Source organism: Eumetopias jubatus, unplaced genomic scaffold, assembly GCF_037043125.1.
Source record: "Eumetopias jubatus isolate StellerSeaLion01/CBP00866 unplaced genomic scaffold, mEumJub1_p1.0 scaffold_4, whole genome shotgun sequence".
Classification (NCBI taxonomy): domain Eukaryota; kingdom Metazoa; phylum Chordata; class Mammalia; order Carnivora; family Otariidae; genus Eumetopias; species Eumetopias jubatus.
In genome coordinates this window covers 146,577,227-146,649,315 of record NW_028274810.1, presented here as the reverse complement: position 1 = coordinate 146,649,315, position 72,089 = coordinate 146,577,227, and the positions used below count along the sequence as shown (strand labels likewise).

The 72,089-nt window shown below is 44.4% G+C and overlaps 1 protein-coding gene and 1 long non-coding RNA gene across 2 annotated transcripts; one reads left to right on the top strand and one right to left on the bottom strand.

Moving 5' to 3' along the window:
* Positions 1–30,253: 30,253 nt before the first annotated feature.
* Positions 30,254–34,646, bottom strand: TSPYL5 (TSPY like 5). The gene is made up of 2 exons (XM_028112615.1): positions 32,371–34,646; positions 30,254–31,127 (listed from the first exon to the last, which is right to left on the bottom strand). Exon 1 carries the CDS (start codon positions 34,562–34,564, stop codon positions 33,317–33,319), a length of 1,248 nt encoding a protein of 415 aa, XP_027968416.1. The 5' UTR covers positions 34,565–34,646; the 3' UTR covers positions 30,254–31,127; positions 32,371–33,316.
* Positions 34,647–34,785: 139 nt separating this feature from the next.
* On the top strand, positions 34,786–67,192 carry LOC114216241 (uncharacterized). The gene is made up of 3 exons (XR_003610739.2): positions 34,786–35,075; positions 55,778–57,090; positions 64,930–67,192. It is a non-coding gene; the product is annotated as an uncharacterized LOC114216241 (long non-coding RNA).
* The last annotated feature ends 4,897 nt before the right edge of the window (positions 67,193–72,089 follow it).

Genomic DNA, 72,089 nt, shown 5'->3' with positions numbered 1-72,089 from the left:
TGCATGGATGTTCTCCTGTGATTGGTGCATCTCCTTCTGTAGGAGATTTTTGGACAAAGCAGAGAACACCATCCTTCTAAAACATTCTTATGAAGAAGTAAGGAAACTTTATAATATGTAAAAATACAAATATGTAAAAATCCCCACATAATAAGTTTTTTTATTTTATTGTTATGTTAATCACCATACATTACATCATTAGTTCTTGATGTAGTGTTCCATGATTCATTGTTTGTGCATAACACCCAGTGCTCCACGCAGAACGTGCCCTCTTTAATACCCATCACCAGGCTAACCCATCCCCCCACCCTCCTCCCCTCTAGAACCCTCAGTTTGCTTTTCAGAGTCCATCGTCTCTCATGGTTGGTCTCCCCCTCTGACTTACTCCCCTTCATTCTTCCCCTCCTGCTATCTTCTTCTTTTTCTTTTTTCTTAACATATGTTGCATTATTTATTTCAGAGGTACAGATCTGTGATTCATCAGTCTTACACAATTCATAGCGCTCACCATAGCACATACCCTCCCCAACGTCTATCACCCAGCCACCCCATCCCTCCCACCCCCCACCACTCCAGCAACCCTCAGTTTGTTTCCTGAGATTAAGAATTCCTCATATCAGTGAGGTCATATGATACATGTCTTTCTCTGATTGACTTATTTCACTCAGCATAACACCCTCCAGTTCCATCCACATCATTTTATTTGGTATCTATATATTTAGTATCCATAGAATATCCAGAAATCACTATTTCTTCGGTTGAAGTCTCCTTAAGCAGTTTTAATGTACTGAAAGGATCCCTGATGTAGCCAGAGCATCCACACCTTTGGGAGGCAAACAGTTGGAGCTGGAGGATGGTCAGGGTCCAGCTGTGACTGCCTGGATTTCTGCTTCTCTCCATATGTTCCCAGCCCTGCCCACGCCCCACCCCACAACACACACACGCCCACTCTCCCTGCCTCACCCAGGAAGACAGAGCCACCCCACAGCTCCCAGTTACACATCACCTCTGGTCAGTCACCTGCATCCCAAGGCGATCTTTGAATCCCCATCGCAAGTTCTAAAAGGGAGACTCTGGTCAGCTAAGCATAGGCAAGGTGGCAGCCTCGGGTCCAGTTAGCTGTGACCGGGGAGGAAGGGGGCTTGTTGGTACCAACACAGGCCAGGGCCAGTTTCTGCTGGGAGAAGGAACTTAGTTCTCAGGGAAAAAAAAAAAACAGTCGTTGGAGGCTGAGAAGATGCCCTCCAAAAGGCCATTGACGCAACTACTGTAAATCCCATAGCATTTAAGTGAATTTTTATTGTCTTCATCCCAGAGGCATCTGGAAACATTTAAAAAGAAATTGTGGTGCGTACGTACAAAGCTGGACACACTCATGGCCATCCGAACCAAGGCCATACAATAACCCTTCCGTCCTCCCGGGTCCAAGGCCAGCACGTGGGAGCCAATGCTTTAGAGGAAGAGAGATACACGGGATGGTTCTTGGGAGTCCTTGACCTCTCCGGTCACGTGCTTGCAAAGAAATGGGAGGGAGTACGGTTGCCTGATAAAGGCGATTAGAGAAAGGGACTGGCTTCTTCCTCCTCGGCATCCGCCTGCCCCCCATACTCCCCAGGACCACCATGTCCCTCCCTGGCGGGCCTCGGAGCCCACCTGCCCACTCCACCCATGTAGCTCGTGGTACCATTTCAGCATTTCAGCCTTTGCTGGCAGCAGAGTGCCCACTTCCTGGCAGCTCCAAACTGCAGGAGGCTAATAAAATGAGCCCTAATGAATGCATGGCTCTGCAGTCATATCGAACTCTTGGATTTATTCTTGTTGATAATTTGCGTGGAGAAGACCACAGGGACTCTTTGTGGTATAACAAGGAGATAAGACTCTGATGAATGAAGCATTACCTCGTTGCTTAAGGAGTAGTGCATAATTAAGAGGGTTGTTGACCCTAACTGAAACAATGTTGCCAAGGTGAGCCAAATGGCAGTTCTAGACCGGAGAGAGTTTCCTGCCCACCGCGACACTTCTGCAAGCAGAGGAGCTCACTCTGGTTCGGGCGAAGTTTAGAAATGAGCTTCACTAATGGGGCTTTTTAGTGTGGATTTGGAGCTAGATCTGAGGCACCAGATTCTGCCTTCCATAGGCCTCCTGGCTAAGACAGATTCGGGTGGTCCCTGCATTCCAGACCTCCATTCAGGGTCTGCAGTCTCTCCACCGGGTGTCTAAGTGAAAAACTTCCAAAGAAAGTTAGAATGAAAAAATACAGACCTGGGAGCCATCTTCTCAAGCCCCTGTGGGACCTTGGGCAAGTCCCTTAACCTTTCTGACTCTCAGAAAGGTCACCCAGAAAATGATGTTCCTCACCTGGCTGCCGTGAAGGTCACATGAAGTGTTAAAGGGCTTCATAAATGTTGAAACACTGTACAGGTACATAGGGAGGGCCCTGTTACTGGAATATTCATATGCAAGTGCCTGAAATCAAAGCAACAGTTTTCATAGCACAAAAATATTCACTGCTAAAGTATGGTATGTATATCAGGTCCCGCTCCAGACTGCCTTACAATTCATTAATAGTCCTTCCAAAAAACAAAAGGCTGCCCCTTCCTGATGGTCTGACCTCTGCAATATCTGACCATATTTGCAAACTCAATGCAAATGGATGGCAAAATAAAATTGCAAATAATGCAAAAATTGAGGGATTTCATGAGGTCAGTGAAAGTGATGTTGGAGAATGCCCAGTTCAGTCAGCTAAGCCCCTGACCCAGGAGCCAGGCACAGGAAGCCAATTACCAAATAAAGAGAGACGAGCAAAGTTAGTGCTGCTTCAAAGAAAACAATTTCAATAGGAAAGGTTTTCAAGTGGCTCTTGGAGAACATGGTAAAATACTCACGTATTTTGTAAAAAGTACTCTTTTTTTGGATTGTGCTACAAAAGTTAAGGGTGAAGAATTTAGGATTAGCAACCAGGCAATTTTGGACAATTTTCACATGTAAAAAGTTTATTTCATTTATTCTTTAAGAATTAGCTGATAGTTGGTATTATCAAAGTTCAACTTATTTTTATAAAAGCTTTTAAAGAAAGTTTAATTTTTGAGGCAAAATCACAAGCCATGATTTGCTATGGTTCTGTTTGTTTGTTTGACTTCCTCTCCCGCCCCCCCCAAACATTCATTCTCAGATAAGGAGGACTTTTTATAATTGTTGAGTTATTATGGCTAATTTAATTATTTCCCAGTCTCCCTCCATGAAAATGGTGTTGTCACTCTTTTTAAGCCACAGGGAGGGAAAGCAATGACTTTCTAAGCTCTTGGGAAATGGTAAGACCCAGGGTGTCCCTCTTTCAGGGATAAAGCCAAAATGGCTTGGAAACAATACAGTGAGAAGAGAGCCCAATTTTCTGGGTGGAATTGATGCTGGCGGGCGAAGCTGCGTGCCCTGAGACAGGATGTGGCAGGGACTGGCTGAGAGGCCTGAACGCCATGGTGCACACCGTATCCTCTTCAGCAGCTCCATTGCGCCCTCCCTAAAGCGAGGAGGACCAAACCCAAATCAGAAGAGTCGGAGGGGGGAGGTGGGGGCGCCTGGGCGGCTCAGTCAGTTAAGTGTCTGCCTTTGGCTCAAGTCATGATCTCTCTCTCTCTGTCAAATAAATAAGACTTTTTAAAAAAGATTTTTCTTTATTTGTCAGAGAGAGAGAAAGCACAAGCAAGGGGAGAGGCAGGCAGAGGGAGAAGCAGGTCCCCGCTGAGCAGGGAGCCCAATGCGGGACTCGATCCCAGGACCCAGGAGCCGAAGGCAGACGCTTAATCGACTGAGCTACCCAGGCGCCCCATAAATAAAATCTTAAAAAAAAAAAAAGTTGTGTTTTGTTTTTTATTTTTTGTTTTTTTTTTAAGAAGAGTCAGGGCTTCAGGACACCCTTGATGACCCTTCACTGAGAATTTAACCTAGCTGTTCTCAACAGTATACCTTGGAAATGAGCCCCCACCTTACCAGCAAGTTGGTTGAGGAATTCAACATGCCAGAATCCTTGGTGCTTTATCCCTGTGGGTTCTGGGCCACCTTTCAGAGAAGATGTGCCGCTAGAAGGTAGAATCTCAGGGTGCTGCCAGGAAGACCTGGGTTCAAATCACAATTCCACCACCTTACTAGTTGTGTGACCTCAGGCAAATTACCTGACCCATCTAAACTTCAATTTTCTCTTCTGTAAAATGGGAAAGCGTTTCCTAATAGGTCTGCCTCATGGGGTTTGGGGTGTTTCTGAGGTCAGACTCCCCAGAAGCAGAAATGGAGAGGAGGATTCACATACAGGTGATGTATTTAGGACATGTTCCCACTAAGACAGTTGGGGAAGCAGGCAGGGACCCGGAAAAGTCAAAGCAAGAGATGGTTTCCCAGCCCGATCTTCCCGGGCACTTGGAAGGAGGTTTGTACATCAGTTTGTCCTACTCACAAGGAAACTGGGCTTTTGTGTACCTGCATTGGTTGCTCCAGGGCTGAGGGCCATGAAGGAAGGTAAACGCCAGGCACTCTGCACAATGGGCAAAGCATACCCAGGCGCCCTTAGGTAACCTTTGGCAAGAGTCACAGGTGCAAACCACTGGAAGTATCATTATGGTAAAAGACCCCGGGATCTAGGCAGAGGACACAGGGTGTCTGACATAGCGGGGGTTAAATGAGATGATGTGTGTATAGCACCTAGCACAGTGCCTGGTGCAGCCGACGCATGGGATGCACGCCCACTCTTATTGTTGCTGTTGCCACCATGGTTCTAATGATAAAAATTTGGTAGCCTGGTGATGGGTATTAAAGAGGGCACGTACTGAACAGATCACTGGGTGTTATACACAAACAATGAATCATGGAACACTACATCAAAAACTAATGATGTAATGTATAGTGATTAACATAACATAATAAAATAAAATTTAAAAAAATTGGTTGCCACCCTCTTGGGCCTTCTGCCAGGGGATCTGCACTCTGGAACCACGTCGAGGAGCTGGTGGTCAAAGCTTCCATGCAAGAGGCACCTGGGTGGCTCAGTTGGTTAAGCGACTGCCTTCGGCTCAGGTCATGATCCTGGAGTCCCGGGATCGAGTCCCGCGTCGGGCTCCCTGCTCAGCAGGGAGTCTGCTTCTCCCTCCTACCCTCCCCCCTCTTATGTGCTCTCTCTCTCTCTCTCTTTCTCGCTTTCTCAAATAAATAAATAAAATCTTAAAAACAAAACAAAACAAAAGCTTCCATGCAAGTAAATAATACATTCAACTCACAGGATAGAGAAAGGGCACTAACATTTATTGAACACCTGCTGTTCAAATGTCAGGTGCCGTGCTGAGCGCTTTACATGAGCTGTCTCATCAACTTCTTATAACAGCCCCATCAGGTAGGATTCGTATCCTCATTTTTATGGCTAAGGAAACAGATCCAGAAAATCAAAATGAATTATTCACTGTCACACGGCTAAAAGGCAATGGAGCCAGGATCCAAATGTGGTTACGTCTAGGTGATAAAGCAATATGCTTTTCATCTAAGCTATAGAAGCTGCCCCTAAAAGATCATATGGCAGAGCCTACCTGTTGCCTGCCCAATATAATCTAAACAGCAGTGTGCCCAGCTAAAATAATACATAGCTCAGCTTCCCTTGCAACTAAGGCTGGCCAATAAAACTAAATGAAGTCATTGTGTGGGGCTCCTTTAAATAAAATGGATCCCATCAGGAAGCATTCTTTTTTCCCTTCCCCCTTCCTTCTTCTCTGGTGCTCCAGGAGCCATCTTGGGCCATGGAAGCTGGAGGCCTATAGATGAACTCTGAACTTAATCTAGGTATCTCATCTTATTTTATACTAGAGAAAATAAACCTCTATGTGACTGAAGCCACTTTTATTTCTGTTGTCTGTTTCTAGCAGCTGGCCCTAATCCTAACAGATCGAGATTGTATGATAGTTATGAGTTCTTTTAAGAAAGACTTTATTTACTATCTTGAATCCAAGTAAACTACCCACTTGCCCCAGGCCCTCTTTCCTGGAAAAATGTTCACACATTTTTGTGTCATGTATTTTGTGTCACATTTTTTGACACATTAGGAAACTGAACCCATCAAGTCCCAACCCACACGTGGCTTTCTAAACACAGCAGATAACGTCAGATAAACTGTAAGAAGCCTGAGGTTTCAGAATTTCCAGGGCAGGTATGATTTCCTACCTGTTGAAACTGGGGAAACTGGGCACATGCTGGGAGACAAAGCCCTGAGCTGAGGGTTCTCGGAAACCCTGGAACCACGCCCACTGCCACCTGGATTTCTTTTTTTTTAAAGATTTAATTTATTTACTTGACAGAGAGAGAGAGAGACACAGCAAGAGAGAGAGAACACAAGCAGGGGAAGTGGGAGAGGGAGAAGCAGGCTTCCCGCTGAGCAGGGAGCCCGATGCAGGGCTCGATCCCAGGACCCTGGGATCATGACCTGAGCCGAAGGCAGATGCTTAACGACTGAGCCACCCAGGTGCCCCGCCACCTGGATTTCTATACTTCCCAAACACATCCCCCTCTCTTGGTCTCTCATATAAGCAGCAACTGGCTTCTCCCTGGGGAAGCAATGGTGGTTGGCCCTCTATATCCCAGCCCCCTAAACTTCCCACTTTTCGACACCTTGTTTCTCTGATCACAGTCCCAGGAAATGGTGTGTGCCTGACGACCTGACGATGGCTTCAATCTATATTCTGCCATTTGCAGGAAAAGTTGACCAGAAGCTTCGGTCAATAGTGGAAGCTCCTCGGTGTGGAGCCCAGTGGAAGGCTTACATAATCACGGATGGTTTGTCAAAGCAAATTTCACATGCAACTGATTCCAGCACCTTGGGACTGGCTGCTGGAATAATCGCCATCCACATATTGTTAGCTATGCCTCGTTAGATATGGATTTTTAGAAATGGCATCCTGAAGGCTGCTTATCTGTCAATGCTCCTTTTAAGCATGGTAAGTGTTCCAGATTGGCTTTTCTAAAAAAATGAGACTGTTGCCACGGCCAGGTGTAATTCATCATGGTTACTGGTGTTGTGGGCGCCAAAGGGAGGGATGTGAAGGCCCGAGCTCACCTTCGGAACCTCCAGCTTCTAGTGCTGGAGGAAAACTGGGAAGGCGTTTCTCTGCAAAGTGAAACCTTGATCAGAACTCTCCCGAAGAAGGGTATTGATGCCAACGTGACAACATGCCAGCTTCAAGTCCTCGTGACTTCCCACACCTCTCTTCTGTGTGTCTCTTGCCTCCCCTGCTCTTCAAGGTAGGTTTGACGAACTCTATGGGGCCCACCTCAACACAACAAAAATACATTGGTTGGAAATCAGCTCTGTCCCCGTCGATGGATCGAAATTAGAAGGTGGAGAGTTCCTCTTTTTTGTCTCTAGGCAGGGCTGTGACAGGGGCGCTCCCTTAGGGGCCCTTGCTCCCCCACCCCCACCCCATGAGGGCAAGGACGGGCCACCGAGCTCTCCATTCCCTGGGCACAATACAGCCCTGGTACACAGTAGGTGCTCCAGACACAAATTAAGTTGAACTGAGATTGTCACACCCTCTGTTTGGGCTTCTTTTAACCGTGAGTAGTTTCTCGACAATAAGAATTACTAGCCAGGCCCTCTCACACACCCCAGCCCAGCCTCACTGCTTCAGGTTTTGAGCGTTCCAGCCAACCCCAGCACGAGGCTACATGCAGGATGGAAGCTGGTGGCAATATTGGTACTAAGGCAACGGGACTAATATCTCCTTGAGAGCCTAGCAAGCTAAAACCTCACAGCTGTCCTGTCAGGGGATGCTGAGGAACATCAAGATTCATTATTGGTGAGAAAACAAAGACACAGAGAGGCTACTTGATTCAGATCTAAGAAAATATCCAAATACAAAGATTCTCGTGAACTGTGAAAATCTAGATTTCTCATAAAGGCAAGTTAAGAAACACTAAGTGAAAAGAAAGAAAGGAAGGAAGGAAGAAAGAAAGAAAGAAAGAAAGAAAGAAAGAAAGAAAGAAAGAAAGAAAGAAAGAAAGAAAGAAAGAAAGGAAGGAAGGAAGGAAGGAAGGAAGGAAGGAAGGAAGGAAGGAAGGAAGGAAGGAAGGAAGAAAAAGAAAGAAAGAAAGAAAGAAAAAGAAAGAAAAGAAAGAAATACTAACTTACTTTCCTAAAGGATTCCTTTCTATTTCCTTAAACCTGCCAGGTGTCTTTGTGCTCGTAAAATGTAGTTATTAACCAAAAAAATTGTGATATACAACTTTCAGCATGATGTTTGGTCCACAAAGCAAGGTTTGTGTGTCCACTGGAGCTTGGCCCTAGTCAATCTGTATCCATGAGGTTAGTGTAGAGCTCATGCCCACATTTCCACATTGAAGTCTGGAGTTCACTGGGGTGTGTCATCAAAGGGTCTTCACCCAATTTCATCAAGTGAAAAAAGGCACAAATCCTGAGTCCTTTTGGGAATGGCCCTACCTTCAAGGGACCCAACTTAGCCACAGCTGTGATGCTAAGCTGAGTAACTATTGGCTATTTTGTTCATCCTTCTGGGCCCTGTTTTCTCAGGGGGGTGAAATAAGGTGTAAGATAGGGCAATATTATGTTCCTGTCAGACCTGATATTCTAGGATTCTAAATCAGGAGGAACAGAGGCAGAGGGGTGGGAAAGGTTAGAATGGGCAGGAACGGTTACTTGGTGCAAAAATAAAGAGGATGAAGACCTTTTATTCAAATTCCCACCAGTGCCCTTTGAGTGGCTGCAGGATTACTCGTAAAAACACACGGGCCAAATGCATTCCATCCAAGCTTGCCTTGAATTTGGGTAGGTGGGTGTTGGTGAAGGATCCATTTCTCAACACCCACCAGGGAAGTGTTTCCGTTATCCATTTGGTTTCTAAAGCATCAAAAGGAGAGGTTCCAGTTTCAAGGGAATCAGCACTGAGGCTGGGAATCAGGAGAGCTTTCAAGTTCTCTCCAAAAGTGAAGTTGCCCTCGTTAATTGTTTTCTCTGCAGAGACCAACCTGCTGGTATTCAGCAAGATGAACAGTGACGGTGTGGGGCGCTCAGAGAGCCAGGATCTACTGCAATAGCCCTTGACTTATGCTCTCTCCCCTTAAAAAAACAAAGGCATTAAGTTTATGGATGTGTTCATGAATGAGAGGTCCCCTGTAAAGAAAAATTCTGGGATGTAAGTAATGGCTGGTGACAGTAGGGGCCTCAGGGATTCCTAACAAATTAGTGCTCCCTGCATTTCAATCTGTCTGCTCAGCCTACGGCCAGCTGCCCAGACCTATTCAGCTTCTGTAGGAACAGAGAGAGAGCTGTGTCATCCCCAAGGCTCCAGGCCCCAGTCCTGCAAGGAAGGAATTCAATGTGCTGGTTTGTTTAGGGCTCAGCCTGGGGGTTTCCTCTCTGCAGAAAATATCTTTTTCCTTTTCCTTGTGATGACTACACATCCATTGTATCTTGAGTAGGATCCCATTGAATGGAATGCAGGATGATCAGTCTCTACAGTTCTAACCTGCTCTCCATGTTTCTGTGAATCCAAGGGATGTGGTGGGGCCGCCATCTTGTACAACCCCAGAGGGTTCCATTCACATGATGGCCCCAAGCTGTGGTTTGGGATTTTATTTTTTAAGGTTTTATTTATTTATTTGACAGAGAGAGACTCAGCAAGAGAGGGAACACAAGCAGGGGGAGAGGGAGAAGCAGGTCTCCTGCTGAGCAGGGAGCCCGACATGGGGCTCGATCCCAGGACCCTGGGACCACGACCTGAGCCGAAGGCAGATGCTGAAGGACTGAGCCACCCAGGCGCCCTGGGATTTTATTTTTAACCCCACTTGGCACCTAGTACATCACGGAACCACAATCTACCTTCTTAATCTTAAACCTAGATCTATTTGTTCCCTGTCTACTCAGTACTTTTTCTGTGTAAATTCTGAGAATATTGTATACAATTCCTGTTTCTTGGGCCATGCCAGCCTCGAGAAAAATCAAGCTCTGGGGCTAATTAACTAGGCCACTGGCTCCAGACTGCACTCAATTTTGTGAACAGGCTAACAACACTTACCTCACCTTTAAGTCATGCCCCCTCCCCCTCATGTCATCTGAAGACCTTGTGGGCCCTAGACTCCCCCTAAATCATGTAAGATACATGAAAACATACCCACAGCTTTCATGGATAGATAGATAAAAAAAAACAGAAGAAAGTGAGTCACATATATAGTTTAAATATATAATATTGTTATTTATACTACATATTATTTTGCGGTAACTTTTGAAAGGATGCTTAATTTTCATAAAATTTGAGTGTATGAAGAATAAATTATTATGATCCAAACTTCATATTAATTGTAACTATATGAGAACCACACGTAATCCATTATTAGAGGACCTAATGTCACATTTTACATACATTTCTTCATTTGCTCATTTTAGCTTTGAAATTTTCTGGATATATTTATACCTGATCAATATTTTTATGAAACCCGAAAAGCTTGTAGGCCTAGATGTAGGGCTTCTTGTATAAACAGCGCTGCACTTCTTCCCCACATCCCCACACTACCCCAGCCAGCCACAAATCTCTTTCTAGTGAATCCCAAGTAGCTCCTGCTCCCATATGGTGGCTCCTAGCTGGATTTTGCTGCTGGGTTCACATTGCTGCTCTTCCAGGTTCCCTGGTTACCTGAGATGACCACACCCCAGAGAGATGCTGCCCTTTCTTCTCTCTTAAGGATTAAGGCTCCTTCTTATGGAGAAATGCATGCTACCTTCCCTAAACATTGGGCCACAAGGTTACTCAAGTGGCTTCTCTCTGTGCCACTCCCCTCCCTGCCCAGAATCTGTGTCTCAAGAGGAACACCAGTGCTTGACCTTCCCCTGCACTGGGGTGAATTCCTGACGCCCCAGGGAAGTCTTCACTGCCTCACCTTGCATTGTAAGTAACCCCAGTATCTGGGGGCCTGACTATATCCCAAGGCACTTGTTTTCCAAAGGGCCTTAGAAATCTGTCTTGGCATCCCAGAGTGACTTACATTCATACCTTAATAGGATTTTATTTTATTTTTTTAATCTTTTCTTTAAAAATAGCTATATTGAGGGGTGCCCTAACAGCATTTTACACTCTTCAAAGAATCATTAAGAAAGATAAAAAATATTTTAACATCGTGTGCCAACTATACTAAAAAATAAAATCATAAGATGTTTTGACTCAGAAAGATGTTCTGTCCTGAGGATATTTTGACTCCTAAGAGCACTACCATTTAAACCACAATTATATCGTCATGGATACATTTTTGCACTGAAAGTACTTTCCTGAACAAACTCCATTAAGTCAATTTAATTCCTTCATCAATTTTTTTAAATAGCCCAGTTAAATTCTTTACAATTCTTTCCACTTTTATTGGTATTGAATTTCACAGAAGTTATTTTCAATGGGATTACTTCTTTCCCATGCAAATTTTACAATAAAGCTTTGGCCATCCATCGGGGTGCTTTGTTTATATCAAATACTAGGATTGTAGCTTCTGCCCTTGAACATTTATGTTGCAGACGTTATGTCTACAACGTTCCGTTATTCCCAAATCAAGCTTCACAGATCAGAATTTCACATTGTCCAGATTTTAAACCACTATCAGCTTCAATATCTGTCGGTCATTTCTCCTGGTGATATTAGGAATTGTATAGAAGACAGAGAGCAGTATTTCTTTCACAGCAAAGCCACAGGCTGCTGTGGGCTCCTGCCCTTCCAGCTACCGGAGCAGGCCTCTGGTTTAGGGCTGGATTGTGTACAATGAGTAGATAAGGCATGAGTTCTGGAATCAAATCATCTGGGTTAAATTGGGCAAATTGTTTAATCTCTCAGTTTTCCTATTTGTAAAATGGGGTCGATAGTAATACTTCAACTGAGGGTTCCTGTGAAAATCAAAGCGTAGTGCATGCAAAGGGCTTCATGTAGTACACGGCACATAGAAACCATGGAGGAATTGATAGTTCTTATTACCCCAATTACCTGAAAAACTCTATCAATTATCTGTTACCTTTCCCAAACCTAATGGCTTAAAATAACAGTAATTTACAGCTGAATAACAGTAACTCTGGCTGAATTATATTCTGTTGTATGTATATACCACACTCCATTTATGCATTCATTGGCTGATAGACATTTGGGCTGTTTTCACCTTTTGGCTATTGCGAATGGTGCTGCTGTGAACATTTGGCGTACAACTGTTTGTGGGAGTACAAAATGAAATGAAGTCCTGGTACCTGCCACCACATGGGTAAATGCATTATGCTAAATGAAAGAAGCCAGTCACCAAAGGTCTGTCTCCATAGAGACAGAAAGCAGATTGGTGGTTGCCAGGAGCTAGAGGGGTGGAGGGAGGGAAGGGGCATGGACTGCTTAACGGGGACAGGGTTTGCTTTTGGGGTGATGCTTTTGGGGTTTGGGAACTAGAAAGGGGTGGTGGTTGCACAACACCATGAATATACGAAACGCCACTGAACTGTACTCTTTAAAATGGTTAATTTTATGTTATGTGAATTCAAGGTCAACTCAAAAAATTATAATAACAGCAATTTATTGCTTCTCAGGATCCCGTGGGGCAGCTGGGCAGCTCTACAGGCTTCCCCAGGGCTCCATTCAGCGGGAGGGCTGCCTGGGAGGGCAGGGCCTCTCCTTCCACCGCGCTCTCATCCTCCCGGAGCGCAGTCCAAACCTCAGGAACTCCCAGGGCTCAAACACTTACGAAGCCTCCTGCCTGTCTTATGTCTGCTGACGTCCCATTGGCCAAAACGAGTCACATGGCCAAACCCAGCGCCAATGTGCGAGAGGACCAGGCAAGCACGTGACCACCAGGAGGCGTGACTCCTTGGGGCCATCACTATGACAGTCTCCACAGGCATCATTCTCATCATCTACCCCAACTCAGACTCTGGCCTGAAATGCCTCTTAGATCCTGACGCAGAGTGGAAAACTGGGGCCTTTTTATGCATGGCTTCAGAATGGGGAGATGCAAGCCGTCAGTATAGTCAGAGATCTCCACATGGAGTGAAACTCAGCTTTCTTGAGCATTCCTCCTTTTCTGGACTTCTCCGTATTTCGTATCACTGGTCTTGATCAGAAGCCGTCTTGCTCTGAACCCAGACTGCCATTTGATGTGGAACAGCTGAGTGCGGGAGCGGCGGAGACTCGAAAAAAGGATGGGCTTCACAGCGTTCAACTTGGAGGGCTCTGGATTTCCCATTCCTGACATTCCCAGGGAGTTCATCCTATCAGAAAGGAAAAGGTGTCGGCTTCACCCCGGCCTTTGTCCGAGGGCAGCTCCGCTAGGGAGAGCGCCTACATCCTGGGCTGCCCGGCAGGGGGCGTGCCGAGTGCCCACGGAGACCACTCCTGTGGATCCCACAAAGGCGAGGCTCGCCCATTAGCTGACTTCAGCCCTGCAACGTTGGCATTGTTATTAGCCTCACTTCGCAGACGAAGACCGTGGCGAGCAGGAGGTGCACTGCCCAGACCTCGCTCCGGGGCAGGACTTAATGCCTCCGGCTGCCAGCTCCCGCCCGGGGCGTCTTGCTGCAGAGGGTTGCTTCATCCAAGGGCAGCCCTTTTGTTTCTGGGCAGCCCACGTACAACAGCTCAGAGCGGCAGGGACACAAAAGCCCAGGATGGACAGCTCTGACGGGCGGCATATGCTCCGGAACCTCCGGGGGGGGGGGGGGTTGCGGATCACCCTCCCCCTGTCCAATTCCATTCCCTCCCCTTCCAGCTCACACACGTTTTGGTCCACAATAAACATCCCAGGGCCCAAGCTCCATCCCCGTGTCTTGCTTCCCGCCTGCTGCAAAGAACCTGAGGCTTCTCCACACCCCACACCCGGACCCTGAAACTCAGGACTGCCGGTGCCAAAGCCTGCGCTCCTTTCACCAAATCCTGCTGCCTTGTAGTCTCTAGCCCTCTGGGCAGGAGGCCCCCTTCACTGCAGAGAGTGTGGTTCACTCTCTGTCTGGTAAGTGCTTTAGGCACAGCAGGAAAGTTGCCCCGGAACATTTCTGTATCCTCCAGAAGCATGACCTCTCATTAATAGGGGTCGGAGGCTGTAGTTCGGACCACTGTGAGAATGAGAGGCACAGAGACCCTTTCCTGGGTGGGTGTGGATAGGAGCAAGGAGAAAGTGAGCCTGTGGTGGTAATGCCTAGGGTGTGGGGGCTGGGGGAGGGCCAGACTGGCACTACAGTGTGCAGAGGCCGGGGCTCAAGAGGGCCGGAGATGATGGAGAGGAGAGCACTCAAGACAGACCTCACCCTCTGTAGATGGCTGGCTGGCTGCTTCCTAATAAACTCTGTGGAAGCCGGGCAGAGGGCGAGTGCGGGCGCGCTCAGAACGCTACCCAGAAGGCTTGGAGGCCTTGCTTCAGCGTCCTTGTCATCAGTGCACACTGGCCCCAGGCTCCCCGCTGTGGCCCACTACCCCTGTGGGCAGCCCATGATGGGGCAGTGCTGGGCTTGGAGCCGGCAAATCTACTGCCTCAGGCAGGACAGGTTTCAGCTATGAGAAACAGGAACCCAAAGCAGCGGTGGCTTAAACAGCGTTCTTCCACCCATAAAACTGCCGAGGCAACCAGTCCAATATGGCAACTCTGCAGGCTCTTGGAGAGGCCAGGCTCCTTCCAGCTCCCAGCTCCATCATCCCTGGGACGCAGGCCACCTCCGCAGGACAGAGGAAGGGGTAAGGATGAGGGGAGTAAAGAGGGGGCACTGACTGACTTTAAGGAAGGTTTCTGGATCCCAAGGAACAAAACTGCATCACACAGTCACATCTCTCTGCAAGGGATGCCGGGAAGTGGTGCCCTTCTTCTGGGGCCACATTCCCCAGCTAACAGTTAAAGGGGCAATTTTGGCCAACAAGGGAAATAGATATTGGGATAACACCAGCAGGCTGCAACCCATCTGGGGTTTCAGTTCTACACTTGTCACTTCCCATTAAGCAAATCTGGGGAAGTCACTCTTTCTGTGTAAAGGGGTGACAGAGGCTGTCCTTCCCACCCCCAGAGTTCCCTTGAGTGTCAATGAGACATAGAAATACCTGTGAAAATAAAGCAGGATATGCGGACCCCAATATTTGCTCTTTGTTCCACCAATGTGTGAGTATCTGTTTTTGGATTCTCAGATACACCCACCCTCACCTTTCTCAACGGGGCACAGATAAGGGCAACCGCGTGCCAGTCACTGTGGCGGTGGCATTACTTCACCTTAGAACTCACGAAAATGCCATGCAACAGGCAGTCTTTCAGGGTAGATTTGTTATTTGCTATTCCACTGCTTTCAAAGATATTTAGGTCTGATGAGATCTTTTGAACAATCTTAAAAGTTCGGGTTTGTGGGGGCACCTGGGTGGCTCAGTCAGTTAAGCTTCTGCTCAGGTCGTGATCTCAGGGGCCTGGGATGCAGCCCCGCATCAGGCTCCAAGCTCAGTGGGGAGTCTGCCTGTCCCTCTCCCTCCCCCCTGCCCCTCCCCACCTGTCTCTCTGTCTCTATCAAATAAATAAGTAAATAAAATCCTTTTTTAAAAGTTTGGGTTTAGGGCACCTGGGTGGCTCAGTTGGTTAAGCAGCTGCCTTTGGCTCAGGTCATGATCCTGGAGTCCCGGAATCGAGTCCTGCATCGGGCTCCCTGCTGAGCAGGGAGTCTGCTTCTCCCTCTGACCCAACCCCCCTCTCATGTGCTCTCTCTCTCTCTCAAATGAATAAATAAAATCTTTTAAAATAAATAAATAAAAGTTTGGGTTTGCAATATGGGGAGCAGGGAGTGGGGAGAGCCAAATCTGCAAATAGTGGGAGAAGACTTTGGAACTCTGAGCAATTTAAGAGGACAAGAGTGAAGAGATGTGAGGAGAAAGAACTAGAAAGAAGACAAGAAGCTGCTTGTTCAGCGTCCCAGATCATCTGTGATGTATACCAGACTTACAAAGAGCTTGCTAAGAGTAGATTTTTGTGGAAAGTGCTGAAGGCCCCTGAGTTCTGAGTGTGGGCTGTGGTGCCAATCGGAAGCTGGGGCAGAGGAGTCCGCAGAACATAAGTCCACTTCTGGAGAAGCATTCGGATTTTCATAAGCCATGGCCTAGGGTCTGAGTCTAAGGCATCAATTTCAAAATCACATCGTGTGTGATGGGGGCAGGAAGGGCCTGAGAGGTCCTGAGCCTTTATCTACAGGAAACATGATTATCACTATACTAAAAATCAAGAATTTGGCCCTTGAGAACTCCAGCTGCTGTCGCACAGCCAGTAAGTCTTGGCGCCAAGATTCAAATCCACTTCTGTCTTGTCGCAAGGCCAGTGCTCCCAGGCAGTACTCCGACTGTCCCTGTCGCTTTCCCCACTCTGCACTAGCAACCTGCCCGGTCCCACCCGTGCTCTGCCATTCTCACACAGCCAAGCATGGCTTTCTCTCCAGACCCAAGCACAATTGAGGGGCCGAGCTGCCAGCCTGTCGAAGACTGCCACTGGGTAAGAGGCATGGGGTCCTGCACACAGGTCCAAATCTTAGGATTTTGGACCTTACTCCTGAAGGTTTTGAATGGGTGATTGACATGATCAAATTTACATTTTAGAAAGGCGCCTTTCTGTGGCTTCACCCTTCATTTCAACCTCCAGTGGGCTTCTTCCCTTTCCCGCCCACAGCTGCAGCCCCTCCCATGCAGGCAGAAAGAAAATCTCCCCACCCCCCCGAAAAGAGGCAGGTGGAAAGCAGAAGCACCTTCCTTCAAGGCAGAGGGAGCTGATGGTAGATGCCCAGGAATGATGGGCAGCGAGAGCCCTGGAGCAATGGGGCTGAGGGAAGGGGCTCCGTGGGCAGGAGGGGTTCGCACCCGGGACACAGGGAGGGCTCTGTGCGCGCGGACCGCAGTCCCCAATAGGGGCTGCCCTGGCTGCACCCTCATCTTCAAATAAACGATGTTGCAGCACTGCCCAGGGCTAGGCCATGGAGCTGGGAGCTGCCAACATCCCCATTAGAAAGCCCTCATCTGGGGGGTGAAAATGTAGCTTTCAGAGTTTATCCCAGGTTGAGTTTTCAGTGTCATCCTGGGAGTCAGTATTTAATTTCCATTGATTTAGACTCTGCAGGGATGAAGAAGCCCCCTCCTCACCTTCCCCCTGACACATACCCTTCCCAAGATAACCAAAACAAAACCCCCAGTTAGTTACTTTTTGTTTTGGACTTTTTTTTTTCTTCTGTGCTATGGAAATCAGAATAAAGCTCAAGAGAACAAATAGTTTCCTTAGGTTAATCCCTGGAGTGCTTCATGATTTAGAAGTGTGTGTTGGGGCAGGGGTGGTGGGTCGGGGGGTGCCATGCAGGGTAGGAAAACAGGACATAAATGGTGCCTGAGCTGGGGGGCAGGCTGTGCGTCCCCCCAGAGGGCCAAATGGACCTCCGGGGCTCATCCTGTAATTTGGTTCTCCAGTCCACACCTGGCGACCACCTCCCCAGCATAAGGAAGAAGAGATTTCCCCGCTGAAGGCCTCAGTCCTGGGGCCTGGGCTTCCCCTGCTGGCCCCGCATCCTATCATTTCATCACCCCGCCCTCCCACGCCTGTCCTCACACATTTGCCTCAAGTACACAGCGGAGCTGGAGCACAGATGAAGGAAACAGAGGTGTTCAGAGGTCCGAGATACTCCGTGCAGTCTCCTGGGTCTCCCGCCTTGTGACAGGAAAGGCCCCCCTCCTGGGTGGTCTCTGCTTCCTCTACCCCAAACCCTCATCTTCAGAGCAAAGCTTCCCTGTTTCCTGCTTCTCACTCTGACCCAAGGCTGAGCATCTCCTCCATACTCCATCTGATTGCTGAAGGAGGAAGTGTTTTTCCTGCTTGGCTCCCAGGCCCAACTCCTTGGACTCCAAGGTGGAATTATCTAGATGCTCACCTACCACAACCTCATTAGCCCCTGCCCCTTCTATGTCCTGCCTCCTTTTCTCTTAGTCTCACATTTTGAGCAATTCATCTAAAATTCTCTTAATTCTCTCACCAGCCTCCTTACTCACCACAGCCCAGCCTAGAGGGAAGGACACAGAACCCACTACCACCACCAAGTAGAGCTCACCTCTTTCTCTGACTGATGTTCTTGTGATAAGCTTCTGTGGAACATTTCCTGTGAACAATCTTCCCAACGTTGTTATGAATTCCTTTGAATTCTGTTCTGCTTTTTGTCCTAAGATAAATCCTGCCATCTCTCTGAGCCTCAGGGACTTCATCTGTGTGGGCCAGTCTTACATGCATCCATCAACAGACACCGTCCAGTGTTGGAAGACACCCACCCACCTGCGTGTCCCTCTGCCACCCACACTCACAAGGGGTCACTCGTGTGGCTCATCCCCAGAGGAACAGACCGCTGTGTAGAGAAGAGGGAGTTACAGAATTGTAAGCCCTGGAATGGGAGCCAAGAGGAGGAATGAAGGTTAGGCCCCTGGCCTGGGAAAGGAGGAGTAAAAACTCCCAAACATCCCTGAGGTACATGAAAAGCCACGTGGCTCCTGGGAAATCCCAGAATCCCATCTCCAGATTCTCTGAGGGGCTAGCCAGTATCACCTGGCCCCCAGCAGCCTCAGGTGGAAGACCCCACACCTCTGCCCCCTGAAGGAGCCCTCTTTGTATGTCAGTAGTAGCTGCTGGCCCCCCTCTTCCCAGCCTCCCACGCCCATGGGATCACTGTCTCGATTATCTGTAGCCAAGAGACACACCATAGAATACAGAAGAAAAATACCAAAACCTTGAGAGAATAACAACAATAAAAACAACAACAAGGCTTACTGCCTTGAGAGCTTAAAGCCACGTGGGTTATAGGTCACATTCAAGCTGTGACCAAATCTCTATAGTATAAAGACTGCCATACTGTGGAGAAAGGCAAGCTAGGGCGTTGTGGGCACTTGATCCTCATAAATAGGTTTTTTTAATTCCTTCCCAGGAATTAATGAGAATGATGCAGGACGGAACTGCCATTCCATGGCATCTATTGGTTTTGCCTGCCCAGCATCTGTCCTCCCCTCTCTGGTACTGGTACCACAATTTATTTTTATCCGGGAAAAAAAAAAATCATCCCTTCTCTATTGTCAGTCCTTGTAGGTTGGGTGGGACTGACCCCATTCCAGGCTCCAGGGCTGGGCCGTAACCCAGTTCTTAGCAAGTGGTTCAAGTGTACATAATGACCAGTGAACCAAAAGAGGCAATCTCGGGACTTTTTTTTTTTTTAGGAGGAGGAGGAGGAGGGGAGAACTGGAAGGGAAGAAATATCTTTTTCTTCATTAAGGTTGCTGAAAGGGAATATTTGTGGGTCTAGAGCATCAAACAGCCCGCTTGCCACTAGGAGGGGAAAACCTGCCTGAGAATGAAGTTAATACAGAGGAAAGAAAAGCTGAGAGGTGAAAAAAGAGACCATTTGAATCCCCGGATCAAGCCCTATCTGAAGCCCAGATTGCCTGTGGACTTTTCAGTTGTACATGCTAAAACAATTTTTTTTTTATTCTGTTAATTTGAGTCTTGTTTTTTGACTTCCACCTAACTAAGAACTTTCGTCTCTATTTTACAGATTAAAAAACAACAACAACAACAACAAAAACAAATTGAGTTTAAAGAAACTAAATACCTACCAAAGTGGTACATACTAATTAGGAACTATCAGAGTTTGGATATGAGCCCAGATATCCCTGATTCCAACTCTTATCTATTGTACCTATAATCTCCCATTATATACCTTTCCCCCAACTCTCTAGGCCCCTGACCTTACTTTGGTAAACATTTAGCAATTAACCATTCTGGAACATTTGATGTCATCACCAAGTACCCAAAGCCAGTGACTCCAGTCAGCCTTGCTTAGACCACAGCCCATACCTACTGCTCTTTCTTGGTTCCACTGAAGCTCCAGTTTTGGTTTTGAAGACCTGCAAATGTAGCCCTGAAGGCAGCCATAAGATAAGCATGTTCTACAATCTGCATCTTACCCTTTTTCTTTAGCCAAGAAAGCCACAACATTTTCTTCAATTGCTCATGGTACAGAAGCTACTCGAGTGCTCAGAGGCAGAGAACTACCCATAGATGACTGGCAGAAACATCTCTCTTTAGATTTGCGTGGATCACCATGGCTTTAGCTCAACTAGGGAAGAGGAGCACTTAAAATACCCAAGAGGGTGGGGTGAGGTAGCCAAGCACTTAGAACCCATTCTTATTAGAACAGTCCCTGAAAAGGGAGCCTGCAAAATGCCACACTGGGCGTGATCCCAACCCCCAACCAAGAAGAGGCTGGAAAAATTGAGGTAAGCTTCTCTGAAAGGATCATATAACAAAAGTCCAAAAATAAAAAAGACGGTGGGGCGGGGGTTGGGGGGTGGTCTTCCAAATGGTGATCTTAGCAAAGTGCCTGGGCTGTGGGGAAAGTTGCCCAGCTGGAACTCTAGAGGAATGAGAGTCCATATTCTGAGTCACCGTTTGGAGATTTTGGGTTTCAACTGATAGCAACTACTCCCAACCAATTTATTATAGAATCAACACACAATTATCAGCAAAGTATGTGTTTGTGTCTAATCTGTTCAAAGGATTACTCTAGGAACTGAGGCCAGATTGAGAAGATTGCCTTTAATCAGAGGCCAAATTAAAGTTTTGGCGGCTGTGGCATTTTGCTAAGCATTATTCAAGTGCCTCTAATGTAACAGTTGAAATGAATGTTCGTGCTTAATTTGAATACCGCTTAGCTCCACAGGGAACCCTCCCCAAAAGGAAAAAAAAAATCATAAAATGTCAACCTTACACAGTAAAGCTACCAGAACTTGTACAGAAGTTTATGACTGGTTCCGATCTCTTGCTGAAGCACCAAATATTTTTTCTGGTGGCCAGCAATATCATATTTAACACCTAAAAATTATTTCCTTGGCCCAGAATATCCTCAAATCATTGAAAAATGTATGCATTTTCTTTAACAAAAACCAGCAGAGGATACAAAAATAAATCCTGCTGGCTGAAAAGAGTTTAAAATGCTTCCATCCAGTCATGAGCATAACAAAGAAACTCACAAAATACTTTGGGAGAAGAATCTGCTAAATTGCCCTCTGACCCAGAGACCATTTGATCATATGCTGCCTTTTGTGAAGTTTTTGTTTCATGCTTTTATTGAATTGTTCACTGTTACTTAACTCCTCCCCCATTTAGATTATAAAGTATGTGCAAGCCTAAATCCTACAGTTCTTTCAACCCACCACGGTGCCTAACGCATGCCTGAGATCAGAAAGGGAACAAAACAAGCCTGCTGTCTAAATCTGTGAATAGATAGTAAATGTCTTTGCTTCTCCCAAGTATTTTGTCCTGGCTATGGCAGTCACAGAGCCTGAGGAGCCCTTGGCCTTACTATCATGTGGCAAGTGTCTACCCCACAGCCATGCTCCCTTTCTGCATGCAGGTAATGTGCCCAACCCCGGGGAACTAGTCCTGGTGAATCGGAGTGAGTCATGGCAGTAATGTCCCCCTTTGCCAGGAATTGGTCTAAGTGGGGGATGGAGATTACACACACACACACACACACACACACACACACACACAGACAGACTTCAGGAAATATTTTCTTCCCTGGTAAAAGAGAATGTTGTACCGGAGAAGCTCCTCTTTGCCTGTTTTGCTACTTCCCTATTTTGGACACGGTCTCTGAGAATATGATGCCTGGAACTGAAGCAGCCATCTTGGGACCATGAGACAAGTTTGAAGACAAAAAGTCCTTGCTAAGTGTATGCCAAGATGTTCGAAGAGAAGGACTGGAAAGATGGAAAGAGTCTGGGGACTTGATAAAATAACTGAACAGCTAAACTAACCATGGGACCACTTGCTTCCAAATTCTGTATTATGGCAACAATAACTGTCCTTACCCTTGGTCCCCATTAGTCAGGGTTTCTGTTACTTGAAGCTGAAAGCATTCTACTTGATTTGTATCACTTTCCTTAAAATTAGGAGTAACCATGTCTCCCTTCTTCTTCTAGGAGGGAGAACTATGGTAAAATGGAAAGGACAGAAGTTTTGGAGCCAAAGAATTCTGGCTGAGAAACCCTGAGCAAGTTTCTTAACTTGCAGAATGTATTATTAAAGGTAAAATGTAGATAACAATGGAGACTTCATAAGCTTGTTATTGTTAAAAAAAAAAAAACACAAACAGAAGATGGTGAAAACATTTCATGTGTCACAGTCTAGCATGTAGGAGGTGCTCAATGTTAACTGCTTTGCTTTCTTTCCCTCCCCACGGTCCCTGTGTGGAGTAGAAGTGTCAGTGAGTGTTTTGGGAATAGGGAAACACCCCTATGGAATGTTAAGAATGACTTGTCACTATTTCTCTTATTTGGAGACGAGAGCGGAGAGAGGGACAGCTGTCTGTGTGGGAGGCTGAAGCTCAAAGAACAGCTTACAACCTGCAGGCCTATGTTGCCCCTACACAAACTAATCCCCTTGTTTAGTAGTTGCGATGGCCTTTTGTTGAGCCTGGTGCCTTCTGTGACTCAGCCTCCCTGTCACACCATCTGCTCAGGGCCTTAATAGACGCCTACTCCTTCTGAGCTGCTTCAAACCAAGAGAGTCTGTTTCCCACAAGCTACCCACAGCTGGGAGTCTTTAAAATGTGGACCCCACTGCTCAGTAGGCAGTGATCCGAGTGAGCACACACGCCCTGGCAGCCTCTGGGCACTGTGGGCCTGTGGACAAGCAGCATGCAGTCTACAGGTCTATAGGATGTATTCCAAAACTGGCTTGTTGGCCACTCTTATGCCCTCCCTGGGCACACACACAGATGTGGCTCCCCATACACATACACACCACACACACACACACACACACACCACACACACACACACACACTTCCACTCTCTGGACAGTGATAACTACCCCCTGAAAACACACACACACACACACACACACACACACACACACACACACTTCCACTCCCTGGACAGTGATAACTACCCCCTGAAAAGCCTGAAGTCTAATCTTCAGCCACACACCCTCCTCCCTCTCTTCTGAAGGCAGGAGACAATGTTAGTCCAACTCACCAACTCAAACTGCAAATCTCAGCCTGAGAGCCAGGGCAGAACAGTGGCTAAGGCGCTCCACTCCCAGCTCCAGGAATTACAACTGACATAACATTAAACAAGTTACTGAAACTCTCTTGGGCTCTTTCATCTCATCTGGAAAATGAGGATAATAATAGAATTGTTGTGATGATGTGTTTAAATGTGCCTAGCACTGTGCCCAGCATGTGGTATATGCTCAACAAAATGGATTCTCCAAGTCGCAATGCTCCCTTAGGAAGAGACAGCTTCTGCCATGGGACAACTCCAAGATATGACCCATCCAACCTGCCATCTTAAGAGGCCATGGCTCATGAGACTAACACTTTCACCAGACCAAAATATGTCAATGTGTATGCACCTGGGAATCAAGAGATTCAACAATGAACAAAGATCCCTGAGAGTTTATAGTAGAGAGGAAGAAACAAACTCAAAGACAAAACCATAGTCATAAATTTTGACAAATCCTATGAAGAAAGAGGGAACTGTGAGAATGAATAGAGTGAACAATGGGTGTGGGAATACCATTTTATCAGGGAGTCAGAGAAGACCTCTTGCTGAGAGAATGACGTGTAAATATGTAGGAGCACAGTGTCCCTCACATCAATGCTAGTTGCATGAATAAATGCTCCATAAGCCAGAGGTGGCACTGATAGATAGGTCCTCAGGGCAGAATTGAAGAGCTCTCTCCATGACACGGCAAGGCCTTACAACCTCACTTCCTGAGGAACAGTCTGCTCTGTGATCTTAATCTTCTCCAGAATGTTACTAGGTTTCAAAGGCCTTGTCTTGTATCTTTCTCCCCCTATGTATTCTGAATTTTCTCATAAAGTGTCTGGTGCCACACCACCAGCCAAAGCAGCAGTGGGCTTTGATGACCATATCTTCCCAATAATCCTGGACTTTAGGCTATTTCCTACTGAAGCTCAAGTTAACGTTCTGCTAGGTCTGTCACTGGGTTCCATTCTGCCAGTTTAACTCATCCAGCTTGCTTTTCAGTGATATCATCTCTTTTAGAGATCGTCTTTGTTCTAACCCAATTTTTTGAAGTCCTTTAAATTCATGGGACCTCTTGGGAGAGCCCACACTATGTATACATATCCATATATAAAGAGTGAGAAAGGGATGCCTGGGTGGCTCAGTCTGGTTAAGTGTCTGCCTTCAGCTCAGGTCATGATCTCAGGGTCCTGGGATCAAGCCCCACATCCGGATCCCTGCTCAGTAGGGAGCCTGCTTCTCCCTCTCCCACTCCCCCGTCTGTGTGCTCTCTCTCTCTCTAATAAATAAATAAAATCTTTAAAAAAAAAAAAAAGTGAGAAAAAGTCACTGGCAGAATCACATCAGCTTCGCCTTTTCTTGCTTTTGATTATAGACTCATGTGTGGAACATTACTAAAGCACACCACACGCGGTACATTTCCAACATTATTCTTTTGCTTCCCTGCTCACTTCCATTTTCCTACTTGATTTCCAATATGCTGCAAGAGTAATTTGGTACCACTAAGTTTTTTGCCTGAGGCTTTGTACTGGTGATAGTTCCCCACCCCCACCACCCTTTAACCCATTTGTATTAGGTTCATGCTTCTCTTCACTTGAAATTATTCCCAACCTCTGCTTCTGGGCACTTGCAGCCTCTCTGTAGTTTGTCACTGCTGCCTTAAGGAATCTTTAGGGACCATTCATTTGCTCACTTGTTCAATTGCTTAATGAGCACCTACTATGCATAAGCCCCTGAACTATGAGAATACAAAAATGATTAAGACATACTACTTGTCATTATTATTCTGTAGCCTCAAGGATCTCACAGTCTCTGATAAACAGACAAGAACAAGTCACTATGTTAGGTACTGTAAATCGAAGTGTGGATAGAATACTGTGGAAATAAAGAGGAGGGAGGGAATAATTCAGATTAAAAACTACGGCCTGGTACAAGAATATCTGAGCCATATCTGAGAAGGGCTGCAAGGGCTTTCTTCCTACACAAACAGCTTGTACAAACATTCAGGGTATGAAAGAGCACAGTGGGCATCCAGAGACCCAGAAGTGATTTACACTGATTCATACTGGCTGCAGCACAGCACAGGGGGCAATGGGAGAAAGCCAGGGACAAGGACAAGAGGAGTCTGGTAAAAGTTAGTAGCAAAATGCAAGTCAGTTGAGTAGCCAAAAGAGAAAATGACTGTAATTGATCAAAAAACTTTAAATAAATAAAACCCTACAAGTCCACAGTGATCGTAAAGAGAAAAGAAAAACATGCCCTTATTTTAAACCATTAGAGGCAATTATTACACCAGCTTCTGATTCCGAAAATAGATAATAAAAGGAATAAATGAAGCATTTACACTGCCTTTCAGAAGGAAGTATAGTTCATTGCTAGATGCTGAGGGTAAAGTCTTCCTTACAGGAAAATACCAGATAACATATGTAAAGGAAATGTCAAGATTAGAAGGTCACTATTTTGTAACCCACAGTGAAACAACGGGTTTGGGCAAATGTCATCAATGGCTGCTGAAACCTTGGGATGAAAGTTTAAGGGAACAGTATCCTTACAGTGATTTCAGAGATTTCCTGCTAATGGTGATCACCATCTTAACCAAGAGAGCAAACGAACAGCACGATAGTGGGACCAGCTGTCACTTTGCCTTCAGAAGTGATGCATTGTGAAAGATCTGCCTTGTCTATGTACTCTTGCCAAAGGCATTCCATCTGCATCCTCAGTTTACAAGACATACAGGAGACAGAGGAAAAAGTTAGCTGACACCAGGAAGATGCAATCAGACAAATCCCAGAATTTGGGACATCCTAAAAGACAAGCGGCCTAACTCCTTCAGAAAGTCAATGTCATGGGGCGGGGGGGGGGGGGGAGACAAAAGTGAGGGGATTATTTTTGTTTTAAAAAGATTGAAGAGATACCAGATGAATGGCTGAAGATTTTTCAATCTTGATTTTAAAACTAATACTGTAAGATAATCTTCGTAACAATGGAGAAATCTAAATATGGACTGTATCCTAGAGGGTATTTAGGAATTCTGTTCTGCAGTGTGATAATGGTCTGACATTTACGCAGGAGAAAATCCTTTTTTATTAGATGCATGCTGAGTATTTAGGGGTGAAGGGTCAGGCAACTTATTTTCAAATTGTTCAGCAAAACACATATATACAGAGAGAGACAAAAAAATATGGCACAAAGTTAAAAATCATTGAACTTAAATAGTAGATATACGGGTAATCATTGTGCTTTGTCAACTTTTATGTATGTTGAAATTTTTCATAATAAAAAAGTTTGAAGTAAAAAATATGTAGGGTCAGATAATGGAAGGCCTGTTATGAGCTTCTTAGGATTTTGGACCTTAACTCCTGAAGGTTTTGATTGGGTGATTGACATGATCAAATTTACATTTTAGAAAGATTATTGACTTATTGTATTTGCCCAAGTAGCATTTACTGACCACATGCATCAAATGTTGAGTGAACCCTGGGTGAGGTGCTATGGGAGACAGGAAAACCAAAAAGGCATTGCCTAGCAGGAAGAGCACTTACCATGTAATGGAGGAGATGAGACACAGAACGCCAAGCACTGGTAGAGCTTTCTTGTCAGAAAAGGTGCCCAGGGGAGCTGGGGCAGGGGCAGTGCACATGCATGGTGCTTCCAACTATTATGTGATGTGCGTGTCAGTGGCATAGCCACATCGCTCCAGAAAGGATGAGCCTACAAGTGACTAACATCTCCCATCCGTTCTAACCACTTGAGCTCTCCTTATTCCTTGATGGCAGGGCTATGTCTCCCTGAAATAGAGTGTGAGAGTGTGACCCATTTCTGGCCCATGGAACCTGACTCAGGTCTCCTGAGATCTAGCAGGGACTACTGGCAAAGATTTTCTTCCCTGATAAAGACAGAGACATTCGAGAAGCTCTCCCTCTCCTCCTTCCTGCCCACCTCTAAGTGCAGCTGGGGAATGATGAGGGGAAAGCCAAGAGAAGAGGAAGCACAGGTGTGGACCAGAGCCCAAACATCATGGAGCTGTTGAAGCAAGCCTGTAACTTCCCATCACCAGACTTCTTGTTACAGAAGAAAAATTACCTCCTTTTTTCCAAATCATTCATCTTCATGTACTGAAATTTTGAGCTGATCCTGACCTCAGAACAAAGCAGTTAAAGGAAGCCTCAGCCATGGTTCTGGATCACCCAGCCCTAGCCAGCCCTGCTCCTCACTGAGCTCTGCTGGCAAGCTAGAGTTTGGGATGGCCAAGAAGGTTCACACCCACATGCCAACTCTGCCTGGCTGTGACGAACCAGAGTGCTGTGCTGAGGGTTCTGATGCACTACGTGAAGGTTTAATTACAGGTTCTGTGGAAAGAAGTACCTAGATTCATAGTACCAAGTATCTGCTTGGGCCTCATGTTTACCATCACGAGTATGGATGGAGTTTGTAATTGGCAGACCTGAGTTTGAGTTCTGGCTCTACTGCTTACTACTACTTCTGTGGTTTTGGTCAGGTCATTTAACCTCTTTGAGCCGTCTTTTCGGATAGTTGTTACAACTGATATAATGTAAGTGACTGCTTTGTGAACCATCCAGTGTCACACAGATGGGGGCTATTTTGTCTTATATTTGTCAAAGCTCAGCTGAGAACCAGGCTGACAGGAGCCAGGGAGAGGAGGAAGGAATTCAAGGTTGGAGCCTCGGAGAGCAATGTAACTGAACACCTGACCAGAGAAGGCAGATCTGGGGTCCAGAAGCACCAAGTCAGAGTTTCAGGTGAAAATGAATCAGCAGAAGTGAGTTGGGACCCTGAATGGTGAAATACGGCTGGAGAAGATCCCAAAAGCAGAAGTGAAGATGCTAAGGACAAAGAGAGATAAAAACCATAGACTGAATAGCCTGGGTTCTCTGCTTTCTTTTGCTGCCCCAACCCTGAGGGATATGGCCCACCCATCAGTAACAGTGGCTCACCAAGGCCCAGATCTCAAGGGATGGGAGCGCAGAAGGAGTTTCCACAATTTTCAAAGGGACAAATGAGGGCAAAGTTTCCTCCCTAGGTGAGGCCAACCCGGAGTGGTGCACCTCCCTGCCTTGTTGCAAATTGGTGGAGTAGACCAGAGGCAGGAAGCCCAAAGTGTTAAGGAGAGACAGTCCGAAGTTGATAAAAATTTTCAATAAGCTATGAGTAGTAAGACTAGTTTTATCTCCTCCCTCACCCATGGCATAATCAAACCCCTCATACTTCCAAAAAAGCCCAGCCAGTAACAAGTTTAGAAGCCAAAAGAAGGCCTTTTGTAACAAAGCTCAAAGTTGAGAAAAGGGCAAAGGATTCAGCCTAACGAGAATTACTCCAAGAAGCCCTCACTTTGCAGGTTATTAAAAACCTGATCGCCCTGTGAATTCTAACCTAGAGGTCAGAGGGTAAAGAGGCTTCCTTTACCTCCCATATGGATCTAAAGCACTCGGCAGCCCTATGCAGGAAAAGGGAAAAAAAGAGATTGACTGACAATCCCAGGCAAAATCTAAGAGGTTGAAACCTAGAAGGGGTGGGGGGCAGAATTCAAAGTTCTATTTGTTCATAGCTATATTTCTAATGTCTACAACTGAGACTGGCACATACAGGAGGCAATGAATGAACGAGCCCATGGGGAGGGAGACAGGATCTCCAAAGAACCAAAGAGAGGGGCATGAAAGGGCGGCCTGGGGAGTGAAGCCTTCATACCTCTGAAGAAGCAAGTGTGTGAGCTAAATTGGGCAGAGAGCCCCTCTCAATGAATAACCCCAGAGGACTCTGCATGAATCCCAAGCAGATGCTTGAGCATCAAATAGAGGGTGCTCTCCATACCCTTTTGCACTCCACATACCATTAATAGCAAGGCTCTGGGTGTTTAAATTTTTTTTGTTTTTTTAGTTGAAAGCATTCAAAATTGGGAGATTCTGCATAAAAATCCTGATTCTTCCCACTGCCCTTTGAAGATGCAGCCACATTAGGTCTGCACTGCCCCCAGGTAAACAATCTAGCCCTGCAGAACAGCTACACACAATCTCCACCTCTGTCCACGGCTCCCAAGCTTGCACAGAGGGAAGGCCATGTAAAGACAGAGAGAAGAGGAGGACCACCTACAAGCCCGGAGAGAGGCCTTCAGAGGAAACAAACCCTGCCCACACCTTGATCCGACACTTCTAGCCTCCAAAACGGAGCAAGTCAATTTCTGTTGTTTAAGCCACCCCGTCGGGGGTTCTTCATCACAGCAGCCCTAACAAATGAATACACATATCCTCGTGAAACAAACCTGGCCTACTTTGCAAATTTAATTACCAGGCTAGCCCTAAGGCATTTGACTATAAACTGTTTTAAACTCATTCATTCATTTAATATTTGAACACCTACTATGCTCCGAACACTGCACATTTATTGGTTTGTGCCCTTTATCATATAAACCAATTTTATTTTTTTGTCATTTAACAACCCACTTCTAATTTTTTCCAACTATTTTCTGCTGGGCAGCTTTTCATGGCCTTTTGTTGTCTGCTGCTGCTTCTCTTGATGAGTAGAATTAACCTTCTTATAGATGCGTAATGAACAGCATCAGAGACCCTAGTTCTCAACCCTGGCTAGACAACAGAATCACCTGGGATGTTTCTAACACACCTATACCTGGACCAACCCCTTCCCACATTCTGATTTAGTCGGCATTTGTGCAGACCGGCAGTATATTTAAGTTTCCCAGATAATTCTAATGTGCAACCAAGGCTGAGCACTGTTACTCTTGTCTGAATGGGACTTAAACATCACCTCCCTTGCTACTCAAAGTACAGTTCAAAAACCACCAGGACTGGCATCACCTGAATTTTGTTAGAAATGCAGAATCTCAGGTTCCACCCTGGACTACTGAATCAGAATTCATAGTTTTAACAGGATTCCTCACACAATTCAGATGTACTCTAAAATTTGAGAAACACTGGATTTCCACTAAAATCACCTGGAAAACTCGTTAAAAACAAGAACTACCTGGCTTCCTCCCAGTACCAACCACAGAATCTCAATCTCTGCTAAGGATATGAGAATTATTGTTATGGAGCTAGTCACACCAGGGCCTGAGACCTAGGAAGCACTCTTCAAGGCCAATGTATACATCCCCTCAACTAGCTAGCCTCACCTTCACCTTCCAACTCTTTCGTTAAAATAAAAAATATAACAGAGATACAGGCTTTTATTTTCCATCATGCATGTGAGCTTACAACTATTTATACCGTTTAGGAACAAAGGAATAATTGCATTACCAGGGTGCCAAATTACCAAGTAAGACAACCAGTAACTGATTGCTTTGGGGAGGTTATTTTCACAGAACACAGAAACAATTTCCAAATTATACTTCCAAGACCAGTTATATTATGAGACCAGGACAAGCTGATGATATTTCTAACAGTCACACAAGCCTCCATCTTTCACAAGCAAAAAAGACTGATATTCTGGTGAAGGGTCCCAAGTAAGCACCTTATCGTATCAGTCTGTAAGATTTACAACAGTCTCTCTCCCTCTCTCTCCTTTTGTGGATACAGGGGAAAGGGAGCATCTTTTCATCTCTTTTTGAGACTCCCTGTTTATCCTGAAGACTTTCACTTCTAAGGCCCATTTCTGGAACTTCATTTGTTAACATTTAAAGCAAAAAGCAGACCTGATGGGATCATGATAGTGCCCCCCACCACTATCACCACCAAAAGAGAGTCCTGATCTCCCAAAGTAGTCAAGGTTGAATTGGCACAGTGTCGGATTTTCCATCAACAATACAGGTGGGGAGAGGAAGATCCCAGGTTGATCATAATTGATGTAGCTAGATGATGGGTACACAGGGGCCAGGTACCATCCTCTCCATTTCTGTGCTTGTCTGAAAGTGTCCATAATAAAGAGCAAAAAGTCAAAAAAAGGAAAAAAAGAAAGAAAGAAAAAGAAAAAAGCAGACCTATACAGCTACATTTTCCCATTAGGCAAAAATGGGGGAAGTGGTAAGATTTTACTTATGGCAAAATAAGCAGCATATAGCATCAATCTTCCACATACGCAAGGCCACACCTAGAACAAAAGAGAAAGCATCCAAAGTAACATTATTCTGTTTTGGATTTGTTTCTGTGATTTATAAAATCCACTAATGATGAGCTAATGATTGGATAAAACCGTGGGCAAACCCTCACCTAGGCACTGTATTGGCCCATGACCCCTTTAATTCTCCCCTCCTCACTCTGGGGAAGGTCCCTCCCCGTCCCTGCCCTCACTGAGAGACAGGCATAGTCTCCCTGAGGCTTCTCAAACCATTTCTACCTGCATCTCCAGACCCCTTCCACACCAGGCCCATTCCTGCTCTGTGTTTTTGCTCCGAGTCCCCCACCTGGCACACCCTCTCTACAAATTTGGGTCAAGGCCTCCCCAGCCCTTGGGGAACTCAGAACAAGGTCTCCCATAAGGAAAAGGAGATTAGGGGAGGGCAAGTGTAGTTACAGTCCTACCCGTCAACCCTCAGGGATGCAAAGGAGAAAGAGGGCCTGGCTCAGCTTTTATACTCACTGGAAATGAGCCCTGGAGATCCAGAACAGATTCCGCCCACCCTGTCCCCATGCCCCAGGATGGAAGGAAGCCTATTCCTAAGGGTATTTGAAGGTAGAAAAGTAAAGAGAGCAAAGGACTGCTGAGAGTAGAAAGCTGGGGAATGAGGGCCAGATGGCCAGAGGCTACCACAGAGGAGGAAACAATATGAGGTCACTGGGTCTTAAGGGGCACACACACACACACAAAAGTTGGAACAGAAGTAAACACTAGTCCACAACACTGCTGCCTTAGGGCTTATAATTCTAACACATGTGTAGCCATGAAAAGAATTTTCATTTGAGAATTATAGAGTGAACCCAGGAGTCGGAACCAAGGTCTGACCACAGACCCACTTAGCCTTCTGGCTTCCTCTACCCTCTGTCAGCACAGAGTGTGAGTGTGCACAAGTCCCAGCTGTCTCGCTAGCTGTATGCAGAAAACCCTGGTTTCTCAGTTGTTTTCTCTTTCTGAGCTGTGGTAACACTGAAACAAAAAAGGAAGGGAGAAGTGGAGGAAGAAGAAAGGACAGGAAAGGGAGGAAAGAAGGAAGAGAGGGAGTGAAGGAAGGGCAAGTAAGGTACAGAGGTGTGAGAGGAAGTAGACACAGGCCCACAGGTCAGAAATACCTCTTCCCCAGCAAGCCCACTATAGCACTCTGGTCCTGTGCTAAGAAGGAATAAGTGGAGTTGACAAAGGTACCGAGGTTGTATGTGGGTCCAGTGCCCACCCTCACCTGCAGCCATGGCACGATGACAGTGAGCACATGTTCACACACCGGCCCATCAGTCTGGCAGGCAGCAGGGTTCCTGGAAGGCTGGGGAGGGTTGGTGTGTGTCTCATGCACTGGCAGGGGGCCTGGGTCCACAGGCAGTTCTTGAGGTCCTCATTGACCACGAGGCCAATTGGGGCCAATAGCAACCTAGACAAGTCTCAGTGGCCTGACAGTGACGAGGCATGGTATAGACCTTGACAAATGTTCAATAGCAGAAGGGCCCAGAGGCAGGAAGAGACAAACGATGGTACAGAACACATGGCATACTGCTTCTCACTCTCAACCTCATCCATGCCCAGCAGTCAAGTGCTATTCTGCACATCCAGGAGGACAGCTGAGGCCCCTGGCCAAAGTCAGAGATCCAGTAGGTGGTGGAAACTAGGCCGGTGACCCCAGGGCTTTGGAACAATTAGTTTTGGCTGATGGCCAATACCATGTGCGCTAACTTCATTCTGCAGTGGCAACAGAAAAACTGGCCATAGATGGCATGCATGGCCAGCATGAACACAAAGCTCAGCAAGTCACTGGCCCTGAAGTAGCAGAGCTTAAGGATGCACTGGTCCTCTTGGAGGATGACTCATGAGTGTCCACGTTAGAGACAGCTGGGAAAGGCCAGAGCCAAGAACATGGTCCAGGCAATGTAGACAAAGGCAGCACACACTTGAAACATGTGTGCTTAACATATAAACAGTAGGGGTGAGATCATTTAACATGTAACACTAATGTGAAAAAGCAAGAAGGCCACGAGGAGGCAAAAGAACATGATCATAAATACCATATTCTTGTAACTGAAGTCCAAAGGGAATACAGTGCATAGAGGCCAACATGAAGAGAAGGCAGACAGCCAAACACGTGTGGTTAGCTGGGCACAGGTCCAACAGGAGGTAGTAGGGAGACTAGTGCAGGATCAGTTGGACTTGTTTGCCCCAGGCTCAGGGGTCTCCACTGGCTGCCTTGCTGGACCTTGCCTGCCCTCCTTTCCTTTCTCTGCACGGGCCCCTTCACTCATAAGGTAGTACTGCAGGGGATTGGGCCACAGTTCTTCGTTGATTATCTCCACAATCTTGTCAGACTCAATGGAGCTGTGGTTTGAAAACCACCCAAAGAAGCTACGGCTGTTGTCGGGGTTCCCCTGGCTTAACGACTGGAGATCATGCCCTGGGAGCCATTGGATTGGAGTAGAACGAGACACCACCTGACCCGAAGGACCACACCCATATTCCTTGATGAGCACCTTATTTTGGAAATAGGGGTTGCGCCCAAAGTAGAACTTGATTTTGTAGCCCAATCTGGCGAGGCCAAGCTCTTCCACCTCCAAGCTGTTCAAGTAGCTGAGAACCTCTTTATCTTGGTTGTTCAGAAAGGATGATAGCTGGGGGTGGTTCTGAAAAGCTTGCCCCCAGAAACCCGGGATATTCTGGATGAGGAGGTTCCTGCGCTCTAAGTGATGCAGTCGCAACTGCCCAAACTTCCGCGAGAGGCGAAGGTAGGCCCTGTCTGCCTGGGCGTTCATGGTCTCCAGCTTCAGCTGGACCGTCTCCAGCGTATCCATGCTGCCATCTGTCGCCAGGGGCCCTGACCCTGCATCCTTCTCCACCTTCTTTTCCTCTACCACAGGGACGGAGACACTCTCCCCTGTGGCCCCTTTCTTCAGCTTCCCGCCGGCTATGGCCTGAGGCCCCCTCCCCGCTGTGTTACAGGTTTCTGGGGCCTTCTTCCCGGCGGGGCCACGCCGATTTCCAACGCGGGGGCCATTTTTCGGCCTTCCCACGGCTCCCACGGTCCCCACGAAGACAGTGTCTGTTGCTAGGCGCTCCGAGAGAGATGTGGCCTTCCCCGGGCTGGGCCTGGTCGCGGCCTGCCCGCGATCCCCCGCAGCTCGGGCCCGGAGCGCGAGGCCACAGTCCAGTGGGAGCCGGCAGGCAGCGTCCTCTCCGGGCCGACGGGACGGCGCGGGCGCAGCGGTTTCCAGGCCACCCCAACCCGCGCCAGCCTGCACCTGTGCCGCCTGGGTTTCCTCCCCGAGCCTCTGGCACTGTGGATGGTCCGGGTCGCGGGGGACGTCGTCAGGAGCAGCGCGGACTCGGGCTTTGCCGCGGCCTTTGCCCCGGCTTTTGGCGCGGGAGGACTTTCTACCCCTACTTCGGCCGCTCATGATGGTAGCGGAAGCGGCTTCAAAGCCACGCTCTGACCCCGCCGCCCCTGGCGCCAGCTCGCGGTCCCCAGCTAGCTGGCCTCTCCATGGCAACCGCCGACGTCACGACTGTACGACTGCACCGTCGCGCGAGGACGGGCTGCGCGCAGCGATTGGCTCCGCCGCCGCAGCTGCGCAGGAGCGGACCCTCACAGACACCCCCTCCTCCGTCGCACCCTCCCTCGCTTTGTCTGTTGGAGGCGGGTGTGCGTTCCTTTCGTTGCTTCCGGTTGGTCGCAGCGTGCCGGCTTGGTCTCGTAGAACGCGTCTCGTTTCTCTCACACAAGACAACATGACGACAGCCATCACGTCCATCCCACCATCATCTCCTTTCTAAACGAAACATCTTCAGTTCCTTAATTACTTCTAGTGACGTTTGCCACGATGAAACTGCCATTGACCCCTCTGTTTTCTCTTTGAAAGCCTTTGCCGAGGGATTTGCCAGGGTGCCTGAACTCCAGAGAATGTAAAGGTGGGTACCATGGGGCCAGGCCACAGAGCGATCTGTTAGGTGGTGGGATGTTACTAGTGATTATAAAAATAATAACCAGTATTTTGTGAGCATCATTATGAACCAGGTGCCTGGCTACATGCTTTATATGCATCCTCTCAATAAATGAGGGAAGTGTTGTTGTCATTCCCACTTTCCAGAGGAGAAAACTGTGACTCCAGGACCCCAAGGAATATTCCTGAGATTACACAGTAAGGGATAGAAGCACAATTCAAACCCAGGCCTATCTTGACTCATAAGCCCTGCTTTATATTCATAAGTGGCTAGTCCTCCCAGGCCTGCACCGCTGCAGATTACTGCACTAGCTCTTAAGAAGGCCAGCCTTGTCCGTAAAACAGTCATTAGCAGGGCATTCTCTCTTCTACCTGGGAGCATAACCCAGATCCTCTAGCTGCCTCAGGCCTAGTTTAGAAGGCTGGGCTTTCGCTCAAGGCATAGGACCAGGAGTGAAGGCCACAAGTCAGAACTTCTGTAACTGGAGTTAACATAGGAATGTGGTCAGAGCCTCCATAGGCAGTGAGGAGGCCCTAGAAACTTCTTAGACTCTGCATGGAAACAGCCATACAACCTATCTCTTGTTCTTGGAGGGAGTTCTAGACCATGCTCTTAAGAGCCAAGTGATAGGACCTTGAAATAGTGAGTCCAGTGGTAAGACCATGACCGATAGGAAAGTGAACAAATACCTTTGGAGGCTGTCCTTTCAGGCTCACAAGGAACAAGAAGGCCCTTGCACCCAGCTAATGGAGAGGTAAGTTCCAGAGCGCCTGGGAACTCAACACCTCTTTACTCTTACTTGTCAATATGTACCTGTAGACTGGCAGCCTGGCATCACCTGGAAGCTTGTTAAAAATGGAGAATTTCAGGCCCTGCCCCAGACCTACTAAATCAGAATTTGAATTTTAGCAAGATCTCAGTCTGTGTGTATCCACATTAAAGTTGAAGTATAGGACACTGGGGAAAAGAGAAATTATTTTGATACAAGCAGGCTTTGCTTTAAGCCAGCCCAGTGCAAGTGACTACTGACTTTCTCGAAGCCTCTACAGTCCTGCAAGGCTCTATATGATCTAGCAAGCTCCCTCTTGCCGCTACCCACCTTACCTCTCTGACCTCATCCTCTTGTCTCTCCCACCCCTTTCCTACTATACTGGTCTCTTTGCTATTCTTCAGACTCATTAGGTAAGCTCTTGCTTCAGGGCCTTTGCACTGGCTCTTCCTTCTGCCTTAAATACTCTTCCCCTACTTGGGGTTGGTCATCTTGGCTGGCTCCCTTCACACTTTGCTTAAGTGTAACCTTCACAGTGACCATCCTGTTTAAAATTGCCACCCATCCCATTCCCTCTTACCCTTCACTACTCTTTCTTTATCCCTTAGCACTTACTGCCTTCCAACACACTACCAGTTATTGATTCTGTGTATTTTTTAACGGTCTGTCCTCTCCAGAATGTCAGCTCCATGAGGGCAGGTATCTTTCTTTTGTTCATATGGGCCTACAACAGTGTCTGATACTAACGAAAAGCACTCATTAATTGTTGAGTGAAAGAACCAACCCAGGTAGAGTTTTAAAAAATGGGTTTATGAATTGATTGTCTGGAATTCAGAATACTCCTGTTTCCCCCCCCCGCCAGAAGCAGTTTTATAGGTGAAGATTATATACTCAGATCAACATATGAAAACTTAAACTCGTAACTTAGACCCAGAATTATCTTTTGATAGGAGCACCAGTCAGGGACAGAAAGTAGGGGAAAATCTAGAGTGATAAATTTAAAAATTAAGCTAGGGGATGGTGTGCCTTGCTGGTAGAGCATATGACTCTTGATCTTAGGGTCGTGAGTTCAGGCCCCACATTGGACTTGGGACCTACTTAAAATTAAAAATTAATTAATAAATGAAGGCATTCCTCTTTATAAAAAAATTAAATTAGGGGAATTAATATTTTATTTAAAAGGGACTAATCCAAAGATTACCTTAAATTCTTTTTGAGGGCCCTTTCGTAACCACTTCTTCCCAAGGCCTTCCATGAACATCCCAGACCGTGGGAAGTAGTCCTGTCCTTGATCTCACAGAGAAGTTGTTAACTGTAGTATTTATCTGGCAATTAGATAGGCAGTTTTGTGCCAGTCCTTATACAGAATTACCTCTTAAACTGGATAATGACAGTCTGCAATTGTCTGCACATCTCAGAAAAAAACTTAAAAATCGGCTGAAGCAGTCACTGTCCCTCTGCAAACTGCAGAAATTGGTGGGCTGGCCTGCTTTTCAGAGCACTCACAGCTCAACCAACTTCTGTTGTCAAGAGCCTTAATCCAGCATCAGTAGCCGTGTCCTTTACTGCTCACCCATGGTTAAACCACTGCAAGATTAATATAGGCTGGGCCACTGCAAATGTTGTTCATTATACAGTGTGCCTTGAGCCTGTTTTCATCATGTCAGAGAGATAAGCATCAGGTGAAGGGAAACAAATGTGAGACTAACATTTTATATAACGATACTCCTCTGGTCCAGGTCACCCAGCTCATACGGCTTCTATATTTAAGAGGCTGGTCTGTGCAGCTGAACTGAACTGTTGATTTTCTTTTCAGGTATTAATATTTCACTTTATATAAGACTATAGCTTGAGTTCGCAGCTAGATAGTAAACCATATAAGGGTAAAGACTGTGTCTCTTTTATCCCCCAAAGCAGCTAGTATGGGCCTTGCATATACTAATAATGTTACTGAAAGTTCACATTTATTTTGTATTTCATACAAAATTTTGTATTTCATACAAAATTTTATACAAAATGCCATGTTCTAATTTACTTAATACCCACAACCACCTCATGGGGCAGATGCAGTTATTGCCCCAATCCTAGAGATGAGGTTATTGCTATACAGAAAGTTTCAGTACCTTGCCCAAGGTCACACAGCTAATTAATGGTTTTAGCCCAGGCAATCAGATTCCAGACCCATGCTCTTAACCACTATTCCATGATATAAAATGATTTGAGAGATTGAAATATCAAACTCTTTCTAGTGGGTAAAATACCTTTCAATGTTCAAAAATTATATGTATATATAAAATTATACATATGCATGCATATACATACACATTCTTACACATGCAAACATATATATCAGTCAGGAATCATTTTTCAATGAGGTATATACCTGGTGTGGTGATACTCAACATAAGTGAGTTTCATTTCAACAGTCCATGTTGGGAATAAAACATTTCCATTTGCACTGCATTTGTCATGAGCATTCTGTGAATATTATGAAAGATATAGAAGTTTACTATCATGAACTCAGAAATCTGGGAATTTTTACCTTTCCCCAATAATTAGGGGCTTAAATCCATGGTAATATAAGCATTTAATTGATTCCTTTGAATGTGACATTTCATCATTTGCAAATTTTATTAAAAATTCATAAAAATGCTTTTCAAAATATTAAAGTAACTAATGTTCACTTTTGTTCCATAAAAATTGTACTTTCTCCTTTCCTTTTAAGGTCTCTTTTCCTTGAATCATAGAAATTTAACTAGCTGGGAAAAAGACATTCCAGTGATCCAACCTATTCCCCCACCAAGAGACTAACATTCCCCACAGTTTCTCTGGTAGAACTTTAAGATCCCAGACTTGACATTTTTAGCCACAGGGTTTTGTCTTTCCCCAAGGAGACAGTATGAGGCTCTTAAATGGCAGTAAATCTTGCTTACTGTATGGAATTTTGCCAACTAACACTCCCAGGTTATGGAGGATCATGGAAAAGAAGGGAGTGACATAGGGAATATTATCAAAGCCAAGAGGGAGAGAAAAATCTGCCTCTTATGGTAAATTTCAAAAGCTATTTAAAGGTAACATCATTAGACATGTGCCTAGATTCTTTCCAGTTCCTCCCCAAAGAGCAAAATTTTGTCCTAGACCACCTAAGTCATTCAGTTCATATCATATAAGTAGCTGTAAAATATTTTAAAATATTGACAGATGTATTCTTACTTCTTGGCATTTCCTCTTTACCATACAACATTTTCACCATTAAAATTAGATCTTTAGGCTAATAGCAGCTTTTATCCTAGAGAGGGAAACGTACCGAAGAACCTAGCAAAAGCTGAATTCAGCAAGTCACATTCTTCACTTTGAATCTCAAAATAGGCTCTTGAGAGGGGAAGGTACAATGGTATTGAAAAAGAAAAAAAAATTTGGCGCTTTAAAAGCAAATCCTGGAGCACTAAGTGCATAGAGTTTATAACATAAAACATGTGATGATGTATAAACTGTATCTCCACCACACAAAGAGGCAATAAGAACCTTTTCTGAACTGGGTTTAAGGATCTTGGAGAACATTTAGAGAGTGTAGAGCTGGTGCAGTATCTCTCGAGAAAAGGATTCTCACAGTTACCCCTCCAAAGATCAAAACCTTTGGGGAGTTGGTAGAGACCATCTTCCTGGAAAAGACAGACATCTGAGAGTGGGGAGGGCTAGCTCCCAATTTGAAAACTGAAACCCAGACAAGAAATCCTCTGAGGACTTCTTTCATCGCAGGGCAGCCAAGAGAGTAGAAAAGTTTGTACAGAGTGTTAACTTTAAAAATAAAACCGTCAGTTATTTTACAAGCAAAAAAAAAAAAAATGGGTTTATTCAGGAATAGCAGAAAATTGTAATTCAGAACATGCAAGCTATAGCAAATCTATAGGCAAGTTCAGAGAACAAAGGAGAGGAAGGCTCTTCCATAGAGGAAAGGGGGAATTGGGAGAGGTGGTTACAAACAAAAGTCCATTGGAATAAACTCAGAGTTCGAAGTATGGTGGCTTTTCACTGGCTGAGTTGTGACTGTCTGTCATTGGCTGGGCTGTTGCTGGGCAAGAAGAAAACCTTCTTCCTCCTGCTCCAGTAATAAAGCAGCTAAAATAGTATGGACTTGCAAGGTGTGAGTCTTCCTGTTGGGGTTGCAATTGTCAACAAGTGGTAGAGCATAAGAGCTCCCCTCTGGCCTCCTGACTTTATCTTATACAAGGTTTCCTTTTTTTAAAAAAAGATTTTATTTATTTATGAGAGAGAGAGAGAACAAGCAGTAGGGAGGGGCAGAGGGAGAGGGAGAAGCAGGCTCCCCGCTGAGCAGTGATATCCCCATGCGGGGCATGATCCCAGGACCCCAGAATTATGACCTGAGCCTAAGGCAGATGCTTAATCAACTGAGCCACCCAGGTGCCCCACACGGTTTCTTTTTATTTTCACAAGGTTAAGCATTGCCAAAGGCATTTCTGAAATGGCCTGTCCCACCCTCCAGCCACCCTACTCTCAATCTCTCACAGCCCCAGAATAGAATGCAAGAGCAATCCTACATTATCCCGTGTTTAGTAGAGGTGTGGAGCTTGGTTAAGAGCATTTGGGGAGTTTGAATGGACTTTGTATTGTTGGCAAAGGAGGTGCGGATTTGACGACTAGAGACCATGAGGGCCACGCTTCTTCAGTGGATACAATGGGAGTAGAGGCAGATCTCAAAGACCAGGCAGGTCCAGCTAAGCCTCAGCAGACACCAGCAAAGACTGAAGTTAAGATTCACACCAGACTCTTCTCCATCAATGACAGGATGAAGAAGCCCTAGCCCTGGAGAGATGAGAAAAGGAACAGGGAATGTCCTACATGATTAAGTATTTACCTAAAAGAAACAGGAATTTTAAATGTAAAGTTACCAAGTCACTTGAATTGCCATGTTTAAGTTATCTGAACTTTATAAGTTGCTGCAACCATGAAAATTCATACTCAATACAACAGTATTAACTAGTCCAGACCCAGGATCTAATGGGCTTAGTCATGCAACTCCAAAGCTGGAGAAACTTAAGAGATAGCATTTTAAAACTCCTTAGAAAATAAGTGACATTGATAGTTTTAGAAAATAACAGAAGGTATTAAAAGACCTCATAAGACATGGTTGTGATTATAAAAATTATGAAATCCATGAAACTCCAATCACCAAATATGAGCATTTTCACTACAAGTTAGGGAGGGCCCCTAAAGCAAAACTAAGTGCTCGCCAAGAAAGTCTCTCATTAATTGGTTATAGGTTGAATTTAGAACTGTAGGTGCACCCCATTTATTGCGGTTATTACTTTTAATATGTGATGTAGTAATTTATCACACACTTGAACTTTTCCCTAGTTGGGCTATGTAGGCAAGCTTTTGTCTCCAACCAGAAAAGAAGCTCCATGAGTTGCAAACGCCAAACTTGCCTTATATGTAAGCTGCACAGTGCCTTCTCCTGGAATTACCCCACAGCCATTCCTGTACCAAACCACCCTCAATTTCCAAAGCCAAACAAGCTGTCCTCAGTCAACACCACCCCATGTTGTCCAGTGCAGAGAACAGTACGATGCAAGGTCTCTCTCTTTTTGTGCACTCAGGAATGTTTTGTTCATATCACACCCATAATTTTTTAAATCTTCTTTATCCCCTTTCCTATATATACACACAAACACACTCTTAACATCCTTACTCCTTCTTCTTTCCCAACAACACATTAATAGTACAGGAAGTTTCTAGAAAAGGAAGTGAGGTTGGTAGATCTTCACTTGGGAGATAAACTGAGAGGAAAATATCCCAACAGGACTTGGATATGAATCTTGGCATATCCCAGAAAAAAGTCATTAACAAAGGACAACATGAAAAACAGAAACTAGAATTCCCTCCACTTCATACAATCTAAGATCCTGCATGGTTTACACTAGGTTCTGAGATTGAAGAAGGCCAGGATTTCACGGAGGATGACCAGAGCCTGCAGGGAGGTAGAGTCCCTGGGATGGAGGTGGGGGAGAGGATCCTCTCATATCACCCAGCACATCTCAGACACCAGTCACTATGGTAGTGAGAGAAACCAATTAGAAGACCCCTTCGCATTTCAACAAACAAGCCATAAATCTTCATGAAGCTAGGAATTTACATCAAAGACCTGGGGTAAATGAACAAAGATTAAATTGAATTTTAAATTAATGGGCAAGCATTGTGTGGGTAAAATGTTCAATTATATGTTGCAATCAACTAGCACCCATAAACATGGGGTTTCGTTGTTCCATTTCCTTTTACCCGAGCTAATTTAACTGAAGATACTCCTTGTCTTCTGGAATGCCCACTTTGATTATTCATTCTGTATTTATGTAATATCTGATAGCAATAAGACATTTTAAAAAGCCCTTCAAAATTAAGTCAAGAAAAAGAACAAAGGAAAATTAAGGTCTAGGAAATTAAGAAAAAAAAAAACAGAATGAAGTATCCAAATGTGTTCCTTTCCACTATGTCTCCTGTACTTGCTGGAGGCTGGCCATGGATTTGATTCTGGTCTTTAACCCACCAGTGCAAAGAGAGAAATCAGATGTGGTATAACCTTTATAATGTTTACAGTGTTTTAAAACACACACACACATGCAACAGCAACAAAACAAAAAAACACATATATTGCCGATACTGAATCCAGAAAGGAATATCAGGAGTGAAAGCCCCAGTACCCTGCTGATGCTGAATCCAGCACCACGGACATATCCTGTAGCACCAGCCACATAGGCTGGCGAGCAGGACAGAGAGGCACTTGGTAAAAGTTCCGTGGTGGTTCAGGTCCAAAGCGATAGTGGCTTCATCCAAGGAAATAGAGTTTGTAGAATTTAGAGGAGAAAGTGGACATATATCCTGAAGTCAGCCTTTCTGCGTTGAGCCTTCTCCAGCTGACTTTGTGCTTAGAGCCTGGGTATTGTCTGTGGGAGGTCGCATCACGTGAGGAATGGACTAGTGAATTTCATTCTGTCTCCTGCTACCAAGCGGGCACAAAGCCTTCCCAAGAGCCATGCCCTCACCTTCCATTTCATCATCGATTTCTCTGTCTCCATCACTTTCCTTCCTTTGCTCCCCCAACACATTGGTGTATTTAGGGAAACCATTCCAGTTACTTTTTAAAAACGATTTTCCCCACTTCATGTCCACTCCCATTCATACACAAAGTTGAGTCCTTGGGGATGGAAGCTGTGTTTGCCTCTCAGAGAGACTCTGTACCTTAGTTTCCCCATAGTGTGAGAAGTGGTTATTCCGGTCAGGGTTCAGGTGTAGGACCAGGCGGGTGGTGTAAGAGAATGAAGCAGGCCCAGGGCCTATCCACAGGGAACTGAAGAGTGGGTTATGCCCTTTCTCAGGCTGGCAGTTGGCCATTTAATTCCAGCTGACTGTAGCCATGGAGAAACCTGCATTTTTTGTGTGTGTGAAATTTCTTAAAGATCCTATGAGAACCAAACAAAATAATTCTGCTTGTAGACTCCACTTTTGAACCCCTACTCTACACTCTTGTTTTTTTTAAACTAAGTTTTTAAATGAAATCATGAATGAATGTCTGGAAATTATTTGAATTCCTCCAAAGAAGAGAGATTTTCATGGCTGTCACCCAAGAGAAACTTTTGAAAATAAAGAGCGGTCATATGATCCCAGGTTGGACTCTACCCCATGTTGTTAAGGCAAGCCAGGAGTCGATGGCAACTAGGGGACAGCTGCTACTCAAGATGGACACAAGTGAGGGGTTAGATTCTTGTCAAGCAAGATTTTTTTTTCCATTTTGAACTTCCAAGAGGATGATCATTATTTTTAATTGGCTTTATTTTTTCATGCATAGAACCCCATGCTCCTCTGATTTCTTAACGCCTGTAACTGAGACTCCCAAAATAATTTCATCTTCCTACAACATGAAGGTTTTGCAAGACCGGCTCAGAGACACATCCAGGTCGCTTGCTTCCCCTGGCAGCTGCATCTACAAATCTTCCCTGGGCAACTAACACACTTCTGACGTAAACGATAGACTTAAGTGACTAACTATGCCCTTCTGGATCCTTTTTTTCCCCTCCCCTTCTTAATACCCACACAACTGATCAGGTGGGCCACATGGCCTCTCTGATTCACACATTAAGACAATTAGGACACCAGCCAGTGAATTGCTCAAGCTGGCATTTTCATAACTAAAACAAGAAAACCTAACACTTTATCTTCCTCAGGAAAAGCCAACTCCATCTGGTCTTGGGTATGATTCAGATACTAATTCATATAATATCTAGCTAAAAATGGGTATAACCCTATTTAGACAAAAATAGTGAATGAAAGTCAATTATGTGGCAGTAAGTTTCCACTGCAGAATCCAGGCTGAAATGTAATAGTAAAAATCTAACATGAGGAGAGTGAGTATACTGTGTGTACTAAGATTTTACACACATTCCAAGAGGGAGATGCTGGTCATTGGAGAGCAACCAGACCACCCTTCTCTAGAACCAGATGTCAGAGAGAAGGGCAGTTTGGAGATGGGGGAGGGGAGTAACTCACAGCTAGGACCTCTAAAGTGATGGGGGGACATTTAGAAGTACAAGGCCGGGTATCAAGAAAGCTCAAAGGCTTATTTTCTGGCACTGGGACTTACAGAGAGTACCCCTTTCATACTGCAACCCTATTTTAACAATAGAAAATTACTAAAACTAATCAGCATGTTGTGGTTGAAGAGATTCTCGTAAGTTGTCTACTCCCAGCCTGGACTCTGAATTGGGAGCCAACGAGAAGCAAAAAAAGTAGCAGTCTGAGCACAGAATTAATTGTTTTATTTAGAACAGAAAGAATATTTACCATGGTGTGGCTAGAGCTATGAACTGTAGTTGGAGGGATCAGGAAATTTACACTTCCCACGTGACTCATTCTCCCACCCCAGGCAGGAGCAGTGAAGGAACCAAGAACCCCTGAAGGAGAGATGTACACTGAACACGCTTCTTACAAAAGGTTTGCAAGCACTCCAGAGGGTTGAGCTGAAATTTTTGAAAAGTGCCTGTGGGGAAGAGATGACAAATACTCCTCTTCTCTCTTGTCTGCCATCACTAAAACCAATAAAAAGGAAAACAGAATGGAGGTTCCTAAAAAATTAAAAATAGCACTACCCTACAATCCAGTAATCACACTATTGGATATTTACCCCCAAAATACAAAAACACTAATTCAAAGGGATAACATGCACCCCTGTGTTTATTGCAGCGCTATTTACAATAGCCAAACTATGGAAGCAACCCAAGTGCCCACTGATGGATGAATGGATGAAGAAGATGTGGCATATATATATATATATATATATATATATATATATATACACACACACACACGCACACACACACACACACACACACACAGTGGAATATTATTCAGCCATAAAAAAGAATGAATTCTTGCCATTTGTAACAACATGGATGGAGCTAGAGAGTATTATGCTAAGCAAAATAAGTCAGAGAAAGACAAATACCATATGATTTCACATATATGTGGAATTTAAGAAACAAATGAACAAAGGATAAAAAGAGAAACCAAGAAACAGGCTCTTAACTATAGAGAACAAAATGATGGCTCCCAGAGGGGAGGTGGATGGGGGATGGGTGAAATAGATGATGGGGATTAAGGAGTGCACTTATCATGATGATCACTAAGTAATATAGAGAATTGTTGAATCACTACATTATACACCTGAAACTAATATAACACTGTATGGTAACTATACTCAAGTTAAAAAAAGAAAAAGAAAAAATTAGGAAGTAAAAAAAAGTAAAACAACAACAATCACTTCTTCCTGTTTATGATCAAACAAGATTTCAGCAACTAATGATGTTAAAAAAAATTACTACCATATGCCTCATGTGTTACTTTAGTAAATGAATTCTTTCATCAAAAGCGTTTATATGACATTCTCTTGATGATGAAAGAATTCATCTGTTAGAAGAGAATTCTGGAAAAAGTCATGTTAGGAATCATGCTGGCATAATTCAGGTTTATCTAAGGATCTGGCCTTCTGGCCTTAATTTTATCATTTAGTAGTGACTGGAAAATACTACAAGCAACTCCCCCCCAAACTACACACAGTGAACAAAGTATAACATGTCATTTTAAAATTATAATAGAAAATTCCTTTTATGACTTGAAACTATGTATGTGGGATTCGTAGGGTGGGATCATGTGAGATGGGGGAGGGAATTGGCAAGAAAGGATGGCCATGGGCATGGGGCCTAATTTATGAGTCAGCATGCATTGGCATCTAAAGAAATTCCACCCAAACCTTTACGATATTGGACTCAGGAAAATGAGACTACCTGTTGACAAGAAGCAGCAATGCTGAAACAACAGAAAAAGGAATTGGGCCTGACTTCGTTTCCTGTTGATACTGTAACAAATTACCACACATTTAGTGACTTAACAAAACATAAATTTATTATTTTACAGTTCTGTAGGTCAAAAGTCCAAATGGTCGCAGTGGACTAAACTCCAGGTCTGTGTTCCTAATGGAGGCCATAGAAAAGAATCCATCCTAGTGGCTTCTCCATCTTCTGGAGGCTGTCTGCATTCCTTGGCTCTTCCAGCCAGTAACTAAAACACTCCTAACTCTGCTTCCATTCTCACATTTCCTTCTCTCACTGACTCATCAGCCTCCCTCTTTTACTTATAAAGCCCCTTGTGATTGCATCAGTCCTACCTGGATTATTTGGGATAAATTCCCATCTCTAAAATCCTTCCCTTAATCACATTTGCAAAGTCCCTTTTGCTATATAGGGTAACATATTGACAGGTTGGGGATTGAGATTTGGACATTGGTTGGGGGCCATTATTCTTCCTACATAGAGCCATAAATATTGAGTATTATTTTTAAAAATTAAGTGTTAAAAGATGATTAATGTTAAAAGATGTTAAAAGATAATGATTAATTATCCTGCTTCGTAATTGTTCATCTCTTTCATGTACACCCATATTTTTATTCATGTGCCCTAAATATGTTTTATAATAATAATAGGTAACACGTATCAGGTGTTTTCTAAGTACTGGGTACTGTGCTAAGCGATTTACTTGTATTTTTGTATTTAATCCTTTCAACAACCCAGTGAGGTAAGTGCCATTATCGTCCCCATTTCATGAATGAGAAAATGGAGGTTTTGAGAGGTTAAGTGATTTGTCTTAGGTTATACAGCTGAAATTCAGAGCTAGGTCTCTCTGGCCCCTAACCCACGAGAAACAGTTCAACTAGAATGAGGCTTACAACAGCAAAGGTCTATTTCTTGTTCAAACTCCACATCTACCACATGTCTGTCTTGGGTCTGCTGCCTCTCCACATCCTTGTCATTCTGAGACCCAGGCTGAAGAAGCAGCCCCTATTTGAGATATTGCCCTTTGTTAGAAGAGAGAAAAGTGAGATGGTAGAACTTCACATGGACTTTGAGTGTTATCTTGGTGGTGACATGCATCACTTCTCCTCACATTTCATTGGCCAAAGCAAATCAGTGACTGAGCTGAACATGCATGTAGCCAGGAGGTCTCAACCTATCACTAAGTAGAGCAGCAAATACTTGGAAAGAATAATGCGATGTGTAACAGCTTCAAGTATGGTGCTATACCATTCATTGAGGATGAGAGGAAAAGTAAATCATTTGTCCTCAGAACCAAGATGACTCGGGACTTCCCTTAGTGGCACAGCTCTCGTCTCTAGGCCAGCTGGACTCCTGGGTCTCTGTATAAGAAGTCACCTATATGGAGGGATGTTCTCTGATATTGAAATGTTCCTTCACCCATATTCTTAGAGTATCTCACACTGCACCACTGGAGAGAAAATTGTGTGGGGAGAGCTGTATGGTGCTAGGAGCTATGAATGATTCCTCGGGGAATTTCTCCCAACTAGTAAGATTTTAGATGGATGTAGACCTCCCTCAAAGCAACAGATGAGAAAGAGTGGGGGGATCTCCAAAAGTCCACTCTAGTCCAGAAACTTCCTAGGATTCTAATCCAGATGAAGAATACTCTTCTCTGAGTCTTTAGGACTCAAGGATTGGGGGTGATAATTACATTTTATACAGTGGTCCTCAAACTGTGCTTTAAGGAGCCCTCAAGGTTCAATAAAGTTGTCTCGGAAATGGCTAAACAGAGGGACAGACACCACACTCTGGGCTTGCCACATAAGCTAGGGCTAGGAGCAGAAATGGGGCTGTCAGTAATGAGACTCAAGGTGGAAGAAGAGAGAGGAGAGTTCTTTTGATACAATACATGGAAAATCTGCTAAGAGAGGCTCCATTCAGCAGTCTGGAAGATCCGTATGCCAAGGGTTTGTTTCACGTGAGGTTATAAATAATTCTGTCCCATGCCTACTCTGTCTGGCCCCTTCAGAGAGGATGGAGCTGAATGCCTGGCATCCCAGCAGGAAACTAAGGAGAAGAGGGTACTAGAAGGGAGGAGAGGGTGGAGGAAGTTAGACTGGGTCAGGGAAGGAACAAGGAAGAGAGGGCATCAATAGAGGGGCTTGTTCTCTGTGCCACTGAGAAGGGAGGCCATGTGGCTAAGCCACAGGACTCTCAAGGTGAGGATGCTTGAGTGGTGGAGAGGCACACCTCTGACACCCCCCCTGCCTCTGAGCTCTGTGGGACCCAGTGTGCCCTGGATGAGCTGCCAGTTATGCTGTTTCCCAGAACCCTGTTATTACCACTTCTTGCACCATGATCTTGAGCACACATACATAAAAGACTTCCACTTAAGATTTAGTTTGAATAAAAAAAAAAACTTGAAACCTCACAATTTACCCCATCTTTTAATGTCATGGAAGAGGGCATAGGATCCCAGATGAAAAGGCTTGCCTAGGGTCATGAAAAGAAGCAGGAGAAATTTGGAACCAGAACCAGGACTCTCGCTCCCAGTCCAATGTCCCTCTGGGACAGCTCCATAACCCCCAATTCTGGGCTGTCATCTTTGGTGCTCACAGCCCCATCACTTAGGGGTGACAGCCATTTGCTTTCACTGGGTAACCTCACTTCCAGTTCACTTATGGAGGAGAGTGAGTTATTTGGATTGTGCTGCAGCACCATGGTGCTTTGAAATGAATCAAACCCTCATCTTCCAGTGTTACTAGACTCATCTAAAAGCCACAGCGTGGGAGAGTGTGAGCTTCTGGCTTTGCTTGGATTGCCTTCCCCACTCACGCTCCTTGCTTTGGCCTCACCTCGTACTCCTTTGAAATGCCTCCCTGCTTTGTCAGGATGGCGCAGCCTGCCAGCTAGCTGCCGGTCGAATTTTTTTTTGCAAGTTTGCCACGTTGCAGTGACAGGACTGTGTTGAGGCCCAGATGCTTCAGCATAAATAAATAGCACATCTGGGACCTGGAAGGAGTCCAGCTGCACGTTATAGAAAAATCTGGGTTGGAAACAGAGCCAAGCAACACACAGCTGGAAATTGTTGAGTTAGGAGCGAGGTGGAGAAGCAGTTGAAGAAGAAATGGAAAGGGAGGGAAAAAAAGATTAAACCAGATTTCTGCTGTCCGGGAGGCTCTGAATTATTGTTGCTGAGAAACAGAGCCATGGATTATGCAACTGTTGAATTAAGAGCATCCTTACAAAAATGATAGTTCATAATTGACCTCAAAGCAGAGGCTGAGCAGGGCTGGGAAGCTTGACTGCTGGATGTCTGGCTGCATCGGATGTGTCATTTCGGTCACCTCCTAGCTGTCTGAGTCTATAAATGGCCTCGTGGTGAGTAGGGTGAAGGAGTTCAGCCCTGCACTGGTGAGAACCCCAGGGCTCCCTGCCCAGGATCCACCCAGCATTTGGGGAGCTTAGTGGGTTCCCAGGCTCCTGGGCAGCCTCAGCTGAACACGCCCATTTCACACATGCAGCGTATTAAAGGGGAGGCCAGGCAGGAGGAGGAGGAGGGTGTACAGAGACATCACTCTCTCCCAGGCCAGAGGCCCAAGGCAGATGATTCACCACGATGAGTCAGCAGTGGCTGCCAAGAGAGCAGCTAACACCCACACCCCCGGGCCAGAGACTGAAAGCTACAATGACATCACTGAACAGTGGAGAGGAAGTTTAAGTACAGGGGAAATTAGGACAAGAAGAGAGAAAAAAATCTGTTCTTCTTCCTCTTAATGGAAATCAAATGCATGGATTAACTTCTTAACGGATGGCTTGGTTTAATCTCCTGGATTAAAAATACCCCCAAATTAAGCCATCATTAAGAGATGCCAGAATGCAGGCTTTCTAAGCAAAGAACAATATCAACAGGGTAAAGCTTTTCTCAATCCTTTAGCCCCTCCCACCTCATCCTTGTCTTGTGGCAGGTGATAGAAGGTGAATCCCACTGCCCTAGAGAGAATCATAGGCTTCTTCCAACCCACTTGAGGCTGAACCTTGATGGCTCTAAAGTGCCGCCTTGTCATTTTTAAAGTAAAGCAGATGACTAAACGAAATGGGCCCCATGGCAACTCTTACACTTGATTTGGTCGAGATACCAAGTTTTCTGCATTCACTGGGATCTGAAAGGATAAATGACTTTCTTTTGGGTCTTAGGGAAAATTTTTAATTGGCAATAATTGCATTTTGAAGAACTCTTAAAATGGTAGAATCATACACAAGGACTAATCTTGGATACTAATTCTTAGTTTGTGGTGTTGCCGGCATTCCATTGGAGGTGGGAGCCATTCAGCCTTCCCAATATCATTTATAGTGATTCTGAAGTCTTTTAATAATACAGACTTAGGGAATATGGTTAGAGACAAGTAGGATTTGGTTATGGACTATGCATAATTTTAAAAGCTTTGTTCACTTATTCAAGAAATATTTATTGAGTAGTTTCTAAGAACCATGCATTATTCCAGAAGCTGGGGATAAGTGTTTGAATGAGACATAACCCCTGCCCTCAGGGAGCTTATAGTCTAGCAGCCAGAATTTCTGCAACCATTGTGACAAGGGAGACACAGCTATTAATTCTGTTCAAAATTAATTTCTTGGAGTACCAATCAATTCTAGTGTAAGAGAAAGGAAGGCTGCACAGCACTGATAATGTCCCATGCCTCCAAATAAAATGAGAATTGTATTTTAAAAACTCGTAACTTTGTGGCATCTCAAGAACACAGAAGCAGCATAAAGAGAGGTGAGCCAGAATTCTTTCGTGCAGCTTAAAATCTCTTATAGGAAGACTCCAAACCAACATGGTATTTTGGTGCATTGGGGAGGTTGAATTCAATAGAAGGCATGTTCCCTCAAAGCATCTCATAATTCAAAGTTGGTACATTTCCATCCTGCCCGTGGATGGAGAGTTTGGGGGAGGAGGGGTGTGAGTGCTGTTTACCAGCTGGAGTGGCACTGCCATGGACAATAATAGAAACCCTACTTACAATGTGCCCTACTGCTGGTTTGAAATGATAGGATTCTTGGCTCAGTTTTCGGTTTAGTATGGGGGTCCTCCAGGTCCTTCACCCTGCTCCCCGCAGGGAGTCAATCTATATATACAACATCAACAAGTCTCCTTGCCTTCTGGCTTCCAACCAGGTTCTCTCAATAGGCAGCACCTGCAAGAAATCAGGGAGGTGGAGGAGAGAGGTTAGGATATCGATTCCTAGGGCTCCCACTCGGCTGGGCCACCACTGGTCAGCTGTGTCCCTCTCCTGAAGGCCCAATTTGCTGTCCGGTGGCTCTCTCCATACAGCTGTCCTCCTGAGGGTTCGAGAACCGTTCACTCCCCTTGTCCCTGTAGGTCTGGAGCAGGGATTGTACTACTGGCAGTTTTCCTACACCCTGCCCACACCTCCTTTCATCTAATTTAAGTGTACCATCTATTTCCTGCTGGGAACATGACAAATAAGGGGAATTTATATTATTCCAAATGTTGACTCTAAAGGGAGGCTTTATTATTATTTTCATATTACACGATTTCAAATTTGCTTAGCTCAAATTTGCATGAAAAAGTAATAAATTTCCAAAGATCCACAGGCCCATTGGCATCAGGAACAGGGTTGAAAATCAAGTTTACAGCAACCTGCCTTAGATTTCCCTCTCTAGCTTAAACTATTATCCTTTATGACTTCGGGGACCTTCCTTTTCGGCTTTACTTTTAGCTTAAATAGTAGATGTCGGGTTGTTCAATAACAATTTCTACTGCCTTAGCTTCATTAACTCCTTGGCAAAAGGATAAACAGGATTAACGGGCAGTGCATTAGGGCCATCATCCCTCCGCCTTTCTAGTCATTGGAATTCCATTCCCAGGCAGTGCTAATCTCTGAAACATTCAAAAAGAGGCATGTGACATCTCTTCTTCTTCCACTGCATCAATGCCCAGAGTTTGATTTTTATTTGGCTTGATTTAATAATTTCAGCCCCTCTCATTGGGTCACTGATTCAGTAGTAGACAGTTTGGCTGCCACTGCAGCTCCGCAGAGGCAAAGCAGACAGTTTGGCTGTGGGGCAAATGTGTGTCTGTCACCAAGAGCCGTGCACACCTGCTGATTTACAGATACGACCCATCATTTCAGCATTTCTCACCTCCATCTGGAACTCCCTATTCTTCCATTCACTCTTACCCATTTCCACTTCATCATTTGCAAAGAAACGCATTCTGGAAGCATCGCGGGAAAGGGAAGCCAACAATTTCCTGAGATTCATGTCCAGGGAATATGGATTTAAATGAAAAGGCAGGGATGGACAGTAACCCACCTTTTAGCGGGCAAATGATGAGAGTACTGCCTTTAGAATCAGTTCTGGATTTTAATCCTAGTTCCCCCTCCTACTACTTGTATAATGTGGATTAATTGCTTAACCTTTCCAATTCTTACTTTGCTTCTCTGTAAACTGTAGATGTTATTAATACCTACCTCAGTGGCTATGGTGGAAATTAAATGAAATAATGGTAGTAGAGCTCTTAGGCTCCAGTTTGTCCTGAGTTTGTTAATTACATAAATTCTGGCCCTCACTTTATATTTCAAGGTTGCTAACATTGGTGACACTCCCAAAGGGTGGTAGATTTCAGTAATGAATGTATCAAGAGGAATAGAAGCCATTGTTTCATAAGAATATTCCATCTTCCTGGGTTTAGATTAAAAAAAATAAATAAAACAATCCCCCCCACACCACCAAAATGCTCAGTGAAATTATTATCAACCCAGAAGTTAAGAAGATAATTTAAGAGGCCTAATCTTGAAACAGTATATCTGGAAGCAAGTTTGCTCAGAAACTCAAGGAGGAACTGGATTGGTTGTCAAAATATGCTTCTGTCCTATTATCTAAATAGGAGCAAAGAGAGAATGAAAGACAAATGAAAGCAGATGGGCTGCTTAAGCAGGAGGAAAAGAAATCTTTCCCTAGGAAAACATTTGGGGTTTTAGAGACAAGGTAGATGGATATAAAGGGAATAGAAAGACACAGCCAGATCTAGCTGCTCCCAAAGAAAAGATTAGGAAGAAGAGCCAGCTGGAATGACTCCTCCCCTCCCCACACCTGCTAAGGGATCTCAAGTTTAGGAAAGCATCGAAAGCCATCCTCTTCCAGCTCTAGGAAGAGAGTCCCTAATAAGAGCAACTGAAGAAACCACAGGCAGCAGACTGTGCCCAATCTGCCAGGTAGTTACAGAAATTTTGGACAGATTCAAGAGGGGGAGATCCATCTAAAATACTTAAAAGAATTACTGGGTGGGTTTCTAGGTAGAACCATTATTATAAGTGAAGATGCAGATAATACCTGTGATGGGAAAGAACGTGCCCAAGAAATCCATGGAAAGACCCAGTGAAGAGGACACCTTTTAAAAAGAAGCAAAGCAGGACAAAAAATAGATGAGGCGCAGGCTCGGGCTATTGGTCTAATGGAACTGTACCTCCTAGGTTGGATTATTCCACTCATGGGAGTGAAGATGGAAAATTTCTTTTAGAACAGTGCATGCTGGAAAGATCCAGAAATCTTTTGACTTCTCAGCTCTCAGCATGAGGAACTCCCAAGACTAAATGTAAATGGGCTATAGTAGAAAAAACAATCCTAAAGTTTTAAGTTTTAATTGATTTCCTGGGAGAGAGATATACCTTGGATTGGGTGTGGTGCCTCGGGCTGCCACTGCTATAAATTTCTAAATTTGACAAGAAAGGGGAACATTTCAATATCCAGTCTCTAAGGAAGCAAATGGCATTTCTGTGTGGATTTCACTCCCACCCAGCCATCCCAAGTATGGTGAATTAGTGCCATATGTAACCTCTTTATGGAAGATGCCTCCAAACTGAATTTCAGTGCATAGGTTGTGGATCATGGAAAAGTGCCCTGGATGGACCGGATGGCATGCTGGTAAAAGTGACTGAAAGTTTCTCTGTCTGCCCTGTTTCTCACAGTCTCTTCTATGCTCTCCATGACATCAAATATAGAGTTGTGGAGATATCACCTAGCCAGGGATACCTGTGCTGGAAGATGGTAATTTCAATATGTGCCTCTAGAAAATGGCCATTTCTCTAGAAGAAAGTAAGTGGTAAATATTGGTGTTCTAAAAACTCCTTAGACTTACTAAACTAGGAGACTTTGGGATGGATGAATTCACTTCAGAGACACCAAAGGAACAACACTTGAAGGAACTGTACCTACACACAGCCCTGAAAATCCTTCCAGCCCAGCCTGAGCCAAGTGTGCCTTAGCAGCGCAGCTCCAGCCATCATACTGAAAAGGCCCCAGCAAACTTACAAAGCACATTTTGTCTCAGTGCCTTCCTGCTTTCCAGCTCCCCTCCCCAGTCTCTGTTCCCAGCCACTTTCTTCTGGCCCCTGGCTCCCTATGGCTCCCCCACTGCAGTGCCCCTCCCTTGTTCCTTCCCTCTGTCTTTCCCTCCCTCCATGCCAACTGGCCTTCTAGATCTGTGCTGTCCAATATGGTAGCCACATGTGGCTATTGGACACTTGAAATGTAGCTCCTCTGAATTGAGATTTGCTATCAGATTAGAATACACACTGGATTTTGAAGACTTAGCGTGAAAAAAATGTAAAGTATCTCACTAAGAATTCTTATTTTGATTACTTGTTTAAATGATACTTTTTAATATATTGGGTTAAATATATTAAAATTAATTTTACCTGTTTCTTTTACCTTTTTCAATGTGGCTACTAGAAATTTTTTAATTACTTATGTGGTTGACATTATGTTTCAGATACAAATCTAGTGCCCTGGGTCCCAGGCATCTCACTGCACCCTCTCCTCCTCCAGGTCTGCCCAAGCGCCCAAACCAACCTAACTTTCCTGCTTCTGAATAAGCATAGATTTCAGTGTTCTTAGTTGGAGAATAATTTTATAAGTGAACCATGCTGTTATGATGCTAATGGTTGACAATACTTAGTTTTGGCTCTCCACATATACTTATGAAACACCTACCATGTGTATAGATTGTACTTAAGCCAAGTGGGCATACTTGGAAGCATGAGAGCTCTGCCATCCAGCAGCTAACAACTGACTTGGGTATCACCTTTCGATCAGAATAATCTGAAATGTTGACATATCTTTCCCTAAAGACATGAGTCACACAGGAATTCTAGGCACAATGGCAGAAAAATGGAAAGTATTTGTATCATGATTATAGAGGAAGTTTCATGGAGCCTTTCAGTTCCTACCACCTATGTCCATGTACTTCTGGCCCACCACATTGTCAAGCATTTGAAGATTTTTTTTTCTTCTCTGACAAGAAATACAGCATATGTGTTTCTCTGGTGTAGGTAGCATTGCGAAGAAAGGTAAATGACTTGAGCCAAGTTAGAAAATTTAAAACAAAATGTCAAAATACATTCTACTTATTTTTTCTTCTGTTTAAAGAGGAAGGAGTCTGGGGGCTCTGCCCTGACTGGTCCGTCCTGTAACCTCTTCTCCATTTCTGCCCACAGGAAAAACAGAGCAAAACCAATCAAACAGGAGCCTCACTCAGAGAGGAGATACAATCCTGAGGAAATGGCTCTTCCTTCTATTTCCTCCTTTCATTGAGGAAGCCAGTCATGATGGTCGAAGAAGCCAAGGATAATTTCGTTTATAAATTGTATACTTTGGCCACATGGTTTCTAGCACAAATTAGGGATGGGATTTAGCTTCAATTCTCTTTCTTTTGAATTTTATTATTTTAAAAGAAGAATGTTTTCCCTGAAGCATTTTGTATTTGTGGCCCAGACATTTTCTGCTCACTGCTATGGACGGGGTTGCCTTTTGGATATAAATGTCCCTGATGGATCACAGTTCGGGACTTAAAATGTCCGTGTTTATCCCAAAATGTTTATTTCCTTTATCCTTCTACAGACACTGTAGTCAATTTCTTTTCCTACCCTTTTTATCTCAAAGAAAACAAGTTTTATCATTTGAAAGTATCTTGTGCCATAAAACCAGATCAATATTAAAAAAAGGGTATGATCATATAATCAGTCTCAGACAAGAGATGCAGGATTTAGAGTGGAGGAAAATTAGATCTTCACAACCACCATTACAATTGCAAAGAACAAAGAAAGCAGAGTCCAGGCTTCAGTGTGGAAATCTTACCTATTGGGGTCTGCGCCCTGGGACTGGGCTCCCTCCGTCCACAAGTAGAAAGGACTCTACTCCGTCTACCTTTAGCCACTCTAGTTGAGTCCCAGGTTCTGATTAGAATAAATCGTTGATTTATTTTTCACGTCATGACAGACAACCTCAGCCCTGAGCCACACCGCCCCCTCCACTTTCTCACGTCTCCTTGTTTTCATGGTCACACTCCTCTCTGCCTGATGCACTTCTCCTCACACCACCACCAGCCTTCCCCCTTTCTCTCCACATCTATGCCTGCCAACCCACAAACCCTCATCTCCCTACTCAAGCAGCAGCCCCTCTAAGGAGACTTCCTTCACCAACCTTCCAACCACCCACACCCTGGCAGACGGAAGTGCTCCATTGTGCTCCCTCCTATTGTCCTTTGTACAGACCCCACTGTAGCACTGCTCACTGGCTTGATTATTATTTGCCTGGAGGTCTGCCACCTCCCTGGATGGAAAACTCTTGAGGTAAGAAATTGGATCTTGTTTAACATGGTATCAATAGGGCCTAGCACAGCACCTGGAACTAGCAATACTCAGCCAATATTTTTTGAGTGAACAAATTCTCTTCCAGGCTCAGGACAATGATGGGTCCCAAGGATGATTAGACAAACTCTCTTCCTTACGGAGTCCAGAATATCGAGAAGGTATGCACACCTAGCTTCATGATGGAGTGGGTGATGGTTAAGGTCTAGACTGGGAGGGGGAACACTGCAGGATTTCAGAGCAGAGAACCCACCTGGAATAACAGCCAGAGCACAGTGTGAATGTCCATTCATTCATTCAATACATAGTTATTGTGGGCTGATGATGACTTAAGCTGCAGATACATCAGAGAATAAAACAGACAAAACTTGGTGCACCCAGGTGGCTCAGCTGGTTAAGCATCTGACTCTTGATCTCAGCTCAGGTCTTGATCTCAGGGTTGTGAGTTCAAGGCCTATGCTGGGCTCCACAATGGGCGTGGAGCCTACTTAAAAAAAAAAAACCTGACAAAATTCTTTGCCCTCATGAAACTTTTATTGGAAGGAGACAGGCCAACAACTTCAAACAACCCCCAAGAAGGCACATGTTAGCCCCATAAAGGGGCTAACAAAAAGTGAACTTTGTTAATTCACTTCTTTATGCTTCTTGTACAATAGTATGAATCAGCTAGTATATTCAGCAAACAACAACAACAAAAAAGGAAGACCTGTTTGCAAATGCCTCTATGAGGCAGACATTTGCAATTATCCTTGCACCATTCACATTCCCAAACAGCTACCTCCCACTCCCCCTCTCCTTTGCTTCTCCAGTGCGTTGCCCAGGTGACCAGCCTGCCCAAGGTCAGTCCATAGGCAGTCATGGGGTTTGGGCTGCACAGTGGTGACTGGTCTTCATTTTCAGTGTCCAGGCTCTGTGGTGTTAATGAATCAGGTGAGAAGTTGGATGTCGTGTGACACCTGTGGCAGGCCTCTGGCTTCTCACTTCTTTCGACATATTTTTGAGCATCCTAGTGATCACTGCTGAGCACACCAAGGGAGATAAATAAATAAGCCACTCACTCATTCAACAAATATTTAATGAGCACCTACTAGAGTGCAGGCAATAAGTTTGCCACTGGAGATCCAATGGTGAGCAAAACAGATGAGCTTGTAGTGTAGGACGTGGGACAGATTACACAAGAAAACCATCAATGGTAAATTCATCACACAAATGAGCTCCTTGGCCCTTGGGGAGCTCCAACAAAAAAAACTAGAATAAGAGGGGTCTCCCTTCAATTTCCTCCTCTCCTTGAAAGTACACACCCCTCTACATCTCTTTATAGCCTCTTCTCTCTTCACAGAAGACCTGCTGCATTCCCCTGCCCCGCCAAAAGTTTGGTCCTTTGTGTCTCAGTCTCGGCCTCTTCTTTCTCTCTGAGGAGTGGGGACCTTCCTCTAGCCTGCTTCTCCAATCCATAAGCCTTCCTCCCACTCAGCTGAGTTTCCCACAGTGTCCTTGGTAGCTGTGCTTCTCTGATTTTGATGCATAATAGAATTACCTGGGGGAGTTTTGATGGCCCTCATGGCTAGGACATTCCACAGACCAATTAAATCACACTCCCTGGGCCTGAGACACAGCAAATTCCAATGTAAAGCCAAGTTTGAGAACCCATGATTAATACATCTGTCTCTGTTTCCTTACCTTCCATTCCTTCCCCTACCACAGCACAAACCCATCTCTACCCCCACTGTTCCCCTGGGTATGAGTTCCTTTCTGTAAACATCCCTGGATTTTTCTCAGTGTCCGTCTTACTTGACATTTAATTTGACACTCTTTCCCCTTCTCTTTTCTTGAAACAATCTTCCCTTTGCTTCCATTGTCCCATCTTCTCTTTCTCTGGTTGATGGCTTTTTGCCTCCTTTGTCCCACTTTTTCTTACCTTTTGCTCTGTTTTGCTTCTGAAGTGTGGGTGTTTCCAGAGAAACATCTCCTCTCAGTCTGCACATTGTACACCCACTCACAAGGTTTCAACGGCATCTTTCTGCTAAGGACCCTCAGATCTGTCCAGGCGAGACCTCTCCTCTGAGCACTCGGCTTTAGTCCTACGTATACAACTGCCCACTAGAAATCCCCATCTCTTTGTCCATCAGAATTCTCAAATGTATATGTTCAAGTTGAATATATTATCACCCCCAACCCATCACACACATACCGGCTATTTCCCCCAGCCTCAGAACCACTTTATTAATTTCCTGTCTCAGTGGCAAAAACTTCTACCTGTGTAGACACTGACCAGAAACTCAAGAATTGGCCTTTCCACCTCCCTATGTCTTCTCACATTCAATCAGGCTTCAAGTCCTGTGGAGCCTGCCTTCCTATCATCTCCCAAACCTACCCCCACTCTGCGTGCCCTTCACCACCACCCTTTCCATTTCTCATCAAGAATATCCTACGTGCTCTCTGTTTCATCCCAACCCCCCTCATCTGTGCCCCCAATGGCCACCAGAGTCATCTCTATAAAATGCAAATCTAAGAGATCTCTTCAGTGCCCCGGGGTTATTTCAGGATACATTCAAGATTTTTCTCATGGCACACAAAGTCCTACCTTTCTCTCCAGCCCCACCTCTTGCCAGAGCCATACTGAAATACTTGTGGTTCCCCAGATGTGCTACTGTCTCTCTGGCTCAGTACCTTCTGTACCTCCCTCACCCACTTCTTTGTCTGGTTAAGTCTCATACACTCTTCAAGACTCAGCTCAGAACTTCCTTCAGGAAGACTCATATCAATTTAGATGTTTTCAGCTTCACCTAACAAAATATCAAACTAGAAATTTAATACAGTATGATACAGAGCTTTATTATCCCCCTAGCAAGAAGTGCACAGGAGGCAGTTCCAGAGCTAGTTAATTTAGCAGCCTGATGATGTCTGAGAGGCTACCTTCTCTTTGTCTCGGCTTTCCCCATACAGTCTCAAACTGCATGCCTTGACTCCAAACATCAGACCAACAGAATACCACATCCAAAGGCAGAAAGAAATGACAGCCTCCCCCCCGCAACATCTTTTTTTATCAGAGATGAAAATCTTTCCCAGCAGACTTTCCCACTGGTCCCATTAGGCACGTCTAGGTTACTAGCTTACTCTAGAGCAATCCTTGGCAAAGGAAGAAGGATCCGTATGGTTTACATGTGAACTAGGGGGAAAATGCCTCTTCTTTGAATACGTTCTGCCTCATATAGGGCAAAAGGTTCTATTGGCAAGGATGAATGGGGGAAATGGTGGATGGATAGGCTATCAACGGTTTTAGCCATGGTTTCTCTTCTAGCATCCCTTGCTCACCACTCCCTCACCTGTGAATGAGGTGCCTTTCAAGTACTCTGTCATTGCGCTTTTCAAACTATCTTGTACTGTTGGTTTATTTATCTGTCTCCTTACTGTGGCCTCCATACAGTTTATTCATCTTTGATTCTTCAATACCTAGCAAAGGCCTAGTGCATAGTCTCAATAAAAACTATTGTTTGAATGATTGAGTGATTGAATTAGTGAAATGTTCAGGACACTTTCCACATAGTCTAGAACTGTGGTTGCATTAATGCTAATAATTTGACCCATCTATATAGTGATAGTTACCCATCTAAAGAGACTGATATATGACTACACAGTTTGTGCTATTTGCTCTATGCAATTTCTATCTTTTCATTGCTTTTGTGACTTAGTCCTATGGTTGGTTATCCTCTGTAGCAGCAACCAAATGACCACTTTCTTCATTAAACAGAGTCAGTGTCTCTTGTTTCCCAAAGGACCATGCTGATGTTGAGCCATTTTTTTTCCTGTTGCTCCATTAATGTCTGCCAAGACAGCATAAATCAACACCATCTATCAGTGTCCCATCTTTGGAGTGGAACTTCAAAGGCAGGGTTTCCTTTTCTGGGTCAAGTTGACCTGTAACTTCCATCTTCTTCATACTAACCCTCAGTCTGTAAAACTGCATCATCTCTGCAAAGTGGTCAACAGCTTCTCAGCCAGTGCCTTAGCAAATATTTACTGAGGGAATTATTGAATGAATCATTTAACTGACTTGTATGTAATCTTCAAAAACAGTCATAGCAGACAAGAGCTCTTATTTAAAAGGTATCTGCCTCAGCTCAAACATATTTAAAAATAACCAAATTAGCAGCTTTTATCAATGTTGACATTCTGTTCTCAAACTAATTACCTGCTTATATAACTGACCTTATTAAGGGCTGTTGACACCTCCTTAAGTTATCTTTGGAAATTGAAATCAAACCCAAATACAATTATGATCTTGCCAGGTTCAAAAACTGTCATTTTGACATGGCCAGAATTCCCTTTTGAATTTAAAAATCTAATTCAAACCCTTAAGTTGGAAAAAGAAGGGATGTAAATCAAATCAATAAATGAATAATGAATAAAAACAGCCATTGGTTAACTTAGGCATAGAAATAAAAAAGAAGCGTCAGCTGAAGCACGCTCTGCTATTTTTCTAATATAGAATGAATATTAGCTGGTTGATGGAAATTTTGTTTTTGACAAGTATATGGACAGTGGTTCCTTAGCAAAAAGAACTGTAGAGTGCTGGCATATCAATATCCCATGTGACAATAAGCATTATCCCTCTGGCAGAAACCATGGCCAGCATCCTAGAGGATCCCCTCAGAACAATCAAAACATCAAACAGAATGTTCTATTAGATGTTAAGGTCCATGAAAACAAAGTCATGGCATCATGTCCCAGACTGCCAGGCAGGAGTACATCCTGTCACAGGTCCCCCAAGCAGGATTTGTCAGAGGATCGATGAGACCATGATGGTTAACCTAGCTATTAGATATAGTAATTCCTGCTGGAATAGGAACAGCATCCTCATGAGAACATGCTCAGGCACAACTTCAAAACTTCAGCAGTCAGAAATGGGGTTCATTTGGCCCAAGATGTAAATCAACCTGTGAAACAAAGGAACAGAACTACCAGCAAACATTGCCCTGTCACAACAAACCAAAGGCCAATCCTGGCTTACTGGGTCATCAATTCCTGGAGAGCAGAAATAGCTAAGTAGTGACAATATTATTTATAAGTAATATTCAGGTTTGGGCTGACTCTGAAATGCATGTTCATAAAATCATCAAGTGAAGGTGAGCTTTAGAATTTATTTAACCCAAACTCCTCATTTCACTAAAGAAGAAATCAAGTTTTAAAGAGGGGAAAGGTCTTGCCGAATCTCATATGGCTCTCTTTCTCTGGGACCCCGGGACCCCTAACTCCAACTGAAGGCTCTTCCCACTTTATACCATAAAGCCCCTACCCAGCACCCTGCTTGCAGTTGGCTTTCAGTAAAACTTGTTGAACAAATCGTGTCAATCATGATTATGTATTAACAAGGCCAGTTTCAGATTATATGGGACTTAACACATATAATTTGGGGGAGGGCCTTCTTTAAGAAAAAGAATACAAAATGAGGACTATAAAATTTGGCACAAAAATGAATATTTCTTTAGACTGAGAGAAGAAAGTAAATACATTTCAAATATAACAAAGATGACTAATACAACCAGTATCACAAATTCCATGAATAACATATTAAATAATTGCCTGGCACATCTCTATAATACATTCTTCCCACAGTTTTGGGCTCCATATGCTCTGATTAACTCTTCATACAATAGCAATTGTATAATCTTTTCTAAAGAGAAAACAAAATTCAGTCTTTCTTTTAGCAAAAAAAAAATTTATTTTGCATTATTAATGGTTTAAAAAAGTTACTTTCAGCTTCATAAGTTATTGTATTGAGCTACATAATTTGTACAATAAATTACTCTTATGCTACACAATGATTCAAAGATGAATATGGGTAGGACTTTTGTTCAGGGAAACACTTGTCTCATTAGGCTGTGTCCTGGATGCTGTTTCATCTGCAAGCATCAGACTTCATCAGAACAAGATATGGTAGATTCACAAAAACAGGATCTGTTATGCATGCAGAAAACATATAACTTTACATTCAGAATGGGCTCAGCATATGTAGTACTGCTACAGGTCTGTGTTCTATAAACACAAGAATTCAGACTAACTTCTATTTTATGAGATTCTCCATCATAATATAAAAGAACGTAAGGCATGTTTATCCGTGTACAGGCTACATTACTGAAGTATATTTCTGACAGAAGAGAACTTCCGTTCTGACAAAGGTAATGAGCACAGAATTCTCCAAATACGGTTTTATACATCTGGTGATTCAAAGAATGCTCCATAGACTCACATCTGGATACGCTTGGAAACTTGTGTCTTTTCACTTCCCCCTAGTTTCAGAGTGGGTGCTGAAGAACCCATGCCTAACAGGGCACAGCCTCTGGCCTCGCACCCTGTGTCAGTTTGCTGAGTGGGCACAGTGAGTGGGAGGAGAATTGCAGAAAGTCCTTTACAGTGGGAGAGCTAACACTAACTTAAGTCTACATTCAGGGACTGAAAACCACATAAATCTATCCCACTAAGCCAAGCTCAGGTATCTCCTAGGTAACTTACATCCTCTTAGCAGGATTCCAAAAAGTTCCCAGCCATGATAAAGTCACCTGACCCAAGAGGAAAGGAAAAAAAAAAAAAAAAGTGCTCTTAATTTATTGTGGCTACAATACCATTTAAAAATTTTACAAAAACTTACAATCGTGTGAACACAAAGCCGGCGACCCTCCCGTGCCCTTGGAATGGGCCTCATAAGTGAGGGGCCCTTGAAGCTTTATGAGTTTCATGGTCCTTGTGCCTCTGCATACTGACCTTTATATCATCCTGTGCAGAGATAGGGAGACAGTCAGCGGTCATCTTCAAAGGACAAGGACTGATCTTCTGGTCTGATGGAAAATGTATTTATTTTGTAGGGCTGCCCTAAGAGTATCACAAACTAAGTATCTTAAAACAACAGAAATTCATTGTCTCACAGTTCTGAGGTTACAAATCTGAAACCAAGGTGTCAGCAGGACCATGTTCTCCCCAATAGCTCTAGGGAGGAATCCTTCCTTGCCTCTTCCAGCTTTTGCTGGCTCCCAGGAGTCCTCAGTGTGCTTGGCCTGCCAATGCATCACTCCAGTCTCTGCCCCCAGTGCTGAATGGTCCTGTGTACATCTGTCTCCGTGTCTTTTCCCTTTTCTTAAAGGACACCAGTCATATGGGATTAGGGGCCCATCTTAACTCGTTACCTCTGCAACAATCTTATTTCCAAATAAAATTACATTCTGAAGTCCTGGGAATCAGGACTTAAATATCTCTTCTTGGGTAACACAATCAGACCATAACAGAAAAGAAACAATACTCTCCTCACTACACATTAACTATGCACCGTGTGATTCTAAGCAAGCCAAATTTATTCGTCAGTCAACAGTTGTACCACGCATGTACTGGGGTATCCAGAGGAGTATGATCAGGCCGCCGCTCTTAGAGAGCTCCCAGCCCAGGAGAGAGACAAGTGAGCTAACAAAACACAGCGCGGCCCATGCACACGCTGAGATGGGCCTGCTAAGGACACAGCTTGCAAGCAAGCACCAGGATTTGAGAGGTTCTGCACAATGCGGCCTGCTTGAACTGAGTCTTCAAGAACGGCTAGATGTTCACCAAATGGACAAGAGAAAGGAAGGAATTCCAGGCAGGGTTAATTGTTCATAACAAGTGCATATTCACCTGGGCGAAAACCATAACAAGGCATTCAGGGAGAGTTTTGTGTAATTTTGAAGTGTTGGAAGCAAAGCCCTATTTGACAGAATGACAGATTAGACGAGGAAAGCAGGGGGGATCCAGGTCCTGAAGGCCTTATAAACCATGATCAGGAGTCTGGTCTTTACTGTATAGAGGAGGACAAGCAGGGCACTGAGAGGAGAATACCTCGATTGGGTTTGCATTTCAGGAAGATTGCTTTGGCGGCAGTGCCGAGAGTGGGCTGGACAGAGAAGGAAAGCGGGATGCTCTCACTGAGACCCTTCTGGAGATACATGGGTTCACATCTTCTTCACTCTCCTCAACAGCCCCTCCAGAGGCACGTGCAAGCTGCGGGACATGGAGCACAGGAAGGGAGGAACTGCCACAGCTGACCGGCAGGAGGCCAGTGCACGCAGGCTCAGTGGACTCCAGCCGCAGCCCCCGTCCCAGGGAGAGGCCATGCGAGCCTCATTTCGGGCACGGAGAAGCGCGGGGAGGCGGAGAGGACAGAACCCAGACGGGCTTAAAACTAGATGCCGGTGGAGGTGTGGAGTGTGAGAGACGGGAGGAGTCCACTGCCTCTCTGGGTCCTATCTGCACATTTGTCACGATCGGGTAATCGTCCCTGCAGCCTCAGGTCGAGTGGACACCTATGACCGGAACTCCTGGCGGAGATGCAAACGCTCGGGACCACCTGAGCATCAGCTTGGACAAGGAGAGGTTTGTTCTTGTCTCCATTTGGTCTCTTTTTCTGGAGTCTTCACACCACAATAAAACAATGAGGGCAGGATGCAGTCTAGTGCCTTGGAAACAGGTGCGTGTGTGTGCCCGCCCGTGTGAGTGCGTGCACACACATGTGAACCAGCATTAAAAGAATCAAGACTCTATTTTTAACTTTTTGAGGAACCCCCACACTGTTTTCCAAAGTGGCTGTACTAGCTTGCATTCCCACCAACAGGGTAAGAGGGTTCCCCTTTCTCCACATCCTTGCCAACATTTGTTGTTTCTTATCTTGGCAATTTTTGCCATTCTAACTGGTGTAAGGTGGTATCTCAATGTGGTTTTGATTTGAACTTCACTGATGGCTAATGATGTTGAACATTTTTTCATGTATCTGTTGGCCATTTGTCTTCTTTGGAGATGTGTCTGTTTGTCTTCTGCCTATTTTTTGACTTGATTATTTGTTTTTTGGGTGTTGAGTTTGAGAAGTTCTTTATAGATCTTGGATACAAGCCCTTTATCTGTAGTGTCATTTGCAAATAACTTGTCCCATTCCGTGGGTTGTCTCTTTGTTTTGTTGACTGTTTCCTTTGCTGTGCAGAAGCTTTTTATCTTGATGAAGTCCCAAAAGTTCATTTTCACTTTTGTTTCCCTTGCCTTTGGAGATGTGTCTTGAAAGAAGTTGCTGTGGCCGATGTCGAAAAGTTCCTGCCTATGTTTTCCTCTAGGATTTTGATGGATTCTTGTCTCACATTGAGGTCTTTCATCCATTTCGAGTTTATCTTTGTGTACGGTGTAAGAGAATGGCCGAGTTTCATTCTTCTGTATATAGCTGTCCAATTTTCCCAGAACCATTTATTGAAGACACTGTCTTTTTTCCATTGGATATTTTTTCCTGCTTTGTCGAAGATTAGTTGACCATAGAGTTGACAGTCCATATCTGGGCTCTCTATTCTGTTTCATTGATCTATGTGTCTGTTATTGTGCCAGTACCATGCTGTCTTGGTGATCACAGCTTTGTAATATAGCTTGAAATCAGGCAACGTGATGCCCCCAGCTTTGTTTTTCTTTTTCAACATTTCCTTGGCAATTCAGGGTCTTTTCTGGTTCCATACAGATTTTAGGATTGTTTGTTCCAGCACTTTGAAAAATGTCATTGGTATTTTGATTGGGATGGCGTTGAAAGTATAGATTGCTCTGGGCAGCATAGACATTTTAACAATGTTTATTCTTCAGATCCATGAGCATGGAATGTTTTTCCATCTTTTTGTGTCTTCTTCAATTTCCTTCATAAGTGCTCTGTAGTTTCTAGAGTATAGCTCCTTTACCTCTTTGGTTAGGTTTATTCTAAGGTATCAGGGTTTTTGGTGCTATTGTAAATGGAATGGATTCCCTAATTTCTCTTTCTACAGTGTGGCTGTTCCTCAGAAAGTTAAAAATAGAGCTACCCTATGACCCAGCAATTGCACTACTGGGTATTTACCCCAAAGACACAGATGTAGTGAAAAGAAGGGCCATATGCACCCCAGTGTTCGTAGCAGCAATGTCCACAATAGCCAAACTGTGGAAAGAGCCGAGATGCCCTTCAACAGATGAATGGATAAAGAAGATGTGGTCCATATATACAATGGAATATTACTCAGCCATCAGAAAGGATGAATAACCAACTTTTACATCCACATGGATGGGACTGGAGGAGATGATGCTAAGTGAAATAAGTCAAGCAGAGAAAGCCAATTATCATGTGGTTTCACTTATTTGTGGAACATAAGGAATACCATGGAGGACATTAGGAGAAGGAAGGGAAAAATGAAGGGGGAGAAATCGGAGGGAGAGACGAACCACGAGAGACTGTGGACTCTGAGAAACAAACAGGGTTTTAGAGGGGAGGGGGGTGGGGGGATGGGTTAGCCCGGTGATGGGTACTAAGGAGGGCACGTACTGCATGGAGCACTGGGTGTTATACACAAACAGTGAATCATGGATCACTACATCAAAAACTAATGATGTACTGTATGGTGACTAACATAACATAATAAAAAAATTATGAAAAAAGAAGAATCAAGACTCCTTTTTTTCTCATGGTTTTCCTTGTGTTTTTGTTTCTCTTTTCTTTTTCTTTCCTTGTCTTTCTTTTCTTTTCTTCTCTTTTTCTTTCTTTTCTCAGGTCTATTCCTTTCTGGGCAATTCCCTAAAAGATCTTGTGTGAAGGGAGTATATTCCCAGACACTAGCCTGAGTGTGAAGGGTCAGGGTCCCCAAGCCCCTTAAGGCAGGGAGAACCCCAGGGGTGGGCTGGGTTCCCAGACCCCAGCTCTGGAATTGCTTAATATTTACACCTTATTAATCACCTAGTCCCAGTTGTACATAACAAAAGAAAATTAACCCTATTATAAGGTTTATTAAATTGTAACAATATATTATCTTCTTATTTGTTGCTCATAAATTCATCTACTCACACGTGCTAAGAATGGGGAAACGTTATGTTCCATCTTATCCTTTTATCCATTCACGCATCCATAGTCATTCTTCATTTAACAAATGTATTAAGAAACTGCTATGTGCTCTGCTAAGATTATGAAAATAAAATAACTAGATATAAAATGTGAATTTAGCAGAAAATGCATTGAACTTCTAAATCCTTTATAAATTTGGTATTATGTGTTAATGTGTCTTCTCTTTTACATGCAAAGATGAGATCCTTAGCCTTCCATCAGTGATAGATGTACTTGGAGCTGCTTTCTGGGCATGGCGTGGGCAATCTGAACCATCCATCCCACACTCCAGGCTCCTCGTGGTCCTAGATACATGCAGTGATTATATTCCGAGACTCCATTCACTCAGATACTCCAGAGTTGAGTCTCCACACGTAGTGGTTCTGGTGACTTTCAATTTTTTTCAATGTTAGGGTTGTCTCTTTTTATTCTCCAAAAAGTACCTAGAGTATCTTTCCTTTAACTATAATGGTCAACTGGCATGCATGTTTTCCAACCATTAATTTTCCAACCAGAGTGTCTGCATTTAGCACTGAAAATAGCCCCTTAATTGCCACAAAGCCAAGCTCTATTAGGAGAAGCCTGCCCAGTGGTGTGCAGCAGATGCTAGGCAGAGGGACTCTGGGCGCAGGCCCAGTGTGGCAAACAGACCCTCGCATGTGGAGGACTAAGCCCAGACAATGGGGGAGGCAGCACACTGCTGCATGACCCAAACACAGGGAAAAGAAGCCTGGGAGCAGGGAACACTCAGAAACAGGCAGGCAGGGTGGCAGACGGAGGCCAGGCTAAGCTGCAGGGGCAGGACAATGGCAAAAGAACAGCTTTCAGATGATGACAAAAGAACAGCTCACATGGGGAGACAGAAGGGCAATGATAAGGAATGTTGACTATGGAGGCCAAACGTGGGTTCAAATCCTGATCTGGCCACTAAGTAACCGTGGAGGAAACTGCTGGCTGATTCCACACGAATTCTCTTCTTTCCACACCTCTGTCATTAGTTGTGGCACATGACTGTACTCTTGCCAATGTACTGTGAACCGAAGGGGACCCCAGCTGGTACATTAACATTCCCCACACCCAGTCCCGCATTCTGCCGTGCCTTTGAATTGACCTCAGTACAGAGAGGTAAAAGTCTAAGAGGATAGGGCTTGGCCTCTGGATCCCTGCTTGGAGGAAAGGCCTGGTCAGTCAGGAACACCTGCTCTGGATTTCCAGTGCACAATAAATGCATTTCTATCATGTTAAAACCCTGACGTTTGGGGGGTTATCTGTTACTTTAACCAGCACGATTTAGACAAGTTATATAACCTCTCTAAAACGGATCTTAAAATTGAGAGGAATATTAACCAAATGATTTCCTATTGTCCTGAACAACCTGGAATGGTTCCTTCCTAGATACCTTCCTGTGCCATTCCTTTACTTCACACAGACTCTGCTCACGTATTGCTGCTTGAGAGGGGAGTGCCATGGCCATTTGGTCTGAAATATTGCTCCTTTTCATGTCACCCACCATTGTTTTTCTTCTAAATTTACTCCCACCTCAAGTTTATTGAGCTATAATTGAAATAGAGTAAACTGCACATACTCAAACTGTGGATTTAATCATTTTGACATATGTATATACTCTTGTCCTGCTTTAATCTTCTTCTTGGCATTTATTACTGTTTCATTTATTTGTTTATAATCTGTCTCCACCACTAGGATAAAAGTTCCATTATAATATAAGTACTGTATCTTTGGGGCTTAGAATAGCATCTGTTCTATAGGAGGCACTCAGTCAATATTTATTGGATGGAGAAATGGATGGGTGGATGGACGGATGCAGGAAAGCCCAGTTATAAGAAAGGGAACACAAAGTCAAGGACAGACTAAGCAGCATGGGTGACTCCATATGCAGCCAGTTCTAGGGTGGCTCTCTTTAGGGTCTTCTACATCCAATTGGCCCAAGAGTAGAGAAGCCAAATACATTCCTGCCTGCATGCCAGTCCCAGGCCACTGGGGATAGCTGTCAAGAACCCTGAGTTGAAAAGGATTCTAAGGCTGCGACTATCTGAGCTTAGCAGAAAAGAAGGTAGTGATCCATTAATGATGTCTGTCTTAGGAAAGGAAGTAAGTAGTGGCAGGCATATTTGCAATCCTTTTCCTAGAAATCATTGTGGGGCTGCACCTTCTGGTGGGAGTTAAATCATCTCAACCGTGGATGGAAGCAAGCCACAGAGGCTGGGGAAAGGCAGGACTTGACAGTAACATTTTGAAACGCCATTCACCACCCGTGCTGGCTGTGCCAACACTAAGGCTGACAGTCCTGTGATTAAACACACTGAGATTATTGGGATCCCTGAGGGGGTGGGGAGAGAGAGAGAGGACTAGAAGATATATTTGAGCAAATCATAGCTGAGAACTTCCCTAATCCGGGGAATGAAACAAACATTCATGTCCTAGAGGCAGAGAGGACCCCTCCCAAGATCAAGGAAAACAGACCAACGCCCCAGCAGGTAATAGTAAAACTCACAAACCTAAGAACCAAGGAAACCATCTTAAGGGCCATTAGGGGGAAGAGATTCCTTACGTATAGAGGGAGATGATTAGTTAGAATGGGGTTTTGGGCTCCTGGCTTCTTTCGCATTGATTTTCAGTGGGCAATAATAACACGCTGATAAATTCTACACAGGAAAAGGATGCAAGGACACAAGAGGACTTTCACACCCACCTCAACCAAACTGGTGTTTGCCCTTGACAATGGCCACGGTTCACCAAATTAGTTCTTGCGCTAGCCCCCTTTTCATTTGCAGTAGGATTTCCTTTCAATGGATGGCTTGAAGGAAACCAACTGAAGCCTGATGCAGCCTCATCTGACCATAATTAAAGATAAAGACTAAGCCTTCAACTTTTGAATCTTGCTATGAGTAATTCAGCCTTGGTATGGCAAGCTGTAAAGCTAAGGGGTCTGTTATTACCATGAAGTGTCCCTTGCAAAATCATTTTGTATTTGTACAAAACTCAGCAATTCTTTCTCTGTTAGAAAGAAGAAAACCACTTTCCTCCAGCCAGATGTAAAGCCTGGATGCTGCCTAATATTCTGTAAGATCTTGGGATTTGCACAGTTCAGAGCCTGAAACAATACAGTATAAATGTGGTATTAAACTTCTTGAGGCTTCCCCCCAAAGGTCACCAAGTCTCTCTGCTGTCCAAGTCTTGCCCTGGAAGAACATCAAGAGCCTGCCAGTCCTTCCAGCCAGTCTTCAGCATTATTTGCAAACTCGTAACCTATGCAGTGGCCATGCTTGGATATTCTGTACCCCCTGCCATTGCCAGGATGACACCAGGCCCAAGCCGGTTCATGTGTGTCTGCGTATTCATATCCACATCCACATCCATTTTTAGGGCTTCTAACTATGTTCCATACATTTTTATTCTATTTCTCATGAAAGTTTTGTATACTGAGGTGGGGGGAGGTTATTACTAGGTACCTCTAATTTTTGGATGACCTTAGATTTTTTAAATTTCACTTTTTTAATGTATTTCTGGTAGATATAAATTCAATTGTTTTGTTGTTCTTCCTCTTGATTTTGTTGGCTATTCATCCAGCCACCTGACTAAACTTTTTTATTGAGTCTAATAATTATCTGTAGATTCCTTTGGATTTTCTATGGAGACAATTTTAAATTCTGTTATGACTTTTAGGATCCTTCCATTCTGATCTTATTTCGTCCCCTTACTGAACTGATCAGGACACTACTACAACATGAAATAGAAGTAAGATGGTAAGCCCTCTAGTCTTATTCCTGATATTAAAGGGAATATTTTTACTACTTCTCTATTACTTATGATGTTGGCTATTTGGAGTGCTTTTGTAGATTTTCTGAAGCTAATGAAGTTACTTTCTTTTGAGAATTCTTCCTAGTTGCTAGGAGTTTCTATCCTGAACACATGTTAAGTTTTAGCAGTATATTTTTCTGTAACTATTGAGATAATTGTATACTTTTCCCCTTTAATTTATTAACGTAGTGAATCATAGTAATTAACTTTCTAATGTTAAAACTAACCTTACACTTTGGGGATAATTCCAACTTACACATGATGTATTATTAAATTTCATATGTTGCTGAATTCTGTTTGCTTATATTTTTGTGTAGAATGTACCTATGTTCATAAATGATATTGGATTAATTTGCATTTCTTATACCATGCTTGCCGAGTTTGGTATTAAGATTAGGCTACATTCATACATTCTGGAATAATTTTTATATATATATAGTTTGTTCCTTGAAT

Excerpts from the sequence above, each read along its gene's own strand:
- TSPYL5 (XM_028112615.1), bottom strand. The coding sequence starts at position 34,564 with ATGAGCGGCCGAAGTAGGGGTAGAAAGTCCTCCCGCGCCAAAAGCCGG.